Genomic DNA, 72,089 nt, shown 5'->3' on the forward strand with positions numbered 1-72,089 from the left:
TAAAAACCATATGATCATCTCAATAGATGCAGAAAAAGCTTTTGACAAAACTCAACACCCATTTATGATAAAAACTCTTCAGAAAGTGGGCATAGAGGGAAGCTACCTCAACATAATAAGGGCCATATACGACAAACCCACAGCAAACATCATTCTCAATGGTGAAAAACTGAAAGCATTTCCTCTAAGATCAGGAATGAGACAAGGATGTCCACTCTCAGCATTATTATTCAACATAGTTTTGGAAGTCCTAGCCACGGCAATCAGAGAAGAAAAAGAAATAAAAGGAATACAATTTTGAAAAGAAGTAAAACTGTCACTGTTTGCAGATGACATGATACTATACATAGAGAATCCTAAAGATGCCATAAGAAAACTACTAGAGCCAATCAATGAATTTGGTAAAGTTGCAGGATACAAAAATTAATGCACAGAAATCTCTTGCATTCCTCTACACTAATGATGAAAATCTGAAAGAGAAATTATGGAAACACTGCCATTTACCATTGCAACAAAAAGAATAAAATACCTAGGAATAAACCTACCTAGGGAGACAAAAGACCTGTATGCAGAAAACTATAAGACACTGATGAAAGAAATTAAAGATGATACCAACAGATGGAGAGATTGTTCTTGGATTGGAAGCATCAATATTGTGAAAATGACTATACTACCCAAAGCAATCTACAGATTCAATGCAATCCTTATCAAATTACCAATGGCATTTTTTAAGGAACTAGAACAAATCATCTTAAAATCTGTATGGAGACACAAAAGACCCCGAATAGCCAAAGCAGTCTTGAGGGAAAAAAATGGAGCTGGAGTAATCAGACTCCCTGACTTCAGACTATACTGCAAAGCTACAGTAATCAAGACAATATGGCACTGGCACAAAAACAGAAACATAGATCAATGGAACAAGATAGAAAGCTCAGAGATAAACCCACGCACCTATGGTCAACTAATCTATGACAAAGGAGGCAAAAATATACAATGCAGAAAAGACATTCTCTTCAGTAAGTGGTGCTGGGAAAACTGGACAGCTAAATGTAAAAGAATGAAATTAGAACACTCCCTAACACCATACACTAAAATAAACTCAAAATGGATTCGAGAACACTCTTTGACATAAATCACAGCAAGATCTTTTTTGACCCACTTCTTAGAGTAATGAAAATAAAAACAAAAATAAACAAAGAGACCTATTGAAAGTTAAAAGCTTTTGCACAGCAAAGGAAACCATAAACAAGACGAAAAGACAACCCTCATAATGGGAGAAGATATTTGCAAATGAAGCTACGGACAAGGGATTAATCTCCAAAATATACAAACAGCTCATGCAGCTCAATATCAAAAAACCAAACCACCCAATCAAAAAATGGGTGGAATACTTAAATAGCCATTTCTCCAAAGAAGACATACAGCTGGCCAAGAGGCACATGAAAAGATGTTCAACATCACTAATTACTAGAGCAATGCAAACCAAAACTAAAATGAGGTATCACCTCACACTGGTCAGAATGGGCATCATCAAAAAATCTACAAAAAATAAATGCTGGAGAGGGTGTGGAGAAAAGGGAATCCTCTTGCACTGTAGTGGGAATGTAAATTGATACAGCCACTGTGGAGAACAGTATGGAGGTTCCTTAAAAAACTAAAAATGGAATTACCATATGACCCAGCAATCCCAGTACTGGGCATATACCCAGAGAAAACCATAATTCAAAAAGACACATGCACCCCAATGTTCATTGAAGCACTATTTACAATACAGGTCATGGAAGCAACCTAAATGTCTATCAACAGAGGAATGGATAGAGAAGATGTGGTACATATATACAATGGAATATTACTCGGTCATAAAAAGGAGTGAAATTGAGTCATTTGTTGGGATGTGGATGGACCTAGAGACTGTCATACAGAGTGAAGTAAGTCAGAAAGCGAAAAACAAATATCGTATATTAACACATATATGTGGAATCTAGAAAAATGGTACAGATGAACCTGTTTACAAGGCAGAAATAGAGACACAGACATAGAGAACAAATGTATGGACACCAAGGGGGGAAAGGGGAGGGGGGATGAATTGGGAGACTGGGATTGACATATATCCACTAATACATATAATATAGATAACTAATGAGAACCTACTGTGTAACACAGGGAGCTCTACTTAATTTTTTGTGGCAACCTAAATGCGAAGGAAATCGAAAAAAGAGGGGATATATGTATACATACAGCTGATAGACTTTGCTGTACAGCAGAAACTAACACAACATTGCAAAGCAACTATACCCCAATTAAAAAAAAAAAAAGAATTGGCTTCATAAAATTCTTAGAAATATGCCCTACAGTCAAAACAAAGCAATCACTGACTATATGTTCATTTTGGTTATGTTTGCACTTAGAATTACACCTGCAACTATCTTTAAGAGTGGTAGCAAATGATCTCAAACTAGAGAGGTCAATATTTATAAAAATTTCCTCTTAATTTTTCTATTATTTTTCACTTCAACTATTTCTGAGGAAAGTGGAAATGGAGTTCCTTCATTTACGTTGCCATCTTTCAATAATGAGAGTTGTGTTGATTAGGTGAGCATAACAGAAAAGAAATATCAGCTATCATTGATGACCCCAATTAAGTAGACTTAATTTTAAGACATAAAATAGGGCTTCCCTGGTGGCGCAGTGGTTGAGAATCTGCCTGCTAATGCAGGGGACACGGGTTCGAGCCCTGGTCTGGGAAGATCCCACATGCCGCGGAGCAACTGGGCCCGTGAGCCACAATTACTGAGCCTGCGCGTCTGGAGCCTGTGCTCCGCAACAAGAGAGGCTGCGATGGTGAGAGGCCCGCGCACTGCGATGAAGAGTGGCCTCCACTTGCCACAACTGGAGAAAGCCCTCGCACAGAAACGAAGACCCAACACAGTCATAAATAAATAAAAAAATTAAAAAAAAAAAAAACACAGGCAAAGCTATACCTGGGGGAAGAATAGACAAAACAAACAAACAAGTGAAGGGAAAGAAACCCAGCATTTTATAAGGGTGTTTGCCTACTCTGAGAAACAGAATCTGACAGCAATAAGCAGATAAGCTTCAGTGCATCTCTCTATAAAAATTACTAGGTAAAGTTCTTCAGAAAGAAAAACTAGTAAACCTTTTGATAATCTCGAAGCCAAAATTTCTAAAATTATAATGATAGACAGTAGGGTTCTCATGTATATTTTCAATTCTTGCTGGTAGCTGAACCAACCTTGTTTGATTAAGGCTAAATCAAACAAACCCACATACCATACACACCTTGTAAAGTATTCATGTGCAGTAATTCCAGTGAATTCGATTGCAGTAATGGAGGATTTACCTCCATTCCATTTCCAAGCCACTAACACTTTATTTCTGTTAACAAGTATATTGCCCCTTCAAAGCAATAAGTAAACTGCTGGTCGACTGTTTTGTTCCAGGTTATGGGAATGACCATGTCAGTAAAGAATCTCTTCCTTAGCCCCACTCTGAATCCTTTCTGTGTTTTAGGCAATTGATTTTCTCAATTGTGTTCTGCATGAGAACTGAGGGCTATATTTGGCAAGATGATTAATTTGTTGTTTTCTAGAGCAAAACAGATCTTCCCTTAGTTCTACTTTTACATCAACTCCCCCTACCTGCACACACAAAGATAACTAAGCATACACTGAATGACTGCAAACCTATATACTGGCTGAATGTGATTACTAATCCCATTTAGTAAAGAGCTGAATTTTAAATCACGATGTTTCACATATCCTACTTTTCTAAGAATTACCCCTATTTCTTCCTAGAACTTGCCTGGATATGACTGGACTAGAAAAATAACCTCTTCTTTCTATCCCTATGCTTCCCTTAATATGCAAAGTGGTGTCTGGAAAGAAAACGGGTTTGAAGCACAGCTCAAAGCCGCCATTTACTAAACTCTGTAAATTTTGGAAAGTACTTAATCTTGTCAAGTCTCAATGTCCTTACCTATATAACAAAAATATAATATCTACTTTATAGGGTTTTGTGATAATTAGTTGGGATAACCTATGTAAAAACGTTTGGCACAATTTCTGAAACTTATTCTGCGTTCAATAAATTTAGTTTCCTGAAGAACAAGATGTAAACAAAACTTAAAGTGGGGCTTGAATTAAACTATGCACACTTTCATTCTCTTCCATTATATATTATTACAAGATATTGAGTATAGTTCCCTATGCTATACAGTAGGTCCTTGTTGGTTATCTATTTTATATATAGTAGTATGTATATTTTAGTCCCAAACTCCTAAATTATCCCTTTCCCTCCTCTAAAAAAAATACATATATATATATATTTATAACTGAATCACTTTGCTGTACACATGAAACTAACACAACATTGTAAAATCAACTATATTTCAATAACAGTTAATAAAAAAAACTATGCACACTAGCAATAATGAAATAATACTTACTGAATTTCAAATCCTGAAGATTTATTTTGCCTATTTGAAGCTTCTACTATTTTTGTTAATTATTGTTTGGTTTGAATTATATCTAAACTTTTTTTATATTAAAATTATCATTTGATGATAGAATGTGTGTTAGTATCCAAATCTTTTAGTTTTTACAATTATTGGTTTATTCATAAATTGGAGATCTATGTTTACTCACTGACAGTTCAGTACATATCAATAATTGATGAGTGAATGAATGCCAATCCCATGTAGAGTGGATTTGATTATTTTCAAAAGTTAATTTGGGCTTCCCTCGTGGCGCAGTGGTTGAGAGTCTGCCTGCCAATGCAGGGGACACGGGTTCGTGCCCTGGTCTGGGAGGATCCCACATGCCGTGGAGTAACTGGGTCCATGAGCCACAATTACTGAGCCTGCGCGTCTGGAGCCTGTGCTCCGCAACAAGAGAGGCCCGCGCACCGCGATGAAGAGTGGCCCCCGCTTGCCACAACTGGAGAGAGCCCTCGCACAGAAACGAAGACCCAACACAGCCATAAATAAATAAAAATAAAATAAAAAAAATAAAAGAAAGCGTCTTTATAAAAAAAAAAAAAAGTTAATTTGTGAACTTTTAATCTTAATCCTAAAATCTTGACTTTTCAGATAGAACTTAGAATTCAGAAATCTACTTTCTTCTAAATAAGCAATTTAATAAATAAAGGACAACAATATACACTAGTAGCACCTACCACGTGCCAGAAACACTTCTAAGATTAACTCATTTAATCATCACAATGAATTTATGAGGTAGGTCCTATTATTATCTCAAATTTTTAAGCAATGGCAATGAGATGCTGAGAAATTGCAAGTCATTTGCCCAGCTTCACACAGTAAGTGATGGAGTTAGGATAGCACCCCTCTCTCACCTGAACATACATCCAAATTTTTGAAGAGTAAGTTTGCTTTTGAATAATTTTAGAAGACCAAATTTGCTGTTTAGGATATGAGGGCCCTGACTAATTCTAATTCCTGAATTATGGAAAGGACTGGAGACTAATACACAACCTTAGATGAAAGCTTGATGCAAAAAAATAATCAACTTTGTTCTCCAGCACTTATTTAAAATCCCACTGTTGCCACTGAGAGATGGTAAAGAACAAGGTTAGTGTATATATGCTGTCTCTAGCTGGAATACATCAAGAACTTTCCCTGATTACAAAAATAAATGTAGTAATTGAGCCCATGCCTCATGTGGAAACTCATGTTCCTAGCAATTATTCTCCCTTAGGAAGATAAGTTTATTTATCAATGTCTACTTGCTACACAGTTCAAATAAATCTTTTTCTAAGTGAAGCATCTGACTTGCGGTCCATGACTATCTGGAAAACATGACCATTCAACCCAATCTAAGATTTACACCTTAGCTCAAAACATGCTCAAGTGCAATATGTAGCCTCAAGTCCTGGCTGACAAAATGTTGATCTTTTATTTGACATTAAAATCAATTACTGGGAAAAGGGGGAGAAACAGCCCCATTAGAGAAATTGCTGCTGACTTTATATTCTGTCACATCAAAGTGAACTGGATATTAATATTCTCATATTTTATTGTTAAAACATTTTAATTTCTTTTAAGTGTGCATTTCAGGTTGTGTGAGTCGCTGATGAGAACCCAGCTCAGTAGTTCCAATTTGCATATGAAAGCTACAATATTGTGACACCTACCTGTCAGCAGGTACTTTACCCTCTTGAAGGCATTCACCTGTGTAAAGTTCTTTAATGTTGGGATCTAACTGAAGAATTAAGGAAATATACAATATATAAATAATATGCCTAATGCTTATTTAAAATCTCTCCTAGTTTTCTGATTTTCTGATTATAAAAAAGAAAGAAAAGGATATTTTTACTTTCTGGGATGACTAAAGAAAGCATTCAAGTTTGTTGGGTCGAAATTTGTAGATAACCACTGGACCTTCCCATATGGTATATAGTTAAATACTCTCTGAGCCTGTTTTATTCTCTTCTTTTTATTTCAAGAAAAAAGAATCTCTAGCCAAAAGCAGATTCTGTGCCCTAACAGAGATTGTATTGGGTATACTGGGCTGAACAAAATTAAAATGAACCTGAAGTTTCATTAAAATCTATCTTTCTGTGCCCCCGTCTCTGAATTCTTCAAGTTAAAGGGTTACAGAGAAAAAAATCATAGTAGCCTAAAATTTAAGAGAATTGATTAAAAGTTTCCAAAGTTTATTCAAGGGACTAAACTCAAGAAAACCAACTTCTCTCTGGTTATAATGCTCTCCTTCTTTTACTGAGGGACCCTCTTGACAAACACACATTTGTGAGTCTTAAGCACTCGAAGGATATGTCTGCCTCTGGGTTTCTTTCTTTCCTTTCTGTCTGGCACAGCTACAGGATTTATTCACACTCTCTCTGTTTTCCTCCCTCTGACTTCTCCACTAAGAAGAACACAGTGCTTTGGGCCAGTAGGTTTTTGGAGAAATAGACAGTCTGACATTCAGACATGTATCCATCCATTTATTCTTTCAACAAACTACTACTGTGGTGATAAAGTGGTAAAATAATAAATATCCGGGTCAGACCTATGTGATTGTAATCACTTATTAGCTATGTAAACACAGGCAAATTACTTAACCAGGTGAATGCCAGCATCTTCGGCTATAGAATAAAAACATGTTACAAGGATTAAAGGATATTGCATATGGAAAGTGCCTAGTACCATGAGAGTCTTTACCTCAACATGTGCTCTTCAAATAGTAACTTTAAAAATAAGAAGAAGACTTGCAAAACAGAGAGAAATGAATAAGCTTTAGTCAAAGAAATTTAGTTCAATCTGTCTTTGCCATTAGGCATGTGAATTTGGTAAAATAATCTCTCACAGGCTTATCTCTTAAATGACCCTCACCATAATATCTATCTCCAAAAATTACTGTGATGTGTAAGTGAGATAAAGACTGCTAGATCATCTAACACAGTTCCCAGCACAAAGTAAGTACATGTAACAGGGTCTTAATGCATAGAAATGCCCGGATTAGAACTGTATTTTCAAAAGGTGATTCTGAGGGTAGTAAATCAGAAAAGAAGGTTGAGCAGAAGGTGGACCCAAATAAGATGCCATTTGTTTCTTAAATAAATGCTTATTAACCACTTGCTAAATATGCCAGACAGGTGCTGTGGATTCAATAATAAACAGTAGGATCAAAGCCTTGATCACCGCTTGCTCGAGGCAATAGAAGGGTTAAAAATAAGGGTGAACTGTTTCTTTGTCCTAACCTGGCATGATGATGAAAGTGCTTATCAAACTTTTCTGCTGAAATACCTGCAAAGTAAACAATGCATAACCTCAAAGGAATTGCTATGAGGGATAAATCTAATAGGACGTAAAATATCTGGCCCATAGTGGATTTTGTTTTGTTATTACTTTTAATGTCCCTGTTAGAGTCATAAAGTATAGATACAAGGAACCCTGAATCACTTTTTCTCTTACTAATCTTATTTTCCATCCCTTGCGAATATATCTCTGGCTCTTCAATTCTTTAACAATACACTCATGCTCTTAATTTTTGCCCCTGGTCCTTCTCTGTTTTGCTATCAGACTGACTTTTTTCTGTATGACTTTGAGACCTCCTCACTTTATTCTCAGACCAACAGCTTTAATCGATATCATTGTCATGGTCATTTAAAAATTTTTTTAAGGTGCAAAACAGTATATAGTAAAAAGTTCCCCTCTGCTCCTGTCACCCAGTGTCCATCTCCCTTCAAGGACTGGGATGGGGGAGGGGAGTGTTTCCAATTCCTCCACGGTTTTTTCAGAATATTTTATGCATGTAGGAGTAAACACAGTATAAACTATTTTACTTTCACATACTACATATAGGATTGTTTCGACTTTGTTCATCACCTTGCTTTCTTCACATAATAATGTATCATGAAGAGTGTCTTCAAACACTTTTTTTTTACAAATGCATGTTCTATTTTATGCATGAATCATAAATATAACAGTTAAGTTATATTTAGTTACTGCAGTTGGAAAAAAATATTTGAAAGTTTTATCTATGGTCGTTTTTGGGTCCTAAGCTGGCAGGCGTTAGAGCTGATAGCTCTAGAGGGAGAAAACCTCTATCTTCTCCTGAGCACTTCCAACTGGACAAGCAGTTCTGCCGGTTTTGTGTAGCAGCAGTGGAGAAAATCAGGCTAATGTCACCTCCAACATACTTAAAAATTGAGTATGTTAAAATACCAACGGAATTGTCTATGCCTTTAGGAAAAGGTATGCTTTTACCCAGAAAACACTAAGCACAAATGAGTGAAAATAGAAAGCTACTGAATTTAACATGTATCTGATATTTTTTTAAAGTCAAACTCTTCAGGTATATCTTCTCAATACACAATGAATGCGTTTTCTCTAGTGTATGTTAAGTTTTGTGTTCTTATGTGTTTCTGCTTAAAAGGCCACAATGGAAGCTACAATTATTACTAAAATTACTCTCTATCACACACACAATAAAAACCTAACTAGATATTTTCACATGCACTATTTAAGTTTAAAATACAACGTATTTTCTTTTTTTTTTACTCTTGTGCATTGTTTTTCAAGGTTAATATTAAGTTAGATATATTAAGACCTATGGAAATCCCCAAGCCCACAAACTCTAAATAATTTTGACACTGCTAAATATAATACCCATTTTATAGCTCCTAATTTTCTATGTCTCAGAACAGGATAGTTTTTTCATTAATTCTTTGCCTCCAGCTTATCTTCAACCATAATTCTGTTTTACTTGCCTATAGTTAAAAGAATCCCTATAGCACTAGGGTAAACTTCATATAAACCAAGTAATTTTCAGTGGGGCTTAATCTTTAAAATAGAAAAAAAAAGATTCAAATGGCTTTTAATGTTAATATTTAACTATTTTAAATTAGAAGTTATTTAATGAAATTCATTTCTTTTCTGCCAATATTCAAACAAGTAGATGCTTATTGTATCTATACCAAATTGATTTAATGTGGGTGAGGATGGACTATTTCATTTAGTTGAGCCATTACACTGCGGATCATGAATACAGCCACGTTAGTGTAATTTCCTAGGTGATTTGGGAAAAAATGGATTAGTTTTCCTTAATCTCCTCACCATCAATACCCCTTACCACCTCCATTCAGTAACCAAACATATGTGTACACGAACACACACACACACACACACAGAGAAAAGGGCAAATTTAATATCCCTTTTCTCCGTCTTGTAAACATTCTGTTTCAGTACACCCATGGAAAGATGTGATATGGAAAAGTAAATTCAGATTATTTGAGTAGTAGACAAAAATCCACAGAGATTCACCTGAAATAAAAACAAAACAGAAACAGTAACAAGGTTGATGTATTCTGCATTTATACAGGAAGAATCTCAAGGACTTCATTTTTCAGGAGAAACAGGCTGTGAGATTCTTTCACTTAGCTTTCCAAATATAGAGATTAACTCCATCAACCTTGAGCAGATAGCTTTGGAGGAGAGAGAGCAGACTAAACCCAGGATTTGAAGATGGGATTTCAAACTGGTGCAAGAGCTCTCCTGAGCAGCTAGGTTTGAGATTTCTAACCACAACAACTAATATATCAAAGTCTTAAAAAAAAAAAAAAAAATCCCATTAACATATTTGCCTTTAAGTAAGATTTCACTTGAATAAAGTCTAGTGAGCTTGAAAATCACCAGACTAGATAAAGGCTCCTTTAATCGTGGATCTAAATGTTCTCTAGTTCTCTAATCAGCCAAACTCATAGTTATGTACAACGCAACATTTTGATCTAAAAGTTGGAAAAGAGTGAACTGAGTAAAGCTGAGTCCAAGGAACTTGGGAACACTAGCCAAATTCTTGACATCATTTCTTCTCCCCCTCACTTTGTTAACCTATTGGGTTTATAAAGTGTGAATTTTTATAAAATGTAGATCAAATTCCTCTTTAAAATTCTTCAGAAACTACCGGTTATTCTTTGGTAAAGTTTATACTCCATGGCTTACCAAAAAGACATTTTGTGACCTGTGTCCTGAGGCCTGCCCCTCTAACCTTAATATCCATCAAACCTCACAAAGACCCTACTCTCCAACCTGCTCAAACTACTGTACTTACAGTTCCTGGAACTCACCATGCTTTTTACTCATGTTCATACCTTCGCATATGCTCATACAGGCTCATGCTTCTTCCTACACAGCTCACTTCACTGATTCCTCCACCTTTGATTAATCAAGACAGTTTTACTTTGCCTCAGTTAAGGTTTTGTTGCTTTCAGAAAACATTCTGTGACACTCTTCTCCACAGGCTGGATTAGGTGTCTGTCAAAGTGGTGTTCATAAAACCTGAATTTACCTGGCAAAGTGCTTATCCTTCTGAGTTGTGATTTTGTTAAAACTGTCTTTCTCTACCACTATGCTGGAACTCTTCAAGAAGACAGACTATGACTTTTACCTCTTTCATAACATAGAAACATAGTAGGTGATCATTAAATGTTCCTGGTTCAAACGAATGAAGAAATAGTTAAGGGGACTTCCCTGGTAGCACAGTGGTTAAGAATCCGCCTGCCAATGCAGGGGACATGGGTTTGAACCCTGGTCTAGGAAGATCCCACATGCCGCGGAGCAACTAAGCCCGTGCACCACAACTACTGAGCCTTCGTTCTAGAGCCCTCGAGCTACAACTACTGAGCCCGTGCACCTAGAGCCCGTGCTCTGCAACAAGAGAAGCCACTGCAATGAGAAGATCGTGCACTGCAACGAAGAGTAGCCCTCACTCGCTGCAACTAGAGAAAGCCCGTGCGCAGCAACAAAGACACAGTGCAACCAAAAATAAATAAATAAATAAAAATTTAGGGAAAAAAAAGAAATAGTTAAGGATTACATATTCTAAATATATTATGATCAGTCAGCCAAAGAATAAATGCTTTGTGAGGCTTTTACATTCACACCCCACTAACTGCAGTAGTTTTCAACTAGAGCATAATCATATACCCACCAATTCTAAGATACATATCTTTTTAATATTTTAATATTTCTAATATATGGATATAACATACCATTGATATTATTGATTGCCATTATCTGTCCTTCAGTAAAAATAAAAACAGCCACATCAAAACTTGCAGAATAAGTGTCAGTGGCTTGAAAGTAAATCTCAGAGACAATTGTGAAGCATTATTTTATCCACTAGAAACCAGACGGTTTGGAGGGAAGGGTTGGGAACAGGTGAATCAGAGGTGTTTGTCATTATTGTTAAAGGTGGAGTCAAAAGTTGCCCAGCTTTAGATAACTACAAAGTTGGTTTCAGAGTCCTCACTTGATGGCACTTAATTCTTTCTGAAATATTTCAAAAACTGTCCTTGATGGGACAGAAGATTACACAGTATGGAAAAAAGTGGACAGCAGTATTCTCAACAGGAAAGAGATTCTAAATGTGAATAAGTTAAATCTCTTAACCAATTTATTTTGCTCACCTCTTTTATATATGCTCAAAATAAATACTTATGGCTAATTGAATGTAAAATGGTTCCTTCGGTAAGTATAAATAAAAATTCTTAGTTATAAGAAAGTACTATATGAAATCTAATCAATGATGTTTTTCCTTTGTTAGTGGTATATGAAATAACGGTGGGATTTCCAATTAGTGGTATTTTAGATTTAGTTTTGTGGAGTCAAATATGGGAGCAGGCAATGAGTCAAAATCTAAAATTTGGGCACTTTTGCTATTTCAGCGATTTAGTTCACAGCTTGAGTTTATGTAAAGTTATTCTATACTTTGTTAAATTACTTTATTCTAGTTTCTTGTATTTAAACTTAAACGATCAGTGAAACTGGATAGCTCATGTGCTTTTTACCACTCAAAAGAGATTGTAGAGATAACATGTTGTATTTTTTTTTTACCAACATTTGAAGCTGTAGGATAGGAATAAATATGTCAAAGTGGAGAGTTTACTAGGCACTAGCATGAAACAGAAAACGTGCATTTTAGTTATTAGTATTTCAAATCAATATACCCATCCACATATCAAATTCACTTTACTTATCCAAATCCGCTTTCATTTCCTGACCACCACTTGACAAAAATCTATTTTCTGTAGCCTCTTAATGCCTTGGTTTGTTTGTCTTTCAGCACAGGGATAATTCACTGGCAGTGAATAACTGGGATAGAAATCATGGTGTGTTTCTCCTAAACATAAGCTGCATGTGGTACAGTACTTCATGTTGTGCTGGGGATATATTAAATGGATGATTCATGCCACTTTTTTTTAAATAAAAAGAAATAGCTTTCCTTCATGTATAAAGGATTTAGAATGAAATTTTAAAGGAAAATAACATAAATACATGTAAAACTCACTTGGTAAATATGTTTTAACATGCATATCACTGCTGTCTTGGTCTTTTCACTCCTAGACATATGTGATTCATAATTCAAAGTTTGCATTAGAATTAATTTTGCTGGAAATATTTCTAAATAAGAATACTATAAGTAAAAACATGAGAGTCCCCCAATGTTGGTACACTTTACTATGAGAAGGTATGGCAAATAAAATAATTACTAGAATAGCTAAAAATCATCATCAAGATTGCAGAAAGTCCCCAGGATGGTGTGTGTGTGTGTGTGTGTGTGTGTGAGAGAGAGAGAGAGAGAGAGAGAGAGAGAGAGAGAGAGAGAGAGAGAGAGAGAGACTTTACAGGAGGAAAGATAGTTCATCTTCAATGGGAAACTAATTATCCAGAGCTGGTTCTTTAGTGAGGTCACCAGTGTACCAATTTTGCAGCCAGGAAATGGCCTTTCTTTCATGGAGACTCTGACTTTCCTCCCTCCTACCACTCCCTCCTTGTACCAATGTTACCTTTCAGCTTCTGTCCACACACTAAGCCCAAACATCTTATTTAACTTCACACAGAGAAAGGATTTAATGTATTTTCCTCATTTTTACTGTATTTCATATCCTGTATTTCACATCCATTGTTTGTTTTTATTGCTAAAATTTTGATATTTATTATGTTTTGGACACATACTGTTATTATTAATAGAAAACTTTTCTTTGATTATTTTGATTACTACAGGAAGGACAAAATGCTTCCCGATGCTTCTTTTGAAAAATTTACATACACACACACACATAACATGTGAGATGTCTCAAAAGTGTATTATGGATCTCTTTTGAATGATAAAGGAAATAGTAAATCAAAGGTGCACAAATCCTATCTTTTATCCTGAAAATCAGTTCTCCAAGGGTAAACTTCTTTATTTAAGTTAACACTTACTGGCATTTACTATGTAAATACCAGACACCATTCTAGGTTCCTTGTATGTATGTTAAATTATTTGATGCTGACAGCATATCTATTTTATATTCAGGGAAACTGAAATGCTGGGAAGCACATAGTTAATAAGTAGAAACCCTGGGATTTGAACACAGTCTGGTGTGGAGCCCTTGCTTTTATCCACTATATTATAGGGCATCTTAGCTATTCTATACTGCGTCTCAATTTGTTTGGCTTTCATCCAATTACTAAATAGCTCCAGTCCAACATTTTCATATCTGTAAACATGAAAGTTAAACTAAATACTAAGGATCTTTTTACCTTCCAGCTTTAGAGCCAAGGGCTTGAGAAGTTGAGCAGCAGAAACAGCAAAAATTTGAGTGCTCAAGAGCTCAGGAAAGGAAATGCATATGTTTGAAGAAAGATACTCTTGCCCCACCATAGATTTTTCAAATAGGCATTAACCAATTGAATAATTATATATTGATTGGTTTCTAGGGGCTTGGTCAGACACAGATGAAGAGAGATATTACAGATTTCTAACCCCTAAGAACTATTATTCCAATATACAGCAAACAATTAAAATATAGTATTAGAAGTTACTTCCCAGGCATAAGCACTAAGCACAATGAGAATGCCCAGAGTGGTCACTCAAACCTGGGGGTAGGGTTAACGCATTTGATTTATTTTCCTTGTTCTGACTTCAGGGGATGTACTTGTCCTTCATGACCACGCTCTTGCCTCCATTTTTCATGTGCAAACTATGGTGACTCAAAACAATGACTATATATTTGAAGAAATTAAGCTACATCCAAACTTAATAATCTATAATTTTATTTCATAGCCAAAGAAGAGCTGAACACTAAATGTACAGGAAACAAATGTGAACATTATTTTTCTTACATTGTCACATTTTTATTGGAAAAACCAATAGTTGTTATGTTTCAAATGGGGGCCTTAATTTATTATAGCTATTACTGTGAGAAACAAAAAATGCTTGGGTCTAATGTATATGTGTAAAAGTAATATAATTATAGGGTTTACAAAATATAGGATTTAAAAATCCCATTGTATTTAGTACTTTTGGTACTAATATAAATTCTCTAAGGCAGGTAATATAAGGATTTGAGGTGTCAAATTAACAATACCTCCATTTTTGCCTTTATTTTGTACCAATTGAGAAGTAGACTAGGGATCAAGAAGACAGAGAGAAAAATGCCAGCATTAGCATTAATGGAGATTTGGAACAGCATAGCTTATATAGACGAAACGAAAATGATGAGTTGTATGGTTATTTTCAGAGATGTTATTGAAGAATTCAAGCATCAGATGAGACTATAGACTAGACAACTCTAGTATTTCTTCCAACTATATGAATGAGTGATTCTCAGCCCAATATGTTCGGTGGATTATTTGATATTCTTCATATTCACCAATAAATTAGCATGATTTTATTGAACACCTGGGCACTTAGTAAAATGAAAGACAATAAAAGAATACATAAACAATCAACAAAATATCTAAAAATTTTCAGCATAAATATAATCCCTACCATTAAGTAGTTTTCATTTAAGTTGTAGAGAATAAGATATTAAACAACTAATTACAAATGTTAGCTTCACCCAAATGCACTGCCTTGAGGGACAAGAGAATATTAGTGAAGAGAGAAATTGTGATGGGTCGCAGTAAATGGAGAAGTCTCATACTGGGTAAGAGTTTTGATCTAAGGGATATAGGAGGTCTGAGAGGGAAACAGCAAATACTTAACAGAATAAGTAAACAAGTGCACAGATATACACATAGTATGTGCTCAATGTGTACTTGCTAAATGAGTCAAGTGACACTTGCAGAGGAGCGAATAACTTAAGGCTGGAACAAAGAACCCATGATGAGGACAAAGAGAAGTGACCTGGACCATGTGAGGTGAACATGAACTTACAGGTGCTTAAGTGGCAGAAAGAGAAAACCCCCTTGTGTTCCTGAATAAGATCTTACATTAAAAATTTATTTAGCAGCAGAACCGGATTAACCAAGATGGCGGAGTAGAAGGACGTGCTCTCACTCCCTCTTGCGAGAGCACCAGAATCACAACTGGCTGCTGGACAATCATTGACAGGAAGCCCCTGGACTTCACCAAGGAGGATACCCCACGTCCAAGGACAGAGGAGAAGCCACAGTGAGACGGTAGGAGGGGCGCAATCAGAGTAAAATCAAATCCCGTAACTGCTGGGTGGGTGGCTCACAGACTGGCGAACACTTATACCACAGAAGTCCACCCACTGGAGTGAAGGTTCTGAGCCCCACGTCAGGCTTCCCAACCTGGGGGTCCGGCTACGGGAGGAGGAATTCCTAGAGAATCAGACTTTGAAGCCTAGTGGGAATTGATTGCAGGACTTTGACAGGACTGGGGGAAACAGAGATTCCACTCTTGGAGGGCACACACAAAGTAATGTGTGCATCGGGACCCAGGGGAAGGAGCAGTGACCCTGGGGGAGACTGAACCAGACCTACCTGCTGGTGTTGGGGGGTCTCCTGCAGAGGCGAGTGGTGGCTCTGTTTCACCGTGGGGATAAGGACACTGGCAGCAGAGGTTCTGGGAAGTTCTCCTTGGCGTGAGCCCTCCCAGAGTCTGCCATTAACCCCACCAAAGAGCACGGGTAGGCTCCAGTGTTGGATTGCCTCAGGCAAAACAACCAACAGGGAGGGAACCCAGCCCCACCCATCAACAGTCAAGTGGATTAAGGTTTTACTGAGCTCTGACCGCCACAGCAACAGGGAGGGAACCCAGCCCCACCCATCAACAGTCAAGTGGATTAAGGTTTTACTGAGCTCTGACCGCCACAGCAACAGTCAGCTCTACCCACCACCAGAGCCTCCCATCAAGCCTCTTAGATAGCCTCAACCACCAGAGGGCAGACAACAGAAGCAAGAAAAACTACAATCCTGCAGCCTGTGGACCAAAAACCACAGTTACAGAAAGACAGAGAAGATGAAAAGGCAGAGGGCTATGTACCAGATGAAGGAACAAGAAAAAACCCCAGAAAAACAACTAAATGAAGTGGAGATAGGCAACCTTCCAGAAAAAGAATTCAGAATAATGATAGTGAAGATGATCCAGGACCTCGAAATAAGAATGGAGGCAAAGATTGAGAAGATGCAAGAAATGATTAACAAAGACCTAGAAGAATTAAAGAACAAACAAACAGAGATGACCAATACAATAACTGAAATGAAAACTACACTAGAAGGAATCAATAGCAGAATAACTGAGGCAGAAGAACGGATAAATAACCTGGAAGACAGAATGGTGGAATTCACTGCTGCGGAACAGACTAAAGAAAAAAGAATGAAAAGAAATGAAGACAGCCTAAGAGACCTCTGGGACAACATTAAACGCAACAACATTCGCATTATAGGGGTCCCAGAAGGAGAAGAGAAAGAGGAAGGACCAGAGAAAATATTTGAAGAGATTATAGTCGAAAACTTCCCTAACATGGGAAAGGAAATAGCCACCCAAGTCCAGGAAGCACAGAGAGTCCCATACAGAATAAACCCAAGGAGAAACACGCCGAGACACATAGTAATCAAAGTGGCAAAAATTAAAGACAAAGAAAAATTATTGAAAGCAGCAAGGGAAAAACGACAAATAACATACAAGGGAACTCCCATAAGGTTAACAGCTGATTTCTCAGCAGAAACTCTGCAAGCCAGAAGGGAGTGGCATGATATACTTAAAGTGATGAAAGGGAAGAACCTACAACCAAGATTACTCTACCCAGCAAGGATTTCATTTAGATTTGATGGAGAAATCAAAAGCTTTACAGACAAGCAAAAGCTAAGAGAATTCAGCACCACCAAACCAGCTCTACAACAAATGCTAAAGGAACTTCTCTAAGTGGGAAACACAAGAGAAGAAAAGGACCTACAAAAACAAACCCAAAACAATTAAGAAAATGGTCATAGGAACATACATATCGATAATTACCTTAAACGTGAATGGATTAAATGCCCCAACCAAAAGACATAGACTGGCTGAATGGATACAAAAACAAGACCCATATATATGCTGTCTACAAGAGACCGATTTTAGACCTAGGGACACATACAGACTGAAAGTGAGGGGATGGAAAAAGATATTCCATGCAAATGGAAATCAAAAGAAAGCTGGAGTAGCTATACTCATATCAGATAAAATAGACTTTAAAATAAAGAATGTTAAAAGAGACAAGGAAGGACACTACATAATGATCCAGGGATCAATCCATGAAGAAGATATAACAATTATAAATATATATGCACCCAACATAGGAGCACCTCAATACGTAAGGCAACTGCTAACAGCTATAAAAGAGGAAATCGACAGTAACACAATAATAGTGGGGGACTTTAACACTTCACTTACACCAATGGACAGATCATCCAAAATGAAAATAAATAAGGAAACAGAAGCTTTAAATGACACAATAGACCAGATAGATTTAACTGATATATATAGGACATTCCATCCAAAAACAGCAGATTACACGTTCTTCTCAAGTGCGCACGGAACATTCTCCAGGATAGATCACATCTTGGGTCACAAATCAAGCCTCAGTAAATTTAAGAAAATTGAAATCATATCAAGCATCTTTTCTGACCACAACGCTATGAGATTAGAAATGAATTACAGGGAAAAAAACGTAAAAAAGACAAACACATGGAGGCTAAACAATACGTTACTAAATAATCAAGAGATCAATGAAGAAATCAAAGAGGAAATAAAAAAATACCTAGAGACAAATGACAATGAAAACACGACGACCCAAAACCTATGGGATGCAGCAAAAGCGGTTCTAAGAGGGAAGTTTATAGCTATACAAGCCTACCTAAAGAAACAAGAAAAATCTCAAGTAAACAATCTAACCTTACACCTAAAGAAACTAGAGAAAGAAGAACAAACAAAACCCAAAGTTGGCTGAAGGAAAGAAATCATAAAGATCAGAGCAGAAATAAATGAAATAGAAACAAAGAAAACAATAGCAAAGATCAATAAAACTAAAAGTTGGTTCTTTGAGAAGGTAAACAAAATTGATAAGCCATTAGCCAGACTCATCAAGAAAAAGAGGGAGAGGACTCAAATCAATAAAATCAGAAATGAAAAAGGAGAAGTTACAACAGACACTGCAGAAATACAGAGCATCCTAAGAGACTACTACAAGCAACTTTATGCCAATAAAATGGACAACCTGGAAGAAATGGACAAATTCTTAGAAAGGTATAACCTTCCAAGACTGAATCAGGAAGAAACAGAAAATATGAACAGACCAATCACAAGTAATGAAATGGAAACTGTGATTAAAAATCTTCCAACAAACAAAAGTCCAGGACCAGATGGCTTCACAGGTGAATTCTATCAAACATTTAGAGAAGAGCTAACACCCATCCTTCTCAAACTCTTCCAAAAAATTGCAGAGGAAGGAACACTCCCAAACTCATTCTATGAGGCCACCATCACCCTGATACCAAAACCAGACAAAGACACTACAAAAAAAGAAAATTACAGACCAATATCACTGATGAATATAGATGCAAAAATCCTCAACAAAATACTAGCAAACAGAATCCAACAACACATTAAAAGGATCATACACCATGATCAAGTGGGATTTATCCCAGGGATGCAAGGATTCTTCAATATACGCAAATCAATCAATGTGATACACCATATTAACAAATTGAAGAAGAAAAACCATATGATCATCTCAATAGATGCAGAAAAAGCTTTTGACAAAATTCAACACCCATTTCTGATAAAAACTCTCCAGAAAGTGGGCATAGAGGGAACCTACCTCAACATAATAAAGGCCATATATGACAAACCCACAGCAAACATCATTCTCAATGGTGAAAAACTGAAAGCATTTCCTCTAAGATCAGGAACGAGACAAGGATGTCCACTCTCACCACTATTATTCAACATAGTTTTGGAAGTCCTAGCCACGGCAATCAGAGAAGAAAAAGAAATAAAAGGAATACAAATTGGAAAGGAAGAAGTAAAACTGTCACTGTTTGCGGATGACATGATACTATACATAGAGAATCCTAAAACTGCCACCAGAAAACTGCTAGAGCTAATTAATGAATATGGTAAAGTTGCAGGATACAAAATTAATGCACAGAAATCTCTTGCATTCCTATACACTAATGATGAAAAATCTGAAAGAGAAATTATGGAAACACTCCCATTTACCATTGCAACAAAAAGAATAAAATACCTAGGAATAAACCTACCTAGGGAGACAAAAGACCTGTATACAGAAAACTATAAGACACTGATGAAAGAAATTAAAGATGATACCAACAGATGGAGAGATATACCATGTTCTTGGATTGGAAGAATCAACATTGTGAAAATGAGTATACTACCCAAAGCAATCTACAGATTCAATGCAATCCCTATCAAATTACCAATGGCATTTTTTACGGAGCTAGAACAAATCATCTTAAAATTTGTATGGAGACACAAAAGACCCCGAATAGCCAAAGCAGTCTTGAGGCAAAAAAATGGAGCTGGAGGAATCAGACTCCCAGACTTCAGACTATACTACAAAGCTACAGTAATCAAGACAATATGGTACTGGCACAAAAACAGAAACATAGATCAATGGAACAAGATAGAAAGCCCAGAGATTAACCCACGCACCTATGGTCAACTAATCTATGACAAAGGAGGCAAAGATATACAATGGAGAAAAGACAATCTCTTCAATAAGTGGTGCTGGGAAAACTGGACAGCTACATGTAAAAGAATGAAATTAGAATACTCCCTAACACCATACACAAAAATAAACTCAAAATGGATTAGAGACCTAAATATAAGACTGGACACTATAAAACTCTTAGAGGAAAACATAGGAAGAACACTCTTTGACATAAATCACAGCCAGATCTTTTTTGATCCACCTCCTAGAGTAATGGAAATAAAAACAAAAATAAACAAGTGGGACCTAATGAAACTTCAAAGCTTTTGCACAGCAAAGGAAACCATAAACAAGACAAAAAGACAACCCTCAGAATGGGAGAAAATATTTGCAAATGAATCAACGGACAAAGGATTAATCTCCAAAATATATAAACAGCTCATTCAGCTCAATATCAAAGAAACAAACACCCCAATCCAAAAATGGGCAGAAGACCTAAATAGACATTTCTCCAAAGAAGACATACAGACGGCCACGAAGCACATGAAAAGATGCTCAACATCACTAATTATTAGAGAAATGCAAATCAAAACTACAATGAGGTATCACCTCACTCATGTTAGAATGGGCATCATCAGAAAATCTACAAACAACAAATGCTGGAGAGGGTGTGGAGAAAAGGGAACCCTCTTGCACTGTTGGTGGGAATGTAAATTGATACAGCCACTATGGAGAACAATATGGAGGTTCCTTAAAAAACTGAAAATAGAATTACCATATGACCCAGCAATCCCACTACTGGGCATATACCCAGAGAAAACCGAAATTCAAAAAGACACATGCACCCGAATGTTCATTGCAGCACTATTTACAATAGCCAGGTCATGGAAGCAACCTAAATGCCCATCAACAGACGAATGGATAAAGAAGATGTGGTACATATATACAATGGAATATTACTCAGCCATAAAAAGGAACGAAATTGAGTCATTTGTTGAGACGTGGATGGATCTAGAGACTGTCATACAGAGTGAAGTAAGTCAGAAAGAGAAAAAGAAATATCGTATATTAATGCATGTATGTGGAACCTAGAAAAATGGTACAGATGAGCCAGTTTGCAGGGCAGAAGTTGAGACACAGATGTGGAGAATGGACATATGGACACCAAGGGGGGAAAACTGCGGTGAGGTGGGGATGGTGGTGTGCTGAATTGGGCGATTGGGATTGACATGTATACACTGATGTGTGTAAAATTGATGCCTAATAAGAACCTGCAGTATAAAAAAACAAACAAAACAAAACAAAACAAAACAAACAAACAAAAAATTTATTTAGCAATATTATCCCAGAGTGGAGAAACTAGAGATGGCATAAACAACACAAAGGCTACAACAGGAATGCAGGTATGAAATAATGAGGACCTAGATTAGAAGGGCAGCAGTACAGATAGAAAAGAAAGGGTAAATCTGAGAGACACTTAACAGGGTCAAGAGACTCTGCAAAGGGTAGAGTAGCCTACACTTGTAGAATAAGCTTTAACTAAAACGTCCTCTTTATGACACAAGTCCAAAGCTCTGGGGAAAATAGATAATGTATGCATTTATAAGAAAGTTAGAGATGTAGTTCTAGATATTTTTCTAAGCTGTGAAACGTGAAATCCTGTTTAGAGGGGGTAGAGAGAGAGTCCTCTGGCCCAGGAATAGGTCTGGTTTATTTTCTGACTCCTTTTTGCTTCCAACTAGTTTTAGTAGTATGAGTGCAATTATAACCAAACAGGGAAAGAGAGACACGCAGTGTGCCTGAATCCAGATTGAAAACGGATCAGAGGCTCTAGGATTAACAGAAGGTTCTAATTGGCTTTTCAAAGCAGATGAAAGACTGAGGTGCATGCCCTTTGTAAACTGGGTTGCCTATATAATTATTCAAAAGATGGTTAGACTTTCATTGGAAGAAAAAGTGTGGGAAGCAATAAACTGCCTTTTCATTTTAACTTAAATGAAGCAAGTGTAAATGGTATGTGATCATTTATAATTCTTTGTAAGTACCTCCTTCTCACCATTCCACATTGTTCCCCATCATGCAGTTATAGTTATGATACCAACCCATGTTATCACCACATTTATCTGACCCCAAATATTCACATTGGATCTGATTTTTTAAGTCTGCCAAAAAAATAAGGCAATACCTCCTTTCCTAAGGGCAATCTGGTTGTATTTGCAAAAGAAGGATTCTATCTTGTTCTTGAGTAATCTTCACAAGTAGCATACAATTTATCATAATTCTCAGGAACAAAGGGAATGCATTTGCAAAGCCATCAGCTTTTAAATAAAAGAAATGATGCTGGATTTCAGTCCCATGCATTTTGTAACATATATGCTTGTATTATATTAATTTGAGCTTGAAACACTTCATTCGTTCATTCACAGTTGCTTGAGTAAAGCTTTAAGTACTTCTAACTGGTTAAAATGTGACATAACAGCTAAGTGTGCCAATGATTTTAATATTTTTAATTTTTATTAACTAAGTTTAAAACTGGAGAAAAGGATTTGTAGTGCATATTTCTTTTCATTGTTACATCTGCCAACGGATTAAATTATGCTAATAAGACAGTAGTTCCTGTAAAACCAGCACTGGGCATCATTTTGCAATAAATGGAAACAAAATTCTATCAATTTGGGTACTTGTCAATTTGTGTTCTCATAAACAACAATAACAACAAGGAGTACGAAGAGCAAAGGTGAAAAATTTGCGATTTCGAAATTATCTTAGTCGGGGTGTTATTTTGGAGCTCATTGGTAAGGTCAGCTATTGCAGGATTTCAAAGGCAATTAGAGTAAATCAAACTGCAGAATATCCCCCTGGGCTGGTTTGAAGATACCTCGGAAAGATGCTCTTTTTCCCCCTAACCCTGGTTGCTGCCACATCTAGCAGCTGCTTTCTTTTTGACAATTCGTCACTCCTGAAAAATGTTTGCAAGCAGTTTGGATAATTTCCAATTCATTCTTGCAGGAAATGAGGATTTGCTTCCTCACTTGGGATACCTGCTGCTAGGTTTATTCACTAATAAGCATGATAAATGTTTTAGCCTTTGATCAGTGCTAATTTAACAAGTAAGCTCCCCAGAAAAAAAGTCTTTGAGGCTCAGGGGCTCAAGACAGCACATGAGTTGGAAATATGATTGATTGTGTTGCTGCGAGAAATTTCCATAAAAAACTTTTATCACACTGCTATGTTCTGAACAATTAAATAAAAAATGAAAGATAGTTACCCTCCAAAGAAGGACAGAGGCAGCCCAGCAAACTTCACAAGACATTTTTTTGGAACTGGCTCAGACTAATTTTCCAAAGAAACATCAGTCCTCTTTTTTTATTAAATTTTGTCCACATTACTTTATCCATTTCCTTTTTTTCTCATCCTGACTCATCTTCTTCACACATGATTCTTTTCTCTACCACCCTTGCCAGACCTATAATTAGTATTTTAAATAAACTTTAACATGAGGTATATAATGAAAACTGAACAAATCAAATGGAAGAGAAATGGATATCTGGGACTTGTGTATTTAGAATCCATTGCTGTCAAAAGGGTTCAGACATAATGTAATGCCTAAATATGGAAGTTGCTGTCACTGTAGAGTTTTTCTCCACGATACAAAGCAATTATGCTTGCAGTTTACTGTGAAGAAGTAATTCTGGACTGCCTACTTTAAATCAGTTCTTAGTACAGCAAAGGCTGTGCTATAAATTGCACTTCCAATCAACATTTCAAAATACCTAACTTGTGTAAAACAAAAGATACACAAACAAATGAGTCGTTCCTTGTCATTCAATACACTCAACAAAATGCTCTCCATGGAGAAATAGGCATATGGATACATAGGTATGGATAGAATTTAGTCACCAATAATGATCATTTTCTGTTATTAAGGTTTACATTACAGGTGACAAAGTTGAGAAGTAATTCCATTTTAAAAGAAGAATCTGAAAAGGAAAGATGAGAAAGAAAACTGTGCCAACGATACAATGATACGAGGGGAGCTAAAAATATTAGCTAAAACAATATAGGTACTGTTTACTATATATGGACATAAGTGCATGTAGTAAAACTTTAACAACACAGAGAGATAGTGGTTACCTCACACAACAAAGAAGAGAAGAAAGCCAATGGGATCAGAAAGGGTTATAAAGGGGGCTCCTCTTGTATCTGTGTTGTTTTATTTTCAGAAAAACAATCAGAACGTTTAATATTTGTTAAATCTTGATGGTAGTTATACAAATATTCATTAAATTTTTTTCTGAACTTTTCTGTAGATTTGAAATATTTCATAATTATATATATCAAATGTTAAATGTATTGTAGTTTATACAATAATTACTCTAAGTTGAAAAATAAAATGCTGGTAGACTGTTAGATTGGGGAAATGCTCTAAATTTATTTCATTTCCTTAATTGATTCGACAATATTTAACTTTTGTATGGGAAAGATGGAAAACATGGTGTTGAAAAGTTTTACATTGAAAACATTTATTTTTTTTGATGATCAGTTTGCCCTAAAATTGTGTACTTATTTCTATATATAACCTATCTTCAAAGGGATATACAGAGTAATATTCCAGGCTCATATTGGAGTTTTGATATTATGATATTATATAATAAAAAAATGTTCAAGAAACTAGACATGTATAGCCTGGATGAGAAAATGTAATTTTAGGGGAATATCAATTCTCTAAAAGCTGTCATGAAATATGTGAGGCTTTGACATGTGGAGGAGAGAGGAGAGTTAACATCAATTGGGAAGTTACAATCGAATATTTTTGGTTCTTAGGTAAAGCTGTAAGATCATTCCAGTTATACAATAAGATATTTTGCCTTATGAATTAGTGAGTTGTTAGAAATGTGCAAGAGTACATTTTACATTCTAAGCACTTTGCATTCTAAGAGTCTATGAGTCAATGATAATATTCATTTATCTAGAAATGGATATATTATGTAGTGTTTATGATTTTATTATCATAAACTGCAGTTAATTTGTTTTATAAGATTATGTGCTAAATAATCTTACACTCTCTCCCACACTCATCATCCATTTCTAAATACACTGGGCTGCTCACAGCTAATGTGGAAGGGAGAGCCTGTGAGATATCACTGAAAACATATCTACTAACCATTGTTAATGAGAGAGCAAGATGAACAAACAAGAAAGAAAAATGTTTTAACTGATAATGTCATGCCTTGTTATTTTTCTTGTTTTCAACATTAACATGGGATATGTCTATGTATATTCATTGTAAATTGATATCTATTTTATTTTTGGAAAACACATTAATGTAAATTATTTTAAAACATGTAAATAAATGCATATAGTCAGGTCCCACAGCATACCTATTGGAGGTAAAAGAACTTAACAAGAAGTTCCATATATCACTTGCACTTCCTACTAGGCCTCTCGTCACACTTAATGGAGCAGTTGAACTCCCTTGAGTCTAGAATTGCCTTGCTGTTCAATAGCTGCATATATCGCATTCAGTTCTCTTAGAGAATTCATGAATTGCTATTTTGTGGCAATGATAATATCTGGTATCATACCCTATATTACGTTAACTTGTCAATCAAATTTATGTGTAATAACCAATAAGGGGCTTTAAGAGAGCTGATAAACAGACATAACAAAATTAACGAGAGGAAAATGACTTCATTAAGATATTATAACAACAGTTATTGATTATCAAATTGCTCTCATGTGTGTCACTTACTATAATGGATGTCAATTTGTGAGTTCCAGAACACATTAAAAACTGTCTTCATTGAAAAAAACTATAATGACATTTTTTACTTAAGAGTATATGTTATTCAAGAGATTTTTCGGGAACAAATGACCTTCTGAGGTGGGAGAAGAATGAACAGTTTAACAGTACTGATTGAAGGAAGTGTTTTAAGGACACCAGAGATATCTCCTAACCCACTTTGGCTTTGAGTCTTGAATTTCAACCACACAATTTGGGTTCTTTTGTATGTTTTATCTTTTCACTTGAAAATAATTTCAATTTGCAGCAAAATTGCAAGAATAAGAACAGTACAAAGAATACCTTTACTTATGACCTATTAGAAACATTTTCCTCTATTTGCTTTATTATTTGCTCTCAGTCTTGCTCTCTTTCCCTCTCAAATAAAATAAATATATGGAATATATAAAGCATATAAAATACAAAAATGAAAATATAAAATATTTTTCTCAGAGACATTTTGGAGTAAAACTGTATACATCATGGCCCTTTACCCGTAAGTATTTCTGGGATGTTTCTGAAGAATAAGGAATTACTCTTACATTACTACAATATACTTACCAACTTCAGTAAATTTAAAATTGACATGACATTTACCTACTTTACTATTTTTATTCTAATACTGTCAGTTGACCCAAATAACATCCTTTACTGTACTTTTATTTTTTTTTAGCCTACAGTACGTTTAATATCAGCCATCGCATTCAGTAGTGTTTCTGATCTTTGTGAATTGTATATTATTACCTCTTAATAAACATCTCCTGAATGACACAGCATTAAAATAATTGTTACAATCATTATTGATAAAATAAAGAAAAACAACAAATTTTAAAAGCCCACAAAATCTCTTCCATAGAATTATTTTTTCATTTATTCTTTTTCATTTTTTAAATCTTTCCCCCACCAAACTTCTTAAAACTATGCTCTACACTCCCTTTTTTTAACCTACAGATAGCTCAGCTCCCTATCATTTGTCTTTTGGCTTCACTACTCCATGTAAAACCTTTGTGAAGTCTACGGATGACTTCAGAAATCCAATGATCTTCTTTTACAACTCTTCCCAATCGTAACTTCAGCATTTTTTCCTATTTACTATTACCTTGATATTAGAATCTGTCTCTTACTTTGTCCCACTGACCCTGGATTCCCCAACTACTTTCTTCTTTACCTTTTTGATCAGCTTTTATCCATCTCATTTGCTGCCTCATATTCTTTCAGTCTCTTAAAAATAGGAGCTTTCAAACCTGCCTTTGGCACTTTGGCAAACCCATGGACTCAACAATTACCATCATGTAAACAAAATCTAAACAGATAACACAAATCTAATCCACCCTGAATTTCAGCATTCCACTTTCAACTTATCCCATCAGCACTTAAATTCATTACCCAAATGCTGCTCACAGCCTGCCCTCTCAAGCTGACTTCACCTTTCTGTCCTTCTTTTACTGTTCCATTTAGCTTTCAGAATATCTGAGACTTACCCATCGTTCTTGCCCCATAACGACACCCTGGTTTCCCATTTCTAGCCATTCCATCTTGTTAAAATCTCTAACTCATTCTCACCACTCAAAACTATTACTCAAGTTCAAGTCCTTTTTACCTTTCAACTTCTTTAACTGATCTCTATGAATCCATTTCTCTCTTCATTCTTACTATCACATTTCTCTAATTACAAGATTCTTTCACAACAGTATTCCTGAAGAGTATTTCTGATCATATTAATTCCCTGTTGAAAAAAATTTAATGTCTTGTCTCTGCATAGAGAATGAAGTACAAGGTCTTTGACCTGGTCATTAAATCCTTCAATGATACTGGTCCCAAATACATTGCCAAACTTTTTTTTTTTTTTTTTTTAACTATTCTGTAAGGTACTCCATATTGTTTTATCTCCCTGTCTCACTTCATATCTTTTCCCTCTCTCTCCACATTATCACATGATTCAAAACCCAAAGCAAATATCTCCTTGGTCAGTTTCCTTTAAAGTTGCTGGATGGAATTAATCTCTCCAACCTAAGAGACTCCATTTAAATTGCACATATATGTTATACTTTAGGAGATTTTATATATATATATATATATATATATATACACACACACACCTATATGTATAGGCACACACATATATGTATATGTGCGCATATAATAAATATGTATATAAGTATATATATGTATATGTGCTTGATAAATATTTGTTTTTTAAGTTAATGTGTTAATAAAGTAGATAAAATACCAGCCAGATTATGAACTTTTAGTTTGCAAAGTATTTGTTACACAGGAATTTTAGTTTTAAAATGATTTATTGTAATGAGATTTGAGTTTTCCAACAAATAGTTATTATTACAATTTTATCTCTGAATTCTATTAGCTTGCCAATTGCTAGAGGGCTGGAACTTATTTAACCTCACAGACCCCTTAGTGTAAGCCCTCCGCACTCTCAGTGAGCAGAAGTAGAAAGGCACTAGACATTCATTACATGAACACTTTCATATATGTCCTGGTTCCTCCTGAGAAGCTCAGCGGCAAGGTGGCTAATCCTGTTGTAAGAGCTCATTGACACCAGATGCTGCAATTGAGATGAGTTTCCAAAGTTAATGAATTATACACATGACTATAAATAGTGCATGTTTTCCTTCAGCAACCAGTTTTTCTATAGTAGAGAGACTTCAGATCAGTACTTTCCAATGGAGGTCCTCTGTGAAGGAACTTTCCCTAAGAGTTCATCTCTAAGGAGCCTTTCGAGTCAACAAGCATTTGATGAGAAGTGAGCACATTTAATGACTGTCAATTACTGATGGTGACAATGGTAAAAATTCCATATCTAGAGATCTTTATTTACCCTGAAAATATTTAGGAGTTTACCTTACAAAGTTCAAGTCCTTTAATTCTGCCTTTGCCATCTCACAGTTTATTCCATATTGAGCATAAGATGTGAGATACTGTAATTTAGTGATTCTCAAACTTGAGAGTGCATCAAAATACTTGGAGGGCGTGTTAAAACACAGCAGGCGAGGGAGTGAGATGGGATATTCCCAGAGTTTTTGATTTAGTAAGTCTTCGGGGTGTGAGAACTTACATTTGGTGGGATGTTATAATTTGCTTTTCTAGCATGCTCTTACATGATATTAATGCTGCTGGTCTGAATACCACACTATGAAAACCACTGCTCCAGTTCTTTGGTCCTTAAACTTGGTGTCTTACTGAAACTACCTAGAGAGATTTAACATTACCACCCCTTCACCTCTCCCTTCCCACTCTAACCCAAGTCCCTGAGATTCTGAATGGTATAGGGTGTGGCCTGGTCATAGGAATTTTTCATGCAGGTGGTTCATAGTTGCAGGTATGATCACTAGCCTCTGAGGGGTCATTTTAGATAGAGATTAGGAAATCAATCTCAGGAGCTGAACAACAGGGATGGGATATAACTCAAAGATATCAAGAGTATTCTACACTGGTAGCTTGCTTATTTCTATTCCACATCAGCAAAGCTCTTTGTGGGGCAATAAAAACTCCTAAAGAAAATCACACTATCTGTAAAATGGTTACTGCTAATATTTTTTTTTAAATCTTTACATCCTCTAGTAAAACCAAACATATAGTCATCATCTGAGCAGGAATTCATAGAACCAAGTTTCTTTAGATTAGTACTTCTCTTACCTAGAGGTCTTGTTAAAACAGAGTCCTATCCCCAGAGTTCCTGGGAGTGGGGCCCATGAATTTCATTTCTGTTTCTAAAAAGTTCCCAGGGGATGATGGCCAGGTACCATACTCTAAGGAGAATTACTTTGGAAATGAGAAGTTTAGCAAGACCCACGGTAAAAAGGCAGTTCTTGATATGTCAAACAACTAGACAAGTCATCTTGGCAATCTTACCCAATTGGCTTCTGGTGAACAAGGAATCATTAGTGAAGGTCACAGGGATGTATGTAGGTAAGATAGACACATTGTATACTAATACAATACACTGTATTAACTAACTATGAGCTTATTAAAAGCTTACAGTTATATATTACATACTAAAGTTTTTCTTTTAAATTATTGGCACAAAAAAGCATAATATCATATACATTGATGAATTTGAATTTAGCTCAGATCCCTTTCTTAACTCTTTAGAAATGATCTAGATTCCTAGTCTAAGGAAGATAAGATGTCTAGTGGCTAAGTTTTTACTACTGTCATGCTACCAAATCAGCAGTAGATCTTTTTGGATATCTAATATTGAAATATCTAATTTTTTTCAATAAATAAATGCTGAAATCTTTGAGTAGCCCCAAATTTGAGAATTGCTCTTTAGCACATAATTCACCCATTCATTAATCAATGAACCAGACATTCTGCTAGTCATTAATGATAAACTTGTCAATTAAAACCAGAAGACACTATGCCTGTCTTCATGGAAGTTAATGGGGAAGATAGGCATTAATCAACTAATTCACTAAGTATATCATTGCAAACTGTGATATTGCAATGAGAAAGGTTTATAAGTAATTTACATGCTATGGAAAGTATCTGAAAACACACAAAACCACCCTGCGCTATCAAAGCTGGATAATGTTAAGGAGATAACAAACACACCAAGAGGCACACTCTGTGTTTGAGTGACTGGCACATCAGGCCAAGAAGGTTCAAATCTCTGTCTCAACAAAATTATAAATCAATATGTGTCACTGACCTTCAGGGAATATTTCTAGTGATTGCAACTATGGATATTAAAGCCACAGATGGCAAAGGTCTACTGTGCTTGGCCAAGGTGATTTTTAAAGGGATATTTGCAATCTTTGTTAAAACTGTCTTTCATCGTGAGAAATCAGAGGCCAAGTTTTTTTTTTTGGGGGGGGAGATTTTTTTTTTTTTTAACATCTTTATTGGAGTATAATTGCTTTACAATGGTGTGTTAGTTTCTGCTTTATAACAAAGTGAATCAGTTATACATATACATATATTCCCATATCTCTTCCCTCTTGCATCTCCCCACAGGCCAAGTTTTATCAATCAAAATCAATACATGTGATAGTGACATTTTAGCAACAATCATGACTAATTTAGATTGAATAGTTTTAATCCAACAGGTTATATTAATATTTGTACTCTAAATATGGTCGAGGATCCCAAGAAATATGTTGTCAAGTAATTCATTATTGAATACAGCAATGACTATTATCGGGTAATACATAATGACAGGCTTACCTATCTTTCCCTACACACTTACTTCATATTTTATAATGTTTTCATTGAAATACAATATAGATTGAAAATGGCATAAAATATAAGTGTACAGGTCAATGAATTTTTACAAAATAAACACAGCCATTTAAAGAGATTTAGAAGATAATGCCAAAATCTTTCTATCATGTTGTACCAATTTACACTCCACACAGCAATAGATGAGTGTCTCAGTGGCTTCATATTCTTGCTAATCCTTGATATTTCCCTCCATATTAGTAATTCTGGTGAAGTATAGTAGCACTGAATTAAATTGTGGTTTTAATTTATTTGCCTTTGGATGTTCTTTTCTTTGTGAGTTTTTAAACTTTTGCATTGTCTGTCTTTTACTACTTGATTGGTAGGAGTTAATATGTAGTTTGGTACAAGTACTTTGTGAACTATACGTATTGCAAATATTTTCTCCCATTCTGTGGGGCCTTTTCATTATGGCGAAACAGCCTTCCCAGCACTCTATCCTCTACTCTGCTTCTCAAAGATTTATTGCTAAGCTTTCCAGATTCCCACTGCATGCAGCTTCAAAATCTGGCAAATGCATCGAGGGCAAAACACTGCTGTTTGAGCCCTCTAAATTACCAATTTTGTCACTCCAGCCCCATGAACCCACCAACATTTTGTGGTTACCCCATCCCATAGACACCTGGCAGTAATCTTCTGTTCTGGAAAAATCTCTGGTCCTCATTACTTGAACAGCTTTTCGGTGGCATTAGTTTTTAAAATTTTTCTTCCAGCTTTTCCACTTGTTCTCAGTTGGACCACTGAGGTTTCAGAGGCCACACTATCCTACCTGGAAGTGGATACCATACCACATACCTAAACTTATTTATAAAGCACATCAAATACAGCTTAAAAATAAGTAAATATGTGAGAGAGTAGGATTACTGACTCAATTTCGGAGTTGAAAATGATGAAGAATGCACAGTTCAAACTAGACAGTGATACTTAAGAATAAAGATGGTAATTTAAAAAGCAACCTTTTGGAGATCAGATTATAGTTTGAATTGTTTATTCTTATTTGTGTTTTTCTTTGTGATTTGCCATGGTTTTGAGAAGGAGTAAAACACAGCAGCCACTCGGAAGCCAAGAGACTCAGTTCTTATAGTCTGTCCCATTAATGATAAACTTCCGTTTTTCTGGACCTACATCTTGCTGATCTATACAATGAGAACTTTTGTGTGAGGTATAAATGACATACAGCATTATATTAGCTGCAGGTGTACAACATAATGATTCAATATTTGTATATTTTGTGAAAGGATCACCACAATAATCTAGTTAACACCCATTACCATACACGGTTATAAATTTGTTTTCTTGTGATGAGAACTTTTAAGATCTACTATTCTCTTAGCAACTTTCAAATATGCAATACAGCATTATTAACTATAGACATCATGATGTACATTATATCCTCATGACTTTTTTCTTATTTTGGAAGTTTGTACTTTTTGATTGCCTTTACCCATTTCACTTACCTCTCACCCCCTAATAAAATGAGAGCTTTAAGCTAAATCATCTGGACAGTTTTTTTTTTTTTTAACCTTCAAAAATTGGTTTCTGCAATATTTCCATATGTTTCTCATTTGCAACTTATTTTGGAGTCTAGATAACTAACTTGAAAATATTAGTTGTCACTTTGGGCAAAAGAAGAGGCAAGTAAAGGAGTAATTACTCTCCAAATTCACTGTTGGTTTGATATGACGGATAATGTAGTGTATTTATTGGGGACATTTTAAAATATAATACTGAGAGTAGAACAGCAAGATAATTAACAGCAATGACTCTAGAGCCAGAATGCTCAGGTCCAAATCCCAGCTTCAACACTTACTAAATGTGTGACCATGGGTCAGCTGCTTGACACCTTTATGAATATTTTATATAAACAATCAGTTAACTTAGGTAAAATGCTCACAACTATGTCAGGCAAACAAGAATTAATATAAAATGTTTGATTAAAAAAAGAGAAAAAATTATGTGTGTGTGTGTACACACGCACATTTTACAAGATACAATTCACATGGAAACATCTTGATACTATTTTTAATGACAATGACTAAATAATTGTTCCTAATGAAAAATTCCTGTTTTTGAGAAAATTGAACAACTGAATGTAGCAATCAAAATGCATTGCTACTTGGAGAAGCTTCACCAAGTATGCATATCTGGGGTAAACTGTCCATTAATCATCAGTAGGCCTTTGTTTTCTTAGTTCAGAATATGTCTCCATTGGACTCACAATGTCATAGAAAAGGAAAAAGCAAAATAAAATAGTCATTCTTCTGAATCTTCTGCTCTCAATACTGAGTAATCCTGAAATAATTTTTCCCCTTAGGGGAGAAAAAAAAGTTTAGAGAGCTACTTTCATTATTTTTCACATCTGTCTTTCTATCTTTTTTTTTCAAGTCTCAGTCAGACCCCTAAACTAAAATCCAGAAATACATCAAGAAAGGCAGATCTGATGTTGGGAATAAGAAGTCCTAAATCCTTACATCTATCCTCACTTCAAAATCCCCTGCAACGTTTCCCTTATCACTTGGCCTTCTTTAGTCCCTTGAAGAATTTGGCTTCACAGTCTGAAGAGTGATAGAGAAGGAACTGAGAAAGTTTTAGGTAGAATCGAAGCCCTGTCTGTATTATCTGAAGTACTATATTAGAAACAATAGCACTTTATTTGGAACTGCCAGGCATTTTAAACTTCTTTTTTTTCCAAAGCAGCAAATTAGTGAGAACTGCCAAGTTTTCTGTGGTAATCGTTTTGTTTTGTTTTCTTTTCTTTTCTTTCAATTTCTGGATTTATTTTCAAATTTACCACAGGCCGTTTTGGGATCAGTAGATTGAAACTTCATTTATGTGAACCTCATAATCATGGGAGTTGAAATGGCTTGTCAGACCACTTCTTTGTTTCCCAGTTTTTCTTTCTTTGAGTCCTATTCCCCAGCAGCCCAGTATTTTTGTTACAAAATTTCTCACAGTGCATTTCCATGTCCTGAGTTTCTGCTCAGTTTTGTTTTGAGCCCTCATCTTGAGTCTTTATCTCAGAGCCCTATTCATGTCTCACTTTCCTTTCAGGAAAGAAGCTAAAGTTTGAATTTTCACATATAGTTGTATTTGAAAGAAGCAATTTTTGAGATACAGGATAATAGGATTTTGCCTAGAATTTGGTCAGATCATGCAGAATTCATGCTAACTTTTGTTTTTCTATTTGATCGAGATTAAACTGCAACCAAATTAAGCTCCGGAAGAAAAGGGTCTCTTGGGAGTGAATTAAATACATAATATGACATGATCAAGGGCACTGGAATGTTGAATTTATGAAGAATATTCAAGAGCAGATTGTGATGAGATATTCCACCTAGATTTCCCTGGGATCATTTTTATCTTTTTGCATATACTCCTACCTCTCACCTTCTCTGTGCTTTTGCTTTGAACACCCAATACCTGTGGCTTTCCTTCAGCAGGTGGGCCTAAAGCTATGGAACCAGGTTGCCCTTTGCTCCTAAAGCTTAGAGAGCTGCAGTTGCCTGGGACTCTACTGTCCCCTGGAGTGTTGGCTCTTAACTAATTACTGACACATGCAAGGTCATGAAAGGTCAGCTCTCTTTGCTTCAGGATGCACAATTCTTGGCATAACTTACACTGTAAAGATGCCCTGCAGGGTCAGGATGAAGCTGCCCCTTCTAGAAGAACTTGCCCAAGATCTCATCCTTAATTGGCTTCCTATACCCTTGTCCAACTTCCCTCACTTCTACCATTTTTCCCTGGATCACTCCCTTAATTAGTCACTTCCAACACATTTTCATTATAGGTACTGCTTCTGGTTTACCCTACCTAATACACAAGACAAGATAGTCTAGAATATTAAGTCATTCACACACATTCGTTCAACAAATATTTATTGAGAGCTTTCTTTGTACCAGGTACTGTGCTAATGCTGATGAAGTGCTGAGAAAAAGACAAAACTGGAGGAGAGAGACCTTTAGTCAATAACTTCATATGTAATTAGTTAGTTGCCAGTTATAATAATTGCTATGAAAGAGAAGAACATGTGGCTTTCTAAATAGCGTTCATCAGAGGGAAATGGTTTATACCTATTCTAAGAGGCTTCAATAAACAATTCTGGGAAAAATGGATGGAAGCTACAAGAGGAGAGATTTCAGCTGAATACAAGAAAGAAAGTTTTAGCTCTGTCCAGAGGTAGAAATGGGCTCCTATGAGAGATGAGGACTCCTCATCAATGGAGGCATTTATAGTTAAGCCTCAACATCATTCGTTGTTTTATCCATGAGAATCAAGCCTCTGTTGGACTAGATGAACTAGATGAAGTCTTAGAGCCTGACTCTACTCATTATGGAGACCGTACATAGTGATTAGAGAAAACAAAAGAACAGCTCAGAAGATACTGAAAGATTTCAGTTTCAAGTCTGGAAGTAAATGTCAGGGGGGTGTTCAGTGAAAGAGCTGATTGTCATAAAAGATTAAATAATCTTGTCATATAGTCTTTGCCAGATTCAAAAATAACTTTTTGCCATCATCACAGATAGTCATAAAATAAAAATAAAATCTGTATGTATTTGCAGAGTTGCTTTCCCTACATTCAAAGTATGGATGTAACACTGGCTTATAAGACCGTGATATCATGATGGAAAGAAGGACAACCTGAAATCTGAGGGCACTGATCTTATTATACTAACCCATTTCATACAAATCACTGTTTTCTGTTGGACATTCACAGTACATGAATATGACATGTCTTAGTGCTACAGGGCAGATGACCACTCTGCGTCTTCAATACAATAAACATATTTAAACTAGAAATAACCTGATATATACTCATATTCCATATAATATACAGAGCAAAAATATATAAAATGAATAAGTTATGTGAAATAACAAATATCATGTAAATGTTTCCCTTAATACTAAGTAAGTTTCTTGAGGGAAGAAACCATGTCTATCTTCTTTTTTACTATATCTTTAATACCTAGAATAGTGTCTGGCACACATTCAGTAAAAAATAATTATTTGGGAATTAATGTAAGATAAAGATTTATGAATAAAGGTGACGTGTGTGTATATACATATATAATATACATAAAAAGGGTATTCTTGCAAGTGGTAATTCTTCTTCATGACTAATTTTATTTATTTTTAGAGTAATTATTTCTTCTAAATTAGCAGGAACTTTTCCAGGCAAGAATACTAATGTCAGCTTCCTATGATTGATCATTGATGTTTCACTTTCAGCTAAAATCACAGTAAGAAGAACAATCTTATGTCACATTCTCTTATATTTTAAAAAACATTTTATTAGTACAAGGTTTTAGATGCTTTAGAGAATAAGAAAACAACTCAAACCTCTCAAGTGAATAACTGAAAATTTCTAACCAAGCGGCCAATGCCAAAAGTTCATAATGAGATCATTTCTGCATTAATGAGATTTCAGTGTGCTGTATATCTTTGCCCCCCAGTGTCTTTCTACCCCATTCTTGGTCACCACCACCTCTGGAGCCAACATGACTTTGCTCTAGTATAAATCATCCTCATTAGGTGAACTAGATTATGTTGATGAGTTCAGCTTGAGCTAGATTTACGAAGCGACACAAAGTTTGAAATCTCAATTTATTCCAGTCCTGTGTATCATCTTCTATGAGCAGTTTCATGATGTGGTAATTGGGCAATAGTTCAGCATTCTGATAGCCCCAGGAGATTCAATTCCACCATAATAAAGGACATTTAAAAAGTCTAACCGTTCTATTAAAGAGTACCCTGAATATCAATGCATTTATTTTACTTTTATTTTTAAGTCTGAAAAATACTTCAATGACTATTTTTCCTTCTTCATTCAACATTGTTCAAGCTTGGATCACTGACTCACCAAAGGATGATCTAGAAGGCGTCAAGCTCCATTGGACTAGATAAGTTCTGTACATCACTGATTACTACCCTGATGACTTCTTTATTCAGGCCCAGAAGTCAGATTTGCTTCTTTGTACAGAAACTACAGGACCGATAGCACACAATGAATCATGCCTAACAACATGCTGACAAGCTGGCAAGAGACAGCCTGTACAGTGACAAATACAGCTGACAACACGTGTACACATCTGTTTGGTAGGATTTATGAGAAAGGAATACAAAACAAGAAGAAGATGGGTTCTTTGGTTTTGTAAGAGAATTTAGAGGCTCTTTTCTTTCTATCCAAATAACAGCAACATAAGGAATACATATTAGCCCTCAAGATTTATTTATTACAAGCACAACCAGATTACAAATGGTCTGTGCAGATTAGATTAGCATTTTGATTATCAAACTGCTGTTCCAAATATCTGATGAACAGATATTAGAATAGTTCTTAAACATACTGATTAAACACACATTGATGCTGCTATTTTTAACATTTGCTTATATTCAGGTATAAATCAGTTTCCATATCCTTCCTTAAAACTTAAAGTGAAACATATAAAATGTATATAACCCCACCAGACTTTTCTCAGGGAGACAGAGACCCAAGCCCTCATTTTTGGGTTCAATTTTGGGAATTAAATAAATAAATTTTAAAAGGAGGTTAACATATTCAAATGCCCATAATTAGGTATTCAAATAGCTTATGCAGTAATCAAGGTGCTCTCACAAAACTTATCATTTCACAACCAGCCTGCTAGCTCCCACATTTCCATTTGTCTATAACATAAATGTTCTGCCTGCAACACAATTAGTCCAAAGTACCAAAATTTTCTCAGTTCTGGAACAAGTTTCTAAGTAAAAAAAAAAATTATATAATAATAATAGCAGCAATAACAACAACATCCAATTTAAAAAATAATAATAAATCCATTCAGAGTAGTGGGAATCCCCCTGCCCCTTGCAGGAGATTATATATCAGACTGAAAAGACAGCAGCACGGATAAACTTTCACAAATGGTAATATGTTGCATTATTTAGATGGTTTAGGCAGAAAAAATGTTTAGAAACATTTGGGATTTTAGCAATTTGATTTTATCACCCTTATGGGTCTTGATCTGAGCTATTTATTCTTACAATTGTAGTTGGTGATTTTTTTTTTCATCAATATTACCCTAGAAGATCTTTTTATGGTAGAGCTTCTACTTTTCACATAGTAAAGGCTTATTAATGATTGGTCTAATAAAATGAAATCAGACTATAGTATGAGGGCCTAGAATGTTTGTCCCTACCCTGAATGACCACAGCTCTGAATCTGGTTTCTGATGAAGCTTCCTCATCGCCAGTACCCTCAGAGAATAACAACTGTGGGAACAGAGAAAGGTTTTGAATATCCTGAGCTATCCGTAATAGAATGAGGGCCTTGCCCTAGTCTTCATCATTGTTTTAATCTCCAAATTTTGAAAATGGATGGTAGGTAGGAATATTATTCAGAAGATTGGATAACATATAAATATGTTTTCAACCTTGGGTGAAGTTAGCCACCTGAGACCCAATCAGAATTATTTATATCCTGTTCTTCCTTCCCTCCAAGGTGGAGACAGTGAATGGGTAAACTAGGTATCAGGGAAAGACCGATGTGTGAGAGGATGTCCTTCCTGTCTTTTCAGATGTTGAAGTGTAACAGTCTAGTCATTGTTACTCGTTTAGACTAAGAACTGGTTCACATTCTCACTTATATTTACATTTAAGTTTCTTTAAAATAATTAATCACAATTATTGTTTTCATGAAATCTCCAACCTGAAGCTGTGAGAAAAAAAAGAAATCTTCTTAAGCAAAAAAATAAGTATCTCAACTTCAAATCTACTGCCAATGACTCTCTGCTGTATTGTTAAATTTTAGAATTAGAGCTTTTTAGAGAAAAAATAGAGTATAGATATCATTTATTTAAGACCTTTCATTTTCCTTCCTTCATTATTGGCACACTGTTCTACCAGCCAGTTCGTTCTGCTTTTATTGAGTGAATTTCAAAGTAATATTTTATCAAATGTCATGTATTTACATAATTAGCATAATTACATATAAGTGTATAATTAGTGTAAATACATGTAATTACACTATTATAGTATGCTATAATCTTGTAAAAAAAAGCTTTTTCTTACTTTGCAAGCCAAAACATATGCATTGTGCAAGAATATTAGATAATTTTTGATAGTCAGTATCTTTCTCATCTTAATTGGCTTAACCATATACCAAATCTTAATATGTATATTTGAAAAATAATTTTATCTTTATTTTTGGCAGTTGCTTCATAGTTGTTTTGTTTTGTTTTTTTAAAGAAAACAACAGACTCTGGAAAAGAAAACATTCTTTCTCTATCCTTCAGTTTAGGTTAGTATATAGAACAAGCAATGTTTGAATTCAAATGAAAACAGCTTTATATGCAAATTTCATTTGGACAGAAATTAATAAAACTGAACTCTGTGACTCGGCAAATAATGGGTGTTAATGAAAATGCTGGATGCCACCTTCACTATGTTGGTCTCCTAGTGCACCTGATAAAAATATTCAAGTAATTTTAAATACTGGACCACAGAGAAATGGCCAGTAAACAGAGGAATTCACACCTGAAACACTATAACCTCTTTCTTGCCAGTCTCTGTAAGGAGTTCTAGAAATGCTATGATAATTATTTTATTCTTTTACCAACACCCCAGAATGATTCCCACATCAAGTACGTCTCTTTGAAACTGAAACTTGAATTTCTTTCCTTATTAATGCCAAAATTCTAAGTCCATCACATCAACCCTGTTTGAGGACGGCATATATATTTAGTTAACTACGGTGATGTTTATATGTCTCTGCAGGATATTGACAACTAGTGGATAAAATTATTAAGACAAGATAACATTACAGAGACATTTTCCTTGTCTCATTCTCTTGAAAATAATCTGAAATATCAAGAAAAATATGAAATGTAAAGTAGAAAATATATTTAACCTAAATCATAACATATAATGTTGAAAAGAGAAGGCAAACTGAAAAACTCACAGAAGAGAGACATATTTAACATTCGTGTTTGAAGTCAGGTGGGTACTGACAAGATAGAGATTACTTTGCTCCCAAACATTACTCAGAAACTAGTGGCATCACCAACAGAGGAAAGGGTAAGATGAGTGGAAATCGGATATATTAATGTCTGTAACATCATGAGTTAATCTTCAGCCCCCACCTACTAGCTTATGCAGTTGGAGAAATGTTCATTTCCAGTTTAGAGGTCAGAAATATAATTATCCTGTTGAAATTGAACCAAACAGTTCTGAACATTGGAACTCCAGGCACAGAGGTGGCTGATGGTGAGGTACTGTATAAAAAACAAGATAATTAAGAGAAATTCTACACACTAAGTCATGAAACATCTAGTTCTCTTCCTTCATAGAGCTCCAAAACACTTCCCTAGGCAAGAGACAGGTGGATTCTCCAGAGAAAAAGAAATCATTTCAGAGAAAAGACCTAAAATTCTGACATTTGTGCATTCCCCAAATAGATAGCTGGCCATCTAGTCAGAATTCAAACTGTTAGTTCAGTTAACCAGCAAGCCATTACCAGAACTCTGTCACAACACGCAGAGAATTTGTTATATCACTCTGAAATGTCAATGGAGTACTACACAAGACACTGAGAACAGCTTTTAATATGAAGGTAGAGACCAAAACAAAGAAAACCCTACTTCACTCCTGAAAAAAAAACACAGAAAAAGTCAGCGAAAAATAAAACAATTAAGGAAGAAGAAACTAGGTCTAAAATTTAAATAATATACTCAAGGAGCTAGCATAGATATTCCATATTGCATCTATGAAACAAGAACAGGACACCATGCAAAAAGGCACATCAGAGAAAAACAAAGAGCTATTGAGAAAAAAAGAATCTGCAAGAAAACAAAATATCAAAATACTAAAATGCCACTGATAAAGAGAAACAATTTGTCATAAACAAAGGATAAGAATCAGTGATATTTAATTTCTCAAATTAACATAATATATGTCAACTGTACTTCAATAAAAATTTTAAATAAATAAAAAACATAGTAATATTGAATTTTTCAATAGCAAAAAGTAATATAGAAGATAATAAAGCAATATATTTTGACTGTTGAGCCAAAAATCATACCAATAGAGAATTTTCTATCTAGATAACTAATCAAGGATGAGCCAAAAATTAAGGCATTTTAATTTATGCATAGTCTCAAAAAAAAGACTTTCCATTCATGCATTTTCAGAGCTTTTTGGGAAATATACATCCCCCAAAACCAAGAAAGAACAAAACATAGGACCCAGAAAGCAGAGAATTTACCACTGGAGAAAGGAAGAGGAATTATTGACAAAAGCCACATAAAGACCCAGGATGACAACTGTAAGCTGATGTATGGATCAACTGGACCATCTTCGAGAAGTCACTAGAGGACGCCAATAAGTATAGCTCCAGGTTCAGGTTTGGCCAAGTAAAAATTTGTATTAAGAGATGTTTTAATCAGGTATTAAAATTTTTTGTAGATAAAATATTGAAGCAATTATTAACTGCAGAAAAAATGAAAGTTGTAAAAGAAAATAAATAGGAATTATAAATATAGTATAGAATTATAGCTCAACAGTAATCAATACTATCAGAGTTCTAAAACTGAAATGAGCTAATAGGGACTTAACCAAAAAAATCAGTACATAGTGATAATGGCAGGTAGGGAAGGGAGGAAGAAGTGTAAGGTAGCTAAAAATCTTCATTTACAATATAAACTACATGGGTAATGTCTATAACTAAGGAATCTATAGGTAGAAATATACTCATATCATTTAGAAATATGTAGGTAAAATCCAGAAGTAATAACTACAACATTTGTAACTGGTTGCCACTGGGAAGTGCAGAGACATTCATTTGTAAGCTTTTTTATATATTATTTAACTCAATATTATTTACATAAAATACTTCTATAAATATTTTAATATAATAAATTCATATCACATTAAAAAGAAAGTCAATGAAGTCCTTGCGAATGAGGTAATTTACATTAGAAATGTTTAATTTAGTACTGTGAAATTAAATTAAATTCTGCTAAATTGGAATATAAAGGCAATCTAACTGAGAGTAAGACAAAAAGACAAGGATTAATTTATTATTTAAAAATCCTCCTAATATTAGTTTGGCTTCCCTCCATCATCACACCCAATTATTCTCTCTCATAGCCGGAGAGTCCACTCAAGTTTCTCCAAAAAACCCCAACTAATTTGCTCCCCCCTCACACTTGGCAGATAGACTTTTCTTATTCACAGAGAAAAGAAAATCCACAAATGTGATCTCTCTATTTACAGTTCCACTTACCACCTCCCTTCACTCCCCTTCCTTTTCTGTCCCAGAGGAATAGGCATTGCTCCTCTCTAATCCTAAGCATTCCATTTGTGAATAGGATGTCAACCAAACCTAGATTGATCTCCTTATTTTCCTGTACTTCAGGTTCTCCTTCTTAGTTGTCTTTCCCTCCCTTTGCAGACATTGACACGTGTGTGTCTTAATTTGGGTTGCTCCAGAAGCAGACACTGGAACAAAGATTGAAATGGTGCAAGTAGTTTACTTGAGAGGTGATGCCAAGAAATACCAGAAAGGATGGAGAAATTAGGCAAGGAGGGGAAGGTAGCCAATAAAGGGCTTGCTATCAAGCCAGTTAACCACTGCCAGTAACTGGAGCTCAGTCCCACTGGGAAACTCTGGGATCTAGTGTATCACATGCCAGGGAACCATTGAAAACAAGGCACAAAGAAACTGGGATACTAATCCACCAATTCCTTTATTGACACTGGTTGAGAGCTGTTTCTTGAGGCTCTGGCACTTCCAACTTTCCCTCAAAGTGAGACAAACATGCTTCTTCTTGCATTCAGACAAAAGAGCACAGAGTTGTAGGTATCACAGGAAGCACCTTCAGAGTGCAGAGGTGAATGCCAAAAGGATCTGGGTGGGTCTCTAATAGCAATGAAATGGCCTCTGTGCCACAGACTAATCTAAAAGCCTTGGAGCTGTTCCTGGCTTTCCTTCTCTCAACTTCTATAGCCATACGATCATGAAATCCCATTAATTTTCCTCCAAAATATTTCCAATCTCCCTCACCCATACTCTTAATCTCTTCATTAGTTCATCGGAAGAGATTATCAGATCTTTGAATTATTGTGAGAGCCTGCTCAGTGATTTCTTTGACTTTTTATTGTTATCATTTCCATGACATAATTCACTTAATCTCCTACTATAACTTCCCATCTTCCGTAAGACCCATGGGAGTTAGAATATTCTGAAAATAAGGACTCTGGAATCATATAGAACTAGATTTGAATCCTGTCTTTGTTCCATACTAGCTTTAGGATATTTGGCATGGTACTGAGTCTTATTTTCCTCATTTGTATATTGGGCATATTTATAATTAGCTTGAAGAATTATTTTGAATATGAGAAATAATATGTTTCATTTGTTTTAGTTTGGGGAGCTCATTAAATGACTGACTTTTATTATTATGGTCAGGATTAGCTCATCACACAAGGCCCCTTATAACACTGCTCCTACTTCTATACCTAGATTCTGCTCCATTTTTCTATATACTACCCTAATATTTTCTCTATAGTTTGGCCATATTCTTCTTCCCAACTCTTGTTTGTACTCCTGGAATGCCCTAGTAAACTCTTACTCACACTTACAGAGCCAGCTTGAATGCCATGTCTTCTGTGAAGTGTTTTCTCATTCTTCTAGGCAGTTAGTCACTGCTTCTTACGCTACTACATAACTAGGTTCTAAATCTTATTTTTTTATATTTAAAAACATTTTTTACACAAGTCTCCCTGACCAGAATATAAGATTCTTCAAGACAAGAAGAAAATGATGTTTAATTTTACATTCTTAGCACCAGATATAGTGCCTCCATAATAAATGTCTGTTAAATAAAGAGATGAAAAAATAGATGATAAATATATAATTACTAGATGATTGACTGATAGATAGATTATATTGTTCTTACTGTGGACCACATAGGTTAAGATACTATAGCTAGTATTAGTTCTAATATAGAGCTGAAATGAATATTGATTTTCTAAGGCAGGGTTTTAATGTAAAATGCAGACTTTTTAATGTAGCAGGTTATATGTGAAGTATTTTTAAAATATGAATATGATTGAGTTGGCTTAGTTTCATATGTGCAATTAGCTTCTTCTTCCAAATATGTCAAATTATTCAGTGATTGCCAAGATCACACTTAGTAACATGCCCTATAGTAAAGATTAAGAACTCTTACAACATTCATTCCACTAGAGCCAATGAGCACGGCAGTGCAAAGTTAAATTCCATGTGTACATGCAGGAAGAGAATGGCATAAGAGCAATGCTAATTACTTCACAATCCGACCAAGGATGTATAAATACATCCTAGCTAAGATCTCATATATATGAAAACTTGAAAGTATTGACCTTTACTATATGAGAAAGTAGAGCTAAAAGGAAACTCTGAGAGTTGTAAAAACAAACAACCTATTAAAAGTGACCAGTGTATTTATATCTGGTAGGAAGATACCCCTTTTAATTAGCAAAGTACAGAAAAAATTAGAAGTGTCTACAGGAAATCTCAGAGAGATGGTAGTACAAACACTCCATTTATGAAAACAAAAATGTCTACTAGTCCCATAGAATAGTCTCGTTTTGACACAGCTTGGATTGTTAGATAATCTAGTATATCCATATTCCTGATGCTCAAGAACTTGCTGGTGAATTTAGAGCCTGAGGGCCAATTTCACTCATCTAAGGAAGGATACAATTTTTGTTTGTGTTTTGAGTGTTTTATAATGAAACAAAATTAAAATATTAACTTTTTCTCTGTCTTCAGAGTCACTTATATTAAGTATCAAGAGGCAATTTTAAAAACCATTCATTCATAATATAAAAGTATCAACACAGGAATTGCCATTTAGAGTAATAATGAAGACTATTTTCACACAATGCAAGCTATTGTAGTATTCTTTCCTTAGCTGCTTGATGTTTCTATCAGTTCACACTGTCAGTAAAGTTAATGCTAGATGTGGAACCTTACCTCTGCTTTTTAAACCAAGTTCATAAAGAGACAAATGACTGAGAAGGAAAAATCAGCCCTTGCTCAGAAAGTATGGAGCTATGACTTCTCCAATGAGAAAAAAATAATTCTTAAAGGCAATTTGATCATTTAAAATGCTTCTCATAATACAATCCAACTTTTCTCTGATCTAATATAAACACTTAAAAAATATAGCAAATTGACCACTAATAATTTAAGTCCTAAAATCACCACACACTAAATCCAAAAAAAATTGTACTTTTCACACCTAAGGGTAGGTCAAAGATGGTGGGGAAAAAACAATGATTTTTGCCTAAGTCCTTCTTCCTTTGTGATAATGTATTTTAAAGTACAGTATATGTGTATTTTAAAGTACAGTATAATAACAATATGCTCTCTCACTGCATCTTATACACCTACCTAGTAATCCAATTTTTAAAGGAGTTACTGGCAATAGGAGTTGTGATTTTTCAAATAACAACATCAAATTTTGCTTCAGCAAATGCACCACAGATTTTACAGTGAATGCTCTCACCTCCAAAGCAAGAAAACTGTCATTATTTTTTTTAAAGAGGGGCCATTTTCTTTTGAAATTTGCTTTTGAGCCAGTTTTTTAAACTCTCGTATTTAGCCTCATTACACTAAAGAACTTTCATTGGAGTCAAAGCTATGCTACTTGAATTTTTACCCATTTTATTCAGTAAACTTGGCTCTCAATGGCTAATGTCTGTTTCCAAAAAACAAATCCAACTTCAAATCATGATCTTACCATCTATCTGAGATATTTAAAAAAAAAGCACCATGGGATCTTGAAGGCATTAACATGAGAGATACTCTCCAAAATGTCTTTTTTTTTAAACATCTTTATTGGAGTATAATTACTTTACATTGTTGTGTTAGTTGCTGCTGCATAACAAAGTAAATCAGCTATACATATACATATATCCTCATATGCCCTCCCACTTGCGTCTCCCTCTCACCCTCCCTATCCCACCCCCCTAGGTGGTCACAAAGCACCGAGCTGATCTCCCTGTGCTATGCGGCTGCTTCCCATTAGCTATCTTTTACATTTGGTAGTGTATATATGTCAATGCCACTTTCTCACTTCGTCCCCGCTTAACCTTCCCCCTGCCCATGTCCTCAAGTCCATTCTCTACGTCTGTATCTTTATTCCTGTTCTATGCCTAGGTTCTTCAAACCCATTTTTTTTTTTTTTTTTTTTTTTTTTAGATTCCATATATATGTGCTAGCATACGGTATTTGTTTTTCTCTTTCTGACTTAACTTTACTCTGTATGACAGGCTCTAGGTCCATCCACCTCAGTACAAATAACTCAATTTCGATTCTTATTATGGCTAATATTCCATTGTATATATGTGCCACATCTTCTTTATGCATTCCTCTGTCGATGGACATTTAGGTTGCTTAAATGTCCTGGCTATTGTAAACAGTGCTGCAATGAACATTGTGATACATGACTCTTTTTGAATTATGGTTTTTCAGGGTATATGCCCAGTAGTGGGATTGCTGGCTCATATGGTAGTTATATTTTTAGTTTTTTAAGGAACCTCCATACTCTTCTCCATAGTGGCTGTATCAATTTACATTCCCACCAACAGTGCAAGAGGGTTCTCTTTTCTCCACATCCTCTCCGGCATTAATTGTTTGCAGATTTTTTGATCATGGCCATTCTGACCGGTGTGAGGTGATATCTCATTGTAGTTTTGATTTGCATTTCTCTAATGATTAGTGATGTTGAGAATCCTTTCATGTGTTTGTTGGCAATCTGTATATCTTTTTTGGAGAAATGTCTATTTAGGTCTTCTGCCCATTTTTGGATTGGGTGTTTGCTTTTTTTGATATTGAGCTGCATGAGCTGCTTGTATATTTTGGAGATTAACCCTTTGTCAGCTGCTTCACTTGCAAATATTTTCTCCCATTCTGAGGGTTGTCTTTTCATCTTGTTCATGGTTTCCTTTGCTGTGCAAAAGCTTTTAAGTTTCCTTAGGTCCCATTTGTTTATTTTTGTTACTATTTCCATTTCTCTAGGAGGTGGGCCAAAAAGGATCTTGCTGTGATTTATGTCATAGAGTGTTCTGCCTATGTTTTCCTCTAAGAGTTTTATAGTGTCTGGCCTTATATTTCGGTCTTTAATCCATTTTGAGTCTATTTTTGTGTATAGAGTTAGGGAGTGTTTCAAATTCATTCTTTTACATGTAGCTGTAGAGTTTTCCCAGCACAACTTACTGAAGAGGCCGACTTTTCTCCATTGTATATTCTTGCCTATTTTATCAAAGATAAGGTGACCATATGTACATGAGTATATCTCTGGGCTTTCTATTCTGTTCCATTGATCTACATTTCTGTTTTAGTGCCAGTACCATACTGTCTTGATTACTGTAGCTTTGTAGTATAGTCTGAAGTTAGGGAGCCTGGTTCCTCCAGCTCCGTTTTTCTTTCTCAAGATTGCTTTACCTATTCGGGGTCTTTTGTGTTCAATACAAATTGTGATTTTTTTTGTTCTAGTTCTGTGAAAAATGCCATTGGTAGCTTGAGAGGGATTGCATTGAATCTGTAGATTGCTTTGGGTAGTATAGTCATTTCACAATGTTGTTTCTTCCAATCCAAGAACATGGTATATCTCTTGATCTGTTTGTATCATCTTTAATTTCTTTCATCAGTGCCATAGTTATCTGCATACAGGTCTTTTGTCTCCTTAGATAGGTTCATTCCTAGGTATTTTATTCTTTTTGTTGCAGGGGTAATTGGGACTGTTTCCTTAATTTCTCTTTCAGATTTCTCATCATTAGTGTATATGAATGCAAGAGATTTCTGTGCATTAATTTTGTATCCTGCTACTTTACCAAATTCATTGATTAGCTCTAGTAGTTTTCTGGTAGCATCTTTAGGATTCTCTATGTAGAGTATCAAGACATCTGCAAACAGTGACAGTTTTACTTCATCTTTTCTGATTTGAATTCCTTTTATTTCTGTTTCTTCTCTGATTTTTGTGGCTAAAACTTCTAAAAATATGTTGAATAATAGTGGTGAGAGTTTGCAACCTTGTCCTGCTCCTGATCTTAGTGGAAATGGTTTCAATTTTTCACCATTGAGAATGAGGTTGCCTGTGGGGTTGTCATATATGGCCTTTATTATGTTGAGGTAAGTTCCTCTATGCATACTTTCTGGAGAGTTTTTATCATAAATGGGTGTTGAATTTTGTCAAAAGCTTTTTCTGCATCTATTGAGATGATCATATGGTTTTTATCCTTCAGTTTGTTAATATGGTGTATCACACTGAGTGCTTTGCGTATATTGAAAAATTCTTGCATTACTGGGATAAACCCCACTTGGTCATGGTGTATGATCCTTTTAATGTGCTGTTGGATTCTGTTTGCTAGTATTTTGTTGAGGATTTTTGCATCTATGTTCCTCAGTGATATTGGCTTGCAGTTTTCTTTTTTTGTGACATCTTTGTCTGGTTTTGGTATCAGGGTGATGGTGGCCTTGCAGAATGAGTTTGGGAGTGTTCCTCCCTCTGATATATTTTGGAAGAGTTTGAGAAGGATAGGTGTTAGCTCTTCTCTAAATGTTTGATAGAATTCGCCCTTGAAGCCATCTGGTCCTGGGCTTTTGTTTGTTGGAAGATTTTTAATCACAGTCTCAATTTCAGTGCTTTTGATTGGTCTGTTATATTTTCTATTTCTTCCTGGTTCAGTCTCGGAAGTTTGTACTTTTCTAAGAATTTGTCCATTTCTTACAGATTGTCCACTTTATTGGCATATAGTTGCTTGTAGTAATCCCTCATGATCCTTTGTATTTCTGCAGTGTCAGTTGTTACTGCTCCTTTTTCATTTCCAAATCTGTTGATTTGAGTTTTCTCCCTTTTTTTCTTGATGAGTCTGGCTAATGGTTTATCAATTTTGTTTATCTTCTCAAAGAACCGGCTTTTAGTTTCACTGATCTTTGCTATTGTTTCCTTCATTTCTTTTTCATTTATTTCTGATCTGATCTTTATGATTTCTTTCCTTCTGCTAACTTTGGGTTTTTTTTTTTTTTTTGGTTGTTGTTGTTCTTTCTCTAATTGCTTTAGGTGTAAGGTTAGGTTGTTTATTTGAGATGTTTCTTGTTTCTTGAGGTAGGATTGTATTGCTATAAACTTCCCTCTTAGAACTGCTTTTGCTGCATCCCATAGGTTTTGGGGCATCGTGTTTTCACTGTCCTTTGTTTCTAGGTATTTTTTGATTTCCTCTTTGATTTCTTCACTGACCTCTTGGTTATTAAATAGTGTATTGTTTAGCCTCCATATGTTTGTATTTTTTACAGATATTTTCCTGTAATTGATATCTAGTCTCATAGCATTGTGGTCAGAAAAGACACTTGATACGATTTCAATTTTATTAAATTTATCAAAGTTTTATTTGTGATCCAAGATATGATGTATCCTGGAGAACATTCCATGAGCACTTGAGAAGAAAGTGTATTCTGTTGCTTTTGGATGGAATGTCCTATAAATATCAATTAAGTCCATTTTGTTTAATGTGTCATTTAAAGCTGTGTTTCCTTATTTATTTTCATTTTGGATGATCTGTCCATTGGTAAAAGTGGGGTGTTAAAAGTCCCCTACTATGATTGTGCTACTGTCGATTTCCCCTTTTATGGCTGTTAGCATTTGCCTTATGTATGGAGATGCTCTTATGTTGGGTGCATAAGTATTTATCATTGTTATATCTTCTTCTTGGATTGATTCCTTGATCGTTATGTAGTGTCCTTCTTTGTCTCTTGTAATAGTCTTTATTTTAAAGTCTATTTTGTCTGATATGAGAATTGCTACTCCAGCTTTCTCTTGATTTCCATTTGCATGGAATATCTTTTTCCATCCCCTCACTTTCAATATGTATGTGTCCCTAGGTCTGAAGTGGGTCTCTTGTAGAAAGCATATATATGGGTCTTGTTTTTTGTATCCATTCAGCCAGTCTATGTCTTTTGGTTGGAGCATTTAATCTATTTACATTTAAGGTAATTATCGATACATATGTTCCTATTACCACTTTCTAATTGTTTTGGGTTTGTTATTGTAGGTTTTTTCCTTCTCTTGTGTTTCCTGACTAGAGAAGTTCCTTTAGCATTTGTTGTCAAGCTGGTTTGGTGGTGCTGAATTCTCTTAGCTTTTGCTTGTCTGTAAAGGTTTTAATTTCTCCATCGAATCTGAATGAGATCCTTGCTGGGTAAAGGTAAAGTAAATCTTCATTATAGGTTTTCCCCTTTCATCACTTTAAATATGTCCTGTCACACCTTTCTGGCTTTCAGAGTTTCTGCTGAAAGTTCAGCTGGTAACCTTACTGGGATACCCTTTTATTTATTGTTTTTCCCTTGCTACTTTTAGTATTTTTTCTTTGTATTTAATTTTTGATAGTTTGATTAATATGTATCTTGGCGTGTTTCTCCTTGGATTTATCCTTCCTGTGACTCTCTGCACTTCCTCGACTTGACTATTTCCTTTCCCATATTAGGGAAGTTTTCAACTATAATCTCTTCAAATATTTTCTCAGTCCTTCTCTTTTTCTCTTCTTCTGGGACTCCTATAATTCAAATGTTGGTGCGTTTACTGTTGTCTGAGATTGTCCTCAATTCTTTTCATTCTTTTTTCTTTATTTTGCTCTGCAGTGGTTATTTCCACTCTTTTATCTTCCAGGTCCCTTATCTGTTCTTCTGCCTCAGTCATTCCGCTATTGATTCCTTCTAGAGAATTTTTAATTTCATTTATTGTGTTGTTCATTATTGTTTGTTTGCTCTTTAGTTCTTCTAGGTCCTTGTTAAACGTTTCTTGTATTTTCTCCATTCTGTTTCCAAAGTTTTTGGATCATCTTTACTATCATTACTCTGAATTCTTTTTCAGAGAAGAATGCCTATTTCCCTCTTCATTTGTTTGGTCTGGTGGGGTTTTACCTTGCTCCTTCATCTGCTGCATATTTCTCTGTCTTCTCATTTTGCTTAACTTACTGTGTTTGGCGACTCCTTTTCACAGGCTGAAGGTTTGTAGTTCCCGTTGTTTTTGGTGTCTGCTCCCAGTGGGTTATATTGCTTCAGTGGGTTGTGTAGGTTTCCTGGTGGAGGGGACTGGTGCCTGTGTTCTGGTGGATGAGGCTGGATCTTTTTTTTCTGGTGGGCAGGACCGCGTCTGGTGTTTTGTTTTGGGGTGTCTGTGAACTTAGTATGATTTTAGGCAGCCTCTCTGCTAATGGGTGGGGTTGTGTTCCTGTCTTGCTAGTTGTTTGGCATGGGCTGTCCAGTACTGGAGCTTGCTGGTCGTTGAGTGGAGCTGGGTCTTAGTGTTGAGACGCAGATCTTGGGGAGAGCTTTCACCGATTGATATTATGTGGGGCCAGGAGGTCTCTGGTGGTCCAATGTCCTGAACTCGGCTCTCCCACCTCAGAGGCTCAGGCCTGACACCCGGCCAGAGCACCAAGACCCTGTCAGCCATATGGTCAATTGAAGGAGGTGTGAGCTCCTCTTATGATGTTATCAGGAGTCTCCATTTTGAAAGCCTTGTAATTTCTACATAATAATTAGTGAAATGAAGATCCACTCAAAGAAATAACATACATTAGTTGTGCCACCTGCATCTTCTCACTGAATTGTAGCCGAGTTTGCAAGAAAAGCTCTGATAATTTTCTGGACCCAGCCTTTGGTCTAGGAGTATTCAAGGATCTCTCAGCCTGTGGGTGCAGCACCAGGGAAGAGGGACGCAGACACTGACCAGGACACAGCATGGAGCCCAGAGCCAGGCAGGGAATGCACTCAAGACCTGTGCCCCCGGGACTCACCTAGGGGCTGGGCCTCCAAAATGTCTTGAACAGTGAGAATATCATTGAAATAGTTCCCTTCATTCCAAAATAACTGCTCTTGAGGTCAATGTTTATTAGAAAATCTTAAATATGTTACACTTGAAAAATAGTCATATTATGTAATAGTCACAGGCTATTACATATTTTAGAACAGACTCATGAGAATATAATGTCCGTTCCTTCTTTCATTTATTCTGAGCATTTTAAAATCCAAATTTCTTACTATGGTCTAGAAGATCTGTCCTCAGTTTTCTTCTCTAATCTCTGCTCACTTCTTCTATTCCAGATACACTAGCCACTTTCAAAACTCCATCAAACACACTTCTTTCTCTGACCTCTGCTTGCTGTTTCCTCAAAATGGAATGTTCTAGCAACAGATGTTCTCAAAGTTTGATTTCTAACTATACTCAGATCACTAGTCAACTGTCAACAAATTAGAGAGGCCTCCATGATCACCCTACCTAAATACCTCCACCCCTGTACCTATCTTTATTTTCTTCTTATTACTACATGATATCACACTGTCTTATTTGTTTATTGTTTGGCTCCTATATAGGAATACAAGTTACATGAGGTCAAGTGGTTTATATATTTTGTTCACCACTGAATTCACTGTGGTTAAAACAGTACATGACATATGGTAAATGCTCAAGAAATAATTGTCAAATACTGAGTGATGAACTGAATAATGTATTTAACCAGTGTCTACCCACCCTGTCTTAGATGGGGAAAAGGGAAGGAAGAAGAACACTCTTTCTTCAAGGAGATCACAGTCTATTACAAGAGACAGACATGTAAATAAATAGTCACAACAAGTAATTTTAAGGGTAGTAAGAGTAATATACAGTGTATGGCAAAAAATAAGAAAGAAATAACTCTAAATAGTCAATGAAGTTTCCATGGAGAAAGATAATTTTGAGATGAGTCAAGAATCAAGTGGATTTTAACAGACAAAATGAAAAAAAAAAATTCCAGAAAGAGCAAACAGGTCAATTCACTTTAACAAATTTACAGAGTGCTTACCAGACATCAGGTACTGTACTCTGCTAAATACTAAGATATAATAAGTACCGCTAATGATCCTATGATACATTGCAGTGGTAAATAATTTCATAAATGTAAGAAGTATTTTGAGAGCAATATGCATGGGTGAACTCAAAGAGGAGAACCTTCCCAGCCATTTAGATTTTTCCAAGATTCCACACTCCCTATCTTTCCACAGGTATCCTTTTCCAAAATCCTCTTTTTAATTGATCTGTCCTCACTGGGCTTCTTCCCCTTGCAAGAAAACAAGCTTAAATAAAAACACTTCTGAAATGAGGATTATATTACATTGAAATCCTCACTATGAATTCAAATGAAAAAAGAATGTTTAAACTAACAATATTCCTGGTTGTAATGTTCAGGAATAGGGATGCTAGTCCATTTCAAGATAATAACCTGTTCTGGATTATGTGACAGTAGATCAAAATATTATTTACTTAGTTATACCAGTGTATGATGGATCCTCATTTCCACTTTTAAACTGTCTATTCTAGGTGTAAGTTCTCTTTGCTTTCTTTTTTACTTTTACAATCAAAAATAAATATTGAATTGTTCTGATCGTAAATGGACCATCCATGGTACCATATAAGCAGCTACACTTCCCCCACAAAGCATGCTGCACAAGAAAAGTCCAGAATCTAGACAGTATTGACTGTCACTAGCATTTGCCCAGGACTAATCTTTCACTGGCTCTAAGCCTGTCATTTTCCCATGGCAACTCTTTGCTCTTTGGCCTCTGTTGAAGATACTGGGCTCATTCTATTTACTAGTGGCTGTATTCTTCATTTTAATGTCATGTGTCACTTTTTTTTTCTGGTCTAGTCCCCACTTGAATCTCAATTCTGCCATTTCCATAGTTTTTATGTGATGTGTAACTTGGGGCAAAAGACCATCATCTGGCAAGTCTGGTACTGAGGCCCCTTCTCAAACTGAACTACCACCAGCTGCCCCCACCACTAGGGGCATGGATTTGGTAATTCCTGAGTGAATAAACTATGCAAAAATTGTCTACTGACAGAACGGACAAACAAATTATGGTACATCTATAAAATAGAATACTACTTGGAAATAAAAATGAATAAATTATTAATAAGTGTTACAACAGATAAATATCAAAAACAGTTTGTTGTACTAAAGAAACCAATACAAATGATTCCATTTATATGAAAATCTAGATCAGGTAAAACAAATCTATGGTCATAGAAATCAAGATGCCTTTGGTACTGAGGGAGAAGGAGGGACAGGAATTGACTAAATATGGCATGAGGGAACACTGTGGAATGAAGAAATGTTCTATATCTTGATAGGGGTGTGGGTTAACCATGAATATATATTTGTCAAAATTCATAAAATAGTGTATGTAAAATCAGTGCATTTTGTTGAATTTAAGTTATATCTCAATAATGCAAGAGCATATTGTAACAAAAAATCCATGTGAATAAGTTTTGCTGTTTTATTGTTTTTAAAACAATATGTCTAGCCTGTTTGCCAAAACAGGAAAGTGCTACTCATTCTTACTTGCAACAAAATATCTTACCAGATGTATAGTGGGACATACATTTTTTATATTATTTTTTGCAGTAATACATACCTTAGGGTATATATTTTTTAAAAGTCTCTATTCTTAACTTTATATTACTGTGTACTCATATTAAATCATCAGTTCTGTACTTATTAAACAATGGTTTATCCACTCAAAAAGCATAACATATCCCGCTTGATATTTCATTGGAAACTTCTTTAAAGGCTTTTTTAAAGAGGAGGAAGAATTCCATCTTAGAAATTTTCATACTGAGAGATTTATTAAGACAGATCAGACTACAAAATAATGTTCTAATTTAGAATACTGAGACTTTTTAAACCAGTCACTTCAAAGTAGATCCTTTTCTGGCTTCAAAGCAGTGTTAATAAGGGATGTATCAAAGCAGGTTGGGAGCAGTAATAGGCATGTTTTCAAATGGCATCGTTAATTCCTGCATATGACTGACTTTAGCCATTGGAAAATTATCATAGTACTAATCTATAACTCAGTAGGCACTTGCATTGGAGGTCTTAATCTAGGACTTAAAAAAATGAAAAATCATTGTTTCCTTTCCCCTTTCCATATAGTAAATCACTAACTATATATGGATGACTGATCATGGTGGGAAATAGTCACATGATAATAATAAAAAAAATATATCATTGCAAGGAAAAAATAGCTTTTAAAACTGCTTTCTTGTTCTGTAACAATCAAAAATGAGGCTATATATTCCTCTCCAGAGTATTCATGCATGACATCAGTCTTTAGGTTATTAGCAACATATATCATTAGCCATTAAAATGGTGATACTAGGATTGTCCAAATGTCAGAATGAGATTGGCAGTATGAATTTACTGTTCTAACAGACTGAGTCCAGTCTGACTTTGGGGCTTTTGTAAGTTTAAGTAGAAAATGGTTTGACTGTGTTGATCCATATCTCTTAATCAATGGTTCCCTTCTGGGCATTTTTGCATTTAGGTGGAAAATCTTTTAATTTGAGTTGACTTACAGAGAGAAGGCTAGTGAACGTGAGGGTTTGGGTCACTGGAGGTGCATGTTCACCCTTGCCAGTGCTAAATGACCTTGGTATACAAAGTACTACAAAAATAACCAGTCAATCTGGTTTTCCTTATTCTATAAACTATCAGAGAGATGTGTTTACCACAATTTTTGTATTCATCATGCTGTGTTATAATCACCTACTTTTTGGAGTTTTTCACAGTTAGACTTTTACAATTTTATACTTTCCGAGGTCAGTGTCAACCTCTCATTTTCATCCAATACCTCCAAGTTCTCTTCCTTTCTTGGCTTCATTTAAGGATTATACAAGAAATTGCAAAATATTCTAACTATTTTTCACTTAAATCAGCATTTATAAAATATGTTCTTTGGAGTTCCACGTGCCTGGGGTAGTTCAAGCTACCTTGGGGGTCTGTGGAGGGGGCTGCCACAGATCAACAAACGACTCCTCAGTTCCTAACAACCACCATTCAACTTTTTGTCTGTATGATTTTGGCTATTCTAAGTATCTCATATAAGCAAAATCGTATACAGTATTTGTCTTTTTTGTGACTGGCTTATTTCAGTTAGCATAATGTCCTCAAGTATCATCTATTTTGCAGCATATGTCAATATTTCCTTCCTTTTTAAGGCTGAATAATATTCCATTGCATGTATATACTGATACTGCTTATGCATCCGTCAGTGGACACTTAGGTTGCTTCCGTGTTTTAAGTTTCTGTGAATAATTCTGTGATGAACGTGAAAGTACAAATACCTCTTCAAGAGCCTGATCTCAATGATTTTGTATATATATCCAGAAGTGGGATTGCTGGATTGTACACTTAAACATTTATTAAGAGAGTAAATCTCATGTTAAATGCTCTTACTAAAATTATAATAATATAGTGCTCTGAGCCTTTGCATCTATTGTTCCTTTGAAAATCTTATAAAAATTACTGAAAAGATACAAAAAAAAAATGAAACCAAAATTCTGGAAAACAAGAGAGTGACTTTATCTCTTAGAGTTACGTCAAGAAATGGAAACCATATGGGCTATCTTAATAGATAACACAGGTAATTTGTTATACAGGTGTTGGAAGGCAGAAAGAGCTAAAAGAATTCTGAGCTAACACAGGTTAAGACCTAGGAGACTGGAGAAGAAACACGCCCCCACCCCCCCCAGCCGCTGCATGGCTGCTATTTGGAGATAAGTACCGTGCAGCTAAAGCTCCACTCACTGAGGGGTACATGACTTACAGCTCACTGCTGATACTTCTGAGGGAATAGGGAATGACTGGGGCTGGGAGTGCAAAGAAACTACGAAGTTAGAGCCTATAGCTGTCCATTGTCCCTGTTGGAGGGAAACTGCTCAGAGCTGAAAACAAAAAGCAAGTTTCTCCCCCCTCCTTCTGCCTTCCACTCTCCTTCCTTTGCTCCCCATTTGCAGAATCTCACTAGAAGCCAGCTGACTGTAAAATGTATAAAATATTTACTTGCAGAGTCTCATCTCCAGTATAAGAAAAAAGGATTCTAAAGGGTGGGCATGCAACCGAGGGGAAATAGATAAATAATTAGCACAGTGACAAGAGTAGGCAGGGAAATTTGAGGAACTTCTGGAAAATTGTGTGGTAGCTTGATTACAAAAATGACCCCAGTTTTTCATTCATCTTTCTATTCATACCCCTTTCAATAAGACCTTGTTACTGCTCTCATCAAGATATGAAGTCTATATCTTTACTGTTTAATCTTGTCTGGTCTTGTGATTTACTTTGACCAAAAGAATATGCTAGAAAGGGCAGAGTGCTCATTTCAAGCCTAGGTCTCAAAGGGTCTTGTGTGCTTCTACTTTCACTCTTAGAACACTGCCTCCTCCGTGAGAATAATCCCAAAAACACCTACTGAAGGATGGGAGACCACACAGAGGAGAGGTGAGTCATCCCCACTGAGGTCATGCTAGACCATCCATCTCCTAGCTTAATTTAGAACCTTGTCTTAAACACTCGAGAAAAAAAGGAAGCTATGCCCAGGAGTCAGTTTATATTCCTCTTTACTTTGGCCCCTTTGCCTGTCAGCTTCATATTCATGGAATTCAAAAAAAAAAGCCTGTCTGTGAATGCCCTGCTCATCAGAATCATGCTACTACAGAGGAATTCCATTTCAGCTGAGTGTAATTATCGACCTATGCAACAAGATCTATGAAACAAGAACTTCAGATGACCAAATATTTCAGGAATCTCATAGCACGGATGAAAAAGATGAATAAACAAAAAAATTTAGCTTAGAGGAAAAATACATAATTCAGTGAATAGAAATTTAGAATATATTCTAATAAGAAGCTTTTATCTTCATAAAGAATACAAAAGTTGTAATGAAAACAAGAAGAAATAATATCTGATATTAAAAATATAGGTATTGAATAATAGATTCATTTGAAGGGTAGAAAAATAAGTTGTTAGTCTAAAGATTAACCTATAATCAGGAAGAAAAACTGAAAAAATCTATTCCTAAATTATATTAAAAAAGGAATGTAAAGAAAATACAAGGGAAAAAGCAGACACATGGACATTAGATTTTGAACTTCAAGTTCTACCTAATAGGAGTTCCTAGAAGAGTCACAATGGGAAGGAATAAACAAACAAAACTTGATAGAACAATATTATCCTGAGTTTTAATTTTTAAACGGAAAGTTCTGAAATGGAAAAAGCCTATTGAAGGCCAAGAAAGGTAAATAAAGAAGACTCATAGTAAGACACAACCTCATGCAATTTTAAAAGTGCAAGTATAAAGAGAATATTCTGAAAGCTTCTAAAGAGAAACAAATACATATGTGGACACAGGCACATGCATGTGCATACACATGCAAACTCATATATACACACGTACTGCCAGAAAAGTGATGAGACTTAATTTTATATCCATGCTGAAGACTAGAAGATGGTGCTTTAAAAATTCTGATCAAAAATTATTTTGAACACTCCTATATATAGATCCACCTGTGTTGAGAAAAAGTAAAAATATTTTCTGACAAGCCTTGAAGTATTATCACCCATACACTACATTTGGAAAACAAAATCACACAATGGCTTACTTCAACAAAAATTTTAGAAAGAAAAAGAGATGAACAATAGCAAATATTGGTGAAGAAGTAAAGAAATTAGAATCCTCATATATTGCTGGTTGGAATGTAAAATGATGCAGCTCTTTTGGAAAAAAGTTGGGCAGTTCCTCAAAAGGTTAAACAGTTACCATATGACCCAACAATTCTATTCCTAGGTATAACTGAAAACATATGTTTACATAAAAACTTATGCAAAAATGACTCTAGCAGCCTTATCATAACAGCCAAAAACTGTAAACAACTTGAATGTCCAATAACTGATGAATGGATAAATAAAATGTGGTATGTCCATACAATGGCATACTATTCAGCCATAAAAAGGAATGAAATACTGAAACATGCTATAGTACGTTGAATCTTGAAAGCATAACACTAAGTTTAAAAAGCCAAACGGGGGGACCTTCAAGATGGCAGAGGAGTAAGACGTAGAGATCACCTTCCTCCCCACAAATACATCAAAAATACATCTACAAGTGGAACAACTCCTACAGAACACCTATTGAACTCTGGCAGAAGACCTCAGACTTCCCAAACGGCAAGAAAATTCCCATGTACCTGGGTAGGGCAAAAGAAAAAAGAAAAAACAGAGACAAAAGAATAAGGACAGGACCTGTATCTCTGGGAGGGAGCTGGGAAAGAGGAAAAATTTCCACACACTAGGAAGCCTCTTCACTGGCAGGGATGGGGGGTGGCTTGGGGGGAAGCTTTGAAGGCACCGAGGAGAGCGCAGCAACAGGGGTGCAGAGGGCAAAGAGAAGAGATTCCCGCACAGAGGATCAGTGCCGACCAGCACTCACCAGCCTGAGAGGCTTGTCTGCTCACCCACCAGGGCGGGTGGGGGCTGGGAGCTGAGGTTCAGGCTTTGGATGTCAGATCCCAGGGAGAGGACTGGGGTTGGCTGTGTGAAGACAGCTTTAGGGGGCTAGTGCGCCACAGCTAGCGGGGAGGGAGTCCAGGAAAAAGTCTGGAACTGCCTAAGAGGCAAGAGACCACTGTTTCAGGGTGCGTGAGGAGAGGGGATTCCTTCCCCATCTGCCCACAGGAGGCAGAGCACAGCCTAAACGAGCTCCAGAGACGGGCGCGAGCCGCGGCTATCAGCTTGGACCCCAGAGACGGGCATGAAATGCTAACGCTGCTGCTGCTGCAGCCACAAAGAATCCTGTGTGCAAGCACAGGTCACTGTCCACAGCCCCCACCACCCCCACCCCAGAGCCTGTGCAGCCCACCACTGCCAGGTTCCTGTGATCCAGGGACAACTTCCCTGGGAGAACAGTGTGCCTCAGGCAGTTGCAACGTCACGCCAGAGTCTGCCACCACAGGCTCGCCCCACATTCCAACTATAACTACCGTACCCCACCCTTCCCCCGGCCTGAGTGAGCCAGAGCCCCTTAATAAGCCGCTGCTTTTACCCCTTCCTGTCTGGACGGGGAACATGTGCCTGAGGGCTGCCTACATTCAGAGGCAGGGCCAAAACCAAAGCTGAACCCCAGGAGCTGTGCGAACAAAGAAGAGAAAGAGAAATTTCTTTGCGTAGCCTCAGGAGCAGCAGATTAAATCCCCACAATAAACTTGAGGTACCCTGCATCTGTGGAATACCTGAATAGACAATGAATCATCCCAAAATTGAAGCAGTGGACTTTGGGAACAACTGTAGACTTGGGGTTTGCTGTCTGCGACTGATTTGTTTCTGATTTTTATGTTTATCTTACTTCAGTTTTTAGCGCTTGTTATAATTGGTGGATTTCTTTATTGGCTTGGTTGCTCTTTTATTAAATTATTATTTTTTATGTTAAAATTTTTTTTCATTTTTTATTTATTATTTTTAAAATTTTTATTGTCTTTTTCTTTCTTTCTTTCTCCCTTTTCTTCTGAGCCATGTGGCTGACAGGGTCTTGGTGCTCTGGGTTGGTATCAGGCCTGAACCTCTGAAGTGGCAAAGCCAAGTTAAGGACATTGGACCACCAGGGACCTCCCAACACCACATAATATAAATCGGTGAGAGTCTCCCAGAGATCTGTCTCAACGCTAAGACCCAGCTCCACCCAACGGCCAGTAAGCTCCAGTGCTGGATGCCCCATGCCAAACAACCAGTAAGACAGGAACACAACCCCACCCATCAGCAGAGAGGCTGCGTAAAATCATACTAAGTTCACAGACACCCCAAAACACACCACCGGACGAAGCCCTGCCCACCAGAAAGACAAGATCTAGCCCCACCCACCAGAACACAGGCACCAGTCCTCTCCACCAGGAAGCCTACACAAACCACTGAACCAACCCCAGTCACTGGGGGCAGACACCAAAAACAACAGGAACTACAAACCTGCAGCCTGCAAAAAGGAGGCCCCAAACATAGTAAGTTAAACAAAATGAGAAGACAGAGAAATATGCAGCACATGATGGAGCAAGGTAAAAACCCACCAGACCAAACAAAAGAAGAGGAAATAGGCAGTCTACCTGAAAAAGAATTCACCATAATGATAGTAAAGATATCCAAATCTTGGAAATAGAATGGAGAAAACACAAGAAACGTTTAACAAGGACCTAGAAGAACTAAAGAGCAAACAAACAATGATGAACAGCACAATAAATGAAATTAAAAATTCTCTAGAAGGAATCAATAGCAGAATAACTGAGGCAGAAGAATGGATAAGTGACCTGAAAGATAAAATAGTGGAAATAACTAACACAGAGCAGAATAAAGAAAAAAGAATGAAAAGAAATTAGGACAGTCTCAGAGACCTCTGGGACAACATTAAATGCACCAATATTTGAATTATAGGGACCCCAGAAGAAGAAGAGAAAAAGAAAGGGTGTGAGAAAATATTTGAAGAGATTATAGTTGAAAACTTCCCTAGGATGGGAAAGGAAATAGCCACCCAAGTCCAGGAAGAGCAGAGAGTCACAGGCAGGATAAATCCAAGGAGAAACATGCCAAGATACATATTAATCAAACTTTCAAAAATTAAATAGGAAGAAAAAATATTAAAAGTAGCAAGGGAAAAGCAACAAATAACATACAAGGGAATCCCCATAAGGTTAACAGCTGATCTTTCAGCAGAAACTCTGTAGGCCAGAAGGGTTTGGCAGGACAAATTTAAAGTGGTGAAAGGGAAAAACCTACAACCAACATTACTCTACCGAGCAAGGATCGCATTCAGATTCAACGGAGAAATTAAAACCTTTACATACAAGCAAAAGCTAAGAGAACTCAGCACCACCAAACCAGCATTACAACAAATGCTAAAGGAACTTCTCTAGGCAGGAAACACAGAGAAGGAAAAGAGCTACAATAAAAAACCCAAAACAATTAAGAAAATGGTAATAGGAACATACATATCGAAAATTACCTAAAATGTAAATGGATTAAATGCTCCCACCAAAAGACACAGACTGGCTGAATGGATACAAAAAAAAGACCTGTATATATGCTGTCTACAAGAGACCCACTTCAGACCTAGGGACACATACAGACTGAACGTGAGGGGATGAAAAACATATTCCATGCAAATGGAAATCAAAAGATAGCTGGAGTAGCAATTCTCATATCAGACAAAACAGACTTTAAAATAAAGAGTATTCCAAGAGACAAAGAAGGACACTACATAATGATCAAGGGATCAATCCAAGAAGAAGATATAACAGTAAATATTTATGCACCCAACATAGAAGCACCTCAATACATAAGGCAAATGCTAGCAGCCATAAAAGGAGAAATCGATAGTAACACAGTCATAGTAGGGGACTTTTAACACCCCACTTTCACTAATGGACAGATCATCCAAAATGAAAATAAATAAGGAAACACAAGCTTTAAATGACACATTAGACAAGATGGACTTAACTGATATTTACAGGACTTTCCTTCCAAAAACAATAGAATATACTTTCTTCTCAAGTGCTCATGGAACATTCTCCAGGATACATCATATCTTGGGTCATAAATCAAGCCTTGGTAAATTTAAGAAAATTGAAATCATATCAAGTATCTTTTCTGACCACAGTGCTGAGATTGGTATCAATTACAGGGAAAAAACTGTAAAAAATACACACACATAAGGGCTATAAAACACGCTACTAATAACCAAGAGATCAGTGAAGAAATCAAAGAGGAAATCAAAAAATACCTAGAAACAAATGACAATGAAAACACGATGACCCAAAACATATGGGACGCAGCAAAAGCAGTTCTAAGATGGAAGTTTATAGTAATACAATCCTATCTCAAGAAACCGGAAAAATCTCAAATAAACAACCTAAGCTTACACCTAAATCAATTAGAGAAAGAAGAACAACATAAAAATAACCCCAAAGTTAGCAGAAGGAAAGAAATCATAAAGATCAGATCAGAAATAAATGAAGGAAACGATAGCAAAGATCCATAAAACTAAAACCCGGTTCTTTGAGAAGATAAACAAAATAGATAAACCATTAGCCAGACTGATGAAGAAAAAAAGGGAGAAGTCTCAGTTCAACAGAATTAGAAATGAAAAAGGAGAAGCCACAACTGACACTGCAGAAATACAAAGGATCATGAGAGACTACTCCAAGCAACTATGCCAATAAAATGGACAACCTGGAAGAAATGGTCAAATTCTTTGAAAAGTACAACCTTCCAAGACTGAACCAGGAAGAAATAGAAAATATAAACAGACCAATTCCAAGCACTGAATTGAAACTGTGATTAAAAATCTTCCAACAAACAAAAGCCCAGGACCAGATGGCTTCACAGGCGAATTCTATCAAACATTTAGAGAAGAGCTAACACCCATCTTTCTCAAACTCTTCCAAAATATATCAGAGGGAGGAACACTCCCAAACTCATTCTGCAAGGCCACCATCACCCTGATACCAAAACCAGACAAAGATGTCACAAAAAAAGAAAACTACAGGCCAATATCACTGATGAACATAGATCAAAAATCCTCAACAAAATACTAGCAAACAGAATCCAACTGCACATTAAAAGGATCATACACCATGATCAAGTGGGGTTTATCCCAGGAATGCAAGGATCCTTCAATATACGCAAAGTACTCAGTGTGATACACCATATTAACAAAACTGAAGGATAAAAAACATATGATCATCTCAATAGATGCAGGAAAAGCTTTTAACAAAATTGAACACCCATTTATGATAAAAACCCTCCAGAAAGTAGGCATACAGGGAACCTACCTCAACATAATAAATGTCATATATGACAAACCCACAGCCAACTTCGTTCTCAATGGTGAAAAACTGAAACCATTTCCACTAAGAACAGGAACAAGATGAGTTTGCAAACTCTCACCACTGTTATTCAACATAGTTTTGGAAGTTTTAGCAACAGCAATCAGAGAAGAAAAAGAAATAAAAGGAATCCAAATCAGAACAGAAGAAGTAAAACACTCAGTTTGCAGATGACATGATACTATACATAGAGAATCCTAAGGATGCTACCGGAAAACTACTGGAGCCAATCAATGAATTTGGTAAAGTAGCAGGATACAAAATTAATGCACAGAAATCTCTTGCATTCCTATCTATACACTAACGACGAGAAATCTGAAAGAGAAATTAAGGAAACACTCCCATTTTCCATCGCAACAAAAAGAATAAAATACCTAGGAATAAAACAATTTAAGGAGACAAAAGACCTGTATGCAGAAAACTATAAGCCACTGACGAAAGAAATTAAAGTTGATACAAACAGATCGAGAGATATACCGTTCTTTGATTAGAAGAATCAACATTGTGAAAATGACTATACTACCCAAAGCAATCTACAGATTCAATGCAATCCCTATCAAACTACCAAGGGCATTTTTCACAGAACTAGAACAAAAAATTTCCCAATCTGTATGGAAACACAGAAGACCCCGAATAGCCAAAGCAATCTTGAGAAAGAAAAGCAGAGCTGGAGGAACCAGGTTCCCTGACTTCAGACTATACTACAAAGCTACAGTAATCAAGACTGTATGGTACTGGCACAAAAACAGAAATACAGATCAATGGAAGAGGATAGAAAGCCCAGAGATAAAACCATGCACCTATGGTCACCTTATCTTTGATAAAGGAGGCAAGAATATACAATGGAGAAAAAACAGCCCCTTCAATAAGTGGTGCTGGGAAAACTGGACAGCTACATGTAAAAGAATGAAATTAGAACACTCCCTAACACCATACCCAAAAATCAACTCAAAATGGATTAAAGACCTAAATGTAAGGCCAGACACTATAAAACTCTTAGAGGAAAACATAGGCAGAACACTCTATGACATAAATCACAGCAAGATCCTTTTTGACCCACCTCCTAGAGAAATGGAAATAAAAACAAACAAATGGGACCTAATGAAACTTAAAAGCTTTTGCACAGCAAAGGAAACCATGAACAAGATGAAAAGACAACCCTCAGAATCAGAGAAAATATTTGCAAATGAAGCAACTGACAGTGGATTAATCTCCAAAACATACAAGCAGCTCATGCAGCTCAATATCAAAAATAAAAACCAATCCAAAAATGGGCAGGAGACCTAAATAGACATTTCCCCAAATAAGATATACAGATTGCCAACAAACACATGAAAGGATGCTCAATATCACTAATCATTAGGGCAATGTAAATCAAAATTACAATGAGGTATCACCTCACACTGGTCAGAATGGGCATCATCAGAAAATCTACAAACAATAAATGTTGGAGAAGGTGTGGAGAAAAGGGAACCCTCTTGCACTGTTGTTGGGAGTGTAAATTGATACAGCCACTATGGAGAACAGTATGGAGGTTCCCTAAAAAACTAAAAACAGAACTACCATATGACCCAGCAATTCCACTCCTGGGCATATACCCTGAGAAAACCATAATTCAAAAACAGTCATGTACCACAATGTTCATTGCAGCACTCTTTACAATAGCCAGGACGTGAAAGCAACCTAAGTGTCCATCAACAGATGAATGGATAAAGAAAATGTGGCACATATATACAATGGAATATTACTCAGCCATAAAAAGCAATGAAATTGAGTTATTTGTAGTGAGGTGGATGGATCTAGAGTCTATCATACAGAGTGAAGTAAGTCAGAAAGAGAGGAACAAATACTGTATGCTAACACATACATATGGAATCTTAAATTTAAAAAATGGTTCTGATGAACCTAGAGGCAGGACAGGAATAAAGACGCAGATGTAGAGAAAGGACTTGAGGACATGGGGAGGGAGAAGGGTAAGCTGGGACAAAGTGAGAGAGTGGCATGGACATATATACACTACCAAATGTAAAACAGATAGCTAGTGGCAAGCAGCCACATAGCACAGGGAGATCAGCTCGGTGCTTTGTGACCACCTAGAGGGGTGGCATAGGGAGGGTGGGAGGGAGGCCCAAGAGGGAGGTTATATGGGGATATATGTATACATATAGCTGATTCACTTTGTTATACAGCAGAAAGTTACACAACAATGTAAAGCAACTTTACTCCAATAAAGATGTTAAAAATAAATAAATAAAATAAATGATTAACTCCGAAAAAATAAAAATAAAAAATAAAAAGCCAAACAAAACAGGCCACCTATGTGTATGATTCCATCTATTTGAAATGTTGAGAATAGAAAATCTATAGAGACATTAAGTAGATTAGAGGTTTCCAGGGGCTGTGTGGATGTACAAACAGGAAGTAACTGCTAATGGACAAGGAGTTTCTTTTGAGGGTGATGAAATACTCTGGAATTAAATAGAGTAAGCCCGCTCCATACGAACAGGTTCCGTTCTGAGAGCATGTTCATAAGTCCAATTGTTCATAAGTCCAACAAGTCAGCCTAGGTATCCAACTAACACAATCAGCTATATACTCCTGTACTGTAATAGGTTTATAATACTTTTCACACAAAGAGTACATAAAAAATAAACAAACAGGGCTTCCCTGGTGGTGCAGTGGTTGAGAATCCGCCTGCCAATACAAGGGACATGGGTTCGAGCCCTGGTCTGGGAGGATCCCACATGTCGCAGAGCAACTGGGCCCGTGAGCCACAATTGCTGAGCCTGCGCGTCTGGAGCCTGTGCTCCGCAACAAAAGAGGCCGCAATAGTGAGAGGTCCGCGCACCGCGATGAAGAGTGGCCCCCGCTCGCCGCAACTAGAGAAAGCCCTGGCACAGAAACGAAGACCCAACACAGCCAAAAATAAATAAATAAATTAATTAATTTAAAAAAAAATAAATAAACAAGCAAAATGTAAAGAAAACATTTTCAATCTTACAGTACAGTAGCTTGTAACGTTCAGTAGTACAGTACAACAGCTGGCATACAGGGTCTGGCATCGAGTGAACAGGCAAGAAGAGTTACTGATTAGAGGAGGGAGAGGAGGTGGGAGATGGTAGAGCTGAAGGACTGTTAGCAATAGGAGACAGAGGGCAAGCTGCAATTTCACTCACACCTGACGGTGATGGCACAGGTTCTGGTTGCTTGCTGGATTCAATTCTATCTACCCTCTTGAAAAAACGATCCAGTGATGTCTGGGTAGTAGCTCTTTTTTTTTTCTCATCATAGATGACACGGTAGCACTGGATTGCATTCTGAATGGCTGCTGCAACCTTCGTGTACAGTTCTACATTTGGGTCCTGTGCCTCAAAAACTAACAGTGCCTCCTCAAATAAAGAAAATCCCCTTGCCATTTCCTGAGTCCTGTATCTCTTCTTAGCAATACCAGTTACATCACTGCTGCTTTTACGCTTGCTTCCGGACAGCCTGGGCTTGAAATAAAGATACCATACTACTGTACTCTATGCAGTACTGTACAGTAAAGTACACAAAGGCACAACCACTTGTAGAGGATGCACGCACGTGACAACGTACTGCAGACACATGAACTAACTTACACGATTGGACTTGTGAATACACGTTTGCATCTTTGAAAGTTCTCAACTTGGAGGTTCATGTGTAGGGGACTTACTGTAGTTGTGATAGTCACACAACCTTGGGAATATACTAAGAACCACTGATTGTACACTTTTAAAAGATGGCATTGTGGTATGTGAACTATATATCAATAAAAAATTGAAAAGAGAAAAATAATAATGGCAGCTGAATATCAACCAGACAGAGAATAAGTCTTGAAAGGTATGAAAAAATGCTGTAGTAAGCACTTCAAACTTGAAAGATTCATATTTAAGGTGAAAACTTTGTCCCCATACCTTTAAATTATAAAATATTCAATTATTCAAATCTACAAAACAATTTTAAAAAATAGTTTGATAAGGAACACCATATGCCCTTCACTCAGATTTAGCAATTAACCTATTTTATTTAGGCTGAACCATTTGGAAGTGAGTCCCAGATAGAAAATTTCATTGCCAAATGATTCTTCAAGTATCAGCTTATAAGTACATTCTCTTACATAACACATGTCATTTTCATACCTAAAAAAGCAGCAATAACTCCATAATATCTAATATCAATTCCATATTCTATCTTCCCAAATTGTCCTCAAAATGTCTTTTATAAGTGCTTTGTTTGGGATTTTGTCTTTTTGTTTTTTGGCCCATAAACAACAGATACTTATTTCTCACAGTTCTCGAAGCTAGAATTCTAAGATCAGGGTAGCAACATGGTCGAGTCTTGGTGAGAACCTTCCTCTCGGTTGCAAATGTCAACTTCTCCTTGTATCCTCACATGGCAAAGGACAGGGAAAGCTAAATGTTTTGGTTTTTAAATCCAGAATCCAAATCAAGATTCACATAATGACTACCTTCAATCATTTTTTTTTTTTAGTTCCATTTAATTTAGAATATGTTTAGTGATATTAACTTTAAAGAATCCAAGCTAGTTTTCTTGTGGAATGTTATGCATTTTGAATTTGGCTTATTGTTTCCTCTCAATACATTCCTCTCTCCTGAATTTTCTATAAACTGAAAGTTAGATCTAAAGATATAATTAGATTCATATTAAACATTTCTGGCTAGAATACTTTCTAGTTATACTGTGTATTTCAAATGTGCCATATAAAGTTGTACCACAACAAGTGATGACAAAACTTTTTATTTGGTGAAGCTGTTAAGCACCAGATCTCTATTGCAAAAGGGTACATGTTAGCATTTGTAATCAGTGCATGATCTGTGGGTTGATACTTTGGCATGGGGTAAATATATTATTTCTCAATTCAAGATGATACAAAGAAATGAAAAGATATTCTTTCACTGGAAGAAATAATATTGTTAAAATGTCCTTACTACCCAAAGAAATCTACAGATTTAATGCAATCCTTATCAAACTACCCATGACATTTTTCACAGAACTAGGACAAATAATCCTAATATTTATATGGAACCACAAAAGACCCCAAATTGCCAAAGCATTCTTGAAAAAAAAGAACAAAGCTGGAGGTATCATGCTCCCTGACTTCAGACTATATTACAAAGCTACAGTAATCAAAACAACATGGTACTAACACAAAAACAGACACATAGATCAATGGAACAGAATAGAGAGCTCATAAATAAACCCACACACCTATAGTCAGTTAATCTACAACAAAGAAGGCAAGAATATACAGTGGAGAAAAGACAGTCTCTCAATAAGAGGTGTTGGAAAAACTGGACAGCTACATTTAAAAGAATGAGATTAGGATATTTACACACAATATACACAAAAATAAACTCAAAATGAATGAAATATCTAAATTGAAGACCTGAAACCATAACTCCTAGAACAAGAGAACATAGACATAACACTCTGACATAAATTGTAGCAAAATTTCTTGGATTTGTCTACTAAAACAAAAGAAATAAAAGTTAAAATAAACAAATGGGACCTAATTAAACGTAAAATATTTTGCACAGCAAAGAAAACAATTGACAAAATGAAAAGACAGCCTACTGAATGGGAGAAAATATTTGCAAATGATATGACTGATAAGTGGTTAATATCCAAAATATATAAACAGCTCATACAACTCAATATCAAAAAAACAAAGAACCTGATTTAAAAAATGGGCCAAAGACTTGAACAGACATTTTTCCAAAGAAGACATACAGATGGCTAAGAGGTACATGAAAAGATACTCAACATCACTAATGATTAGAGAAATGAAAAGCAAAACAACAATGAGATATCACCTCACACCTGTCAGAATGACTGACATCAAAAAGTCTACAAATAGGGACTCCCCAGTGGTCCAGTGGTTAAGACTCCACACTTCCACTGCAGGGGGTGTAAATTCAATCCCTGGTCAGGGAACTAATATCCCACGTGCCGCACCATGCGGCCAAAAAAAAAAAAAGTCTACAAATAACAAATGTTGCAGAGGATATGGAGAAAAGGGAATCCTTGTACACTGTTGGTGGGAAGGTAAATTGGTGCAGCCTCTATGGAAAACAGTATAGAGGTTCCTCAAAAAAATAAAAAGAGAACTATCATATGATCCAGCAATTCCACTCCTGGATATATATCCAAAAAAATCAAAAATACTAACTGGAAAAGATACATGCACACCAATGTTCATAGCAGCATTATTTACAATAGCCAAGATATGGAAGCAACCGAAGTGTCCAGGATCCATTCAGCAAATGAACTACCGACTTTGTCAAATAATAACATTATGTTTCAGGTCTTCATATCTTTTAACATTCTCTTTCTTTTGCCTCTGAAATCCTCACCCACTTCTCCATCTGCTAAACTCCAACTCAGTTTTTCAAAACTTAGCACAAATGGTATCTCTTTGGAATATGATGTACTCCCACATGGAATTTTCAGTCACAAGTAAGTTGCTCTTTATCATACTGCTTTGTTTAAACTCTCTTGGAGAGTTTATAACATTAGATTATAATGTTTGCCTCCTGCTCTTTCTGTCCAAATTGAATGTAAGGTTGAGCTACTCATCCCTGTGTTCCAGGGTACCTCTATCTGGCATAAAATAGACATTACATAAACAAAAAATTTTTTAATAACTGTCAAGTTAATAAAGCAATTATCTGTAGGTCTTCAAAGTGTCCAAGAGGAAAACCACTTGCTCAACTTCAGAAACACATGTGGCCACATATCACTAATCTTCACAATTAGTACAACTACTCTGTAAAGTATTCATAGCCAGAGGGTCCTCAGATTACACAATGGTGTGGAGGTATAATCTGCCAAACAGAGAGCATAACTGAGAATTATCAAAGACAAGGAATGTAAGACCAAGATATATGGTTAATGAGGGGAAACAGTATAAAGTAGGAAAGGCAAATGAGGCCAGGAAATGTGGCGTGAAGGAGAAAGAACAAGAAAGACAGAATGAATGGCAGTGGAAAACATAGCAGGTAGAGGGATTAAAAAAGTCTGAGCCATTTGGTAATTTTTTTCAAAATAAAAAGTAACAGTAAAAATAACATGGAATAACTACACCTAATTGTACCATGGTCATACTACTGAGAAACAAAGATAGAACGTCATAAAAGCATCTCAAGAAAAGCAATACACTATACACAGGACAATATGTATGTGAATTATGGCTAACTTGTCATCAGACACAGTGGGTGTCAGAAAGCAATGGAATAGCAATTTTAAAGTGCTAGAAGGCAAATATGTCCACCGATAATTCTACAACCAGAAAATTTTTTTATCAGAGATAAAGGCAAAATGATGATACTCAGATGAATAAAATTTAAGAGATTTGGTTTTTAATTAGCACACCCACACGAAAAGAAATACTAAAGGAATTTCTCTAGACTGAATGAAAAATGATACAAACAATAGGCCTTAGACTGTTCTGGAAGACTGAAGAGTCTGGGGAATGGTATATATATATATATAAAACAATCAAATATGTTAATTATACTATATAAATATATTAAAATTATGTATATTATATTTATTTATGGTATGTGACCATTTTTCTTGATTTTTTAAAAGATATTTGTCTGCTGAAAGAGGATACTATTTTGTGGAGCTTATAAACTATGTAGACGTTAAATGTATGCTAATAGTGGCACAAAGGATAGGAGGGAGGTAAATGGAATCAATAACACAGAAAAGAGGGAAACGAAAAATGTATGCTTTCCTGTGTATGGCAGCAGAACCAATCTATGGTAAAGAAACGAGAGACTCACACTTCTTAAAATGCTAGGATAGAGCTAGCGATCGTTTTCCATGTTCTTGCCACTGGG

This window comes from Balaenoptera ricei, chromosome 6, assembly GCF_028023285.1.
Source record: "Balaenoptera ricei isolate mBalRic1 chromosome 6, mBalRic1.hap2, whole genome shotgun sequence".
In the NCBI taxonomy this organism is placed as follows: Eukaryota; Metazoa; Chordata; class Mammalia; order Artiodactyla; family Balaenopteridae; genus Balaenoptera; species Balaenoptera ricei.